The 72089-nt window shown below is 42.1% G+C and overlaps 1 protein-coding gene across 1 annotated transcript; it reads left to right on the top strand.

Annotated features, from left to right (window-relative positions):
• The first annotated feature begins 42115 nt into the window (after nt 1-42115).
• On the top strand, nt 42116-71440 carry EIF4EBP1 (eukaryotic translation initiation factor 4E binding protein 1). The gene is made up of 3 exons (XM_036753025.1): nt 42116-42376; nt 67870-68049; nt 70967-71440. The coding sequence occupies exons 1-3, from the start codon at nt 42232-42234 to the stop codon at nt 70996-70998; spliced, it is 357 nt and encodes a 118-aa protein (XP_036608920.1). The 5' UTR covers nt 42116-42231; the 3' UTR covers nt 70999-71440.
• Nucleotides 71441-72089: the final 649 nt, after the last annotated feature.

The raw sequence follows: 72089 nt of genomic DNA, 5'->3' as shown, positions 1-72089 counted from the left end.
TATCACAGGTTAGCATAAGAAATTTTTTAAACCAAAAAATATATAGTATACAGTATATAGTATACAGTGTATGGTACATAATATCATTATGCAATTATGTATGGTATATAGTATATACAATATATAATATATAATATTGTATATATACAATGTATAATATAATATGCAGTATGTATAATATATAAAACATAAGACATTCAGACGCACACAAGTATTCAGGCATGCGTGTTCATGGTACAGTCCAGCCAAACTGGCTTTCTTACTCTTCCTCACAAGAAGCACCTCATTTTCATCTCCATGACCTTGAACCGGGTGTTCAGTACTCCAGAATGTTCCACTTCCTCTCTACCACTTCTTAAAATCTCTAGCTTCCTTCAAGGCAGCTGAAGCTTCTTCTTCTACTTCAGACTCGTCTCATCCCTCCAGGTGCTAGTGCCTTCCCCCTCAAAATTCTCTTGTGTGACAAGGCTACTGACCAATGAGGGCCCGATCCACAAAGACATGATTCTGCCTCTGTTTCTGTGCCTGTTGCAAACTCTTTCTTGATCCTAGTTTATATAATAAGTATCTGGCTTTCTTACTGTTGCTCATAAAAAGCATCCTGTTTCTATCTTCATGCCATGAAACTGGCACCTGAGATGGAACGAGCAAGGCTGTGAGGCTCAAAAGGAAAGAAGAACCACTAGCGAGCGACTCAGTGGCTGGAGTCCAGAATAGCATGTGTGGGCATCTATCAGCACAGAGGGTAGTTTGAGTCTGTAACAGCAGCTGAGCGCAGAGAGACTCCAACCCTGAGGAGCAGCCTGCTTGAATCGACCCAACAGCTGAGACATCACGTCCTGTAAATGATGCATGTCCAACAGCTATGCCACACTCAGAAGTGATCTTGGGGAGGTGAACCTTGGGTAATCAGCACACTAAGTTACAGTTCACTCTTCCTAGTATGTAGTGGGGAGAAAGTGTCCTGGGCTCCAAACTCTATTTTCCATCAGCAGCTCAGCTTGGCTTTGACTCCAGGGAACAACCTGCCCCCTCCCCTTCTGTGCCGTACCTCCTTGGGGGCCATCCCTTCCTCCCCCACCCGACTTTTCAGCTTCCTTTTGTGTATTTTCTTTCCCCACTAAATTGTAAGCACTTTAGAGGCAAAGCCTATCTCTTTTTCTTATTTATATTCTCGGCACTTAGCACAGTTATCTGGCACATAGTAGGTGCTTAGTAAGTGTTAGTTGAGCTGAATTTATTTAGGAGTATGTTTCTGTAGTTCTATCTTTTCTATTCCTTCTCAATATCCCTTTGTATAAGTTAATTGATGTCAGTTCAGTAATTGATATTGTCAACTAGTTAAATGATATTGGGGCAATTGAAGTTGGGAAAAACACACTAGAAGGAGATTCAAGAGGAATAAGATTAGAAGCCCTCAGGTTTACCCTGGAAGTAGGAGGGAAGAAATAACTAGCCTTGCTCTGGGAACCCAGCACTTTGAGAATGGGTTGGGAGGGTGAGCCCAGAGCTACAAATGCACTTTGTATGTATTTGTATATGCTTATATGTGTATATGTTCTCTCTTCTCACCTGAGCATAAGCTCTTCAAGGACAAGAATTTGTTCACTTTTTGTCTTTATGTCCCAGTGCCTAGAGTGGTTCCTAGCATATGGTAGGTGCTTTATCATTACTCATTGCTTGTTTAATATAGTGAAAAGAATCCTGGAGACAGATTTTTTTTTGGTCATTTTTCAGTCATGTCTGACTCTTTATGACACCATTTGGGGTTTTCTTGGCAAAGATACTGGAGCAGTTTGCCATTTGCTTCTTCAGCTCATTTGACAGATGAGGAAACTGAGGCAAACAGGGTGAACTGACTTGACCAGAGTCACATAGCTAGTAAACATCTGAGGCCAGATTTGAACTTGCACCTGACTCCGGGTCTGGCGCTCTGTCCATTGTACCACCAGGTTCTCCCTTACAAACTGTGTGACTTTGGGAACGTTCACCTCCCTTCCCTAGACCTGTTTCCTCATCTGCCAAATGAGAGGGTTGCATTGGATGATCTCTCAACTTCCCTCTAATAATTCACAGATTCCTGTGAATCTAAGTGGTGTTCACGCACTCCCAGATGCATACACTCACACATATGGATAAATCCAATGGCTTTACCCCCACTCAGTGCACGTTCCACTGATTCAGCTGAGAATGAAAAGTCAAGCCTCATTGTAACAGCAGGCTACAACCCCAGCGGAGAAGCGGAATGAGGGTCATGGGGCCCACACCCGTGGCTGCATCTCCATCCCCTCACGTCTCAGTACTGGTGCTAGTAGCACTGAACTTCAGATCCTGGGTCTGTCGTGGGAAAGTCCTTTTAAAGCATGAAAGACGGAGCAGCCTAAATTAAGCCTAGCACATCCCCCTCCTTGTTCAGAGGGAACAGACCGCTGGCTAACCAGCTCTCCACATGTCATTGTTGTTGGTCTCAGAGGGGAAATCCTCAGGCTAGGCCTTGATCTTCCAAGAGGGAAACTGAGAAATAAACAACCCATTTTTTTTTAGCCTTAATTACTCAATCAATAAGTATTTATGGACTGCCTACTTTGTGCTAGAGGCTATATACTAGGCACCTGGGTGACACCATATCTAAGAGAAATGTGCACTTTGAGATGTATACATGTGACCAATGGATTCAAGAGACATTAGATTTATTCTGCATGGCCCCAGCAGGCAGCACTAAGACCAGTGGGTGGGAGGTGCAAAGCTGCAGATTTGGGTTCTAGAATATAAGGGAAAACTTCCTAACGGTTGTTGTTCTTCAGGCCTTTCAGTATGTCTGACTCTTCAAACCCATTGAGGTTTTCTTGGCAAAGATACTGGAGTGATCTACCATTTCCTTCTCCAGCTCATTTTACAGATAAGAAACTGAGGCAAATAGGAGTTAAGTGTCTTGCCCAGGGTCACACAGCTAGTAAGTATCTGAGGCCAGATTTGAATTCAGGTCTTCCTGACTCCAGGGTCAGCACTCTATCCAGTGCCCACCCCCAACAATTAGAGATATCCAAAAGCAGATTGGGGCCAGCTAGGTGGTGCAGTGGATAGAGCACCAGGCCTGGAGTCAGGAAAACCTGAATTCAAATGTGGTCTCAAACACTTACTAACTATGTGACCCTGGACAAGTTGCTTAACTCCTATTTGCCTCAGTTCCTCATCTGTAAAATGGAGACACACTGGAGAAGGAAGTGGCAAGCTGCTATAGTATCTTTGCTAAGAAGACCCCATGGACAAGTCCATGGGGTCATCCAGAGAGAGATATGACTAAACAACAAGTAACTGTCCAACCCTAGAGGCTATATGATTGTTTATCTAGGATATTAGAGGTATGGGTTTGGGTGTGGCACTCAGGTATGGGTTTGGACTAAAAGAGTTCCAGGGTTGCTTTTAATTCTAAGGTCCTACGAGTCTTTGAAAAGATAACTCACAGGATAAGGCATGTGCTGAGTGTAATTTAGGCATCTTGGCGTAGGAGGAGGAGCACCAAATTGACATATGTGGATCTGCACTGGACTTTGAAGGACAAATAGAGGCTGAATGGCTATGCAGGGCAGAGGGGTCTTCCAGAAGAGTTAATAAGGCACAGTAGCAAGAATCCACAAGGTATATTTGCACAGAGGACATGGAGTTGACCAATTTGACTAGAGTCAAGGGTATATGCTGAGGGGAGGAGTTAGTCATCTAGGAATGGTAACTTGAGGATCTAATTGCCCATGCTTCACTCTGATCATTGGGACTGAGAGGATTGGAGGGCCATAAAGAAGCACCTTCAGGCAAAAAAAAAAAAAAAATTCCTATCCCACAAGTCTGTCACTACAATTCCAAAGGACTCATGATGAAAAAAATACTATCAACCTCCAGAGAGAGAACTGATGAATTCTGAGTGGAAATTGAAGCCTAATTTCTCATTTTCTTTGTTTTTCTTGCTTTTAAAAACATGGCTAATATGGAAATATATTTTGTGTGATTTTGCAATTGATATCACATTGCTTGCCTTCTCAGTGGGTGGGGGGAGAGAATTTGGAACACAAAATTTAAAAGGAAAACTGTTTAAAATAAATAAGAAATTGAAATGCCTTTTTAAAAAATTTTGTCACTAGAAATTCCTTTGGCTTAAGTTTTTTCTCCCTATTAAGCTAAAAACTCTCCTGTGAAGCATAACACATTGTATTAGTCATTTGTACCTTAGTGAGAATGAGATACTTAGGTCATTTTCTGAAAGCAGATTTTGATATGAATGATGGAGAGAGCTGGGAGTTCCTCATACCTGGGGAAGAAGCCCAGAGGGAAGAGGAATGCTAAAATGAAAATAAGAAAATAAATTAGACAAGGGGGCAGCTAGGCAGCAAAGTGGATAGAGCACCAGACTTGGAATCAGAAAGACTCATCTTCTTGAGTTCAAACCAGCCTCAGCCACTTACTAACTGTGTGACCTTGGACAAGTCACTTAACCTTGTTTGCCTCAATTTCCTCATCTGCAATATGAGCTAGAGAAGAAAATTACAAACCACTCCAGGATTTCTGCCAAGAAAACCTCAAATGGGGTCACAAAGAGTTGGACATGACTGAAAAATGACAGGACAACAACAACAATAAATAAGACAAATCATATATACTTCTCAATTTGATCCAGGGATATAGTTTATCAGATCCACTTTCCAAGATCAGAGGGGTATTAACGTAATGGAAATTTTGATGGAGGATGGAAGAGAGAAATGTATAATTCTGGAGCACCAAGTATTGCCCTGGAGGGCAGATTGGGGGAGGGGGGTGGAGCGGGGAAAGACATGAAATAACTAGGTATCTGGAAGGTCAAAGGGAGGAGGGGAAGTGAAGAAACCAAAGATGAGAAGAGTCAAAAGAGATGAGAACAATCAACCAACAACTTTGGTTGTGGTGGTGTTGTTGGTATCAGTAGTGATCATTGTTGTGGAAATGATAGTGATTATGGTAGTTGTAGTAGAAGATTGAAGAAAACACATTTTGCAATTTTTCCTGGGCTTATCCCAAGTTCATAATCTTCTTCAGCTGCCAAACCTGAATACAGTCCCCAATGTACCACATGAGCAAATATGGCCCAAGTGAAAACGATAATGGGAAGAAATGCCCGACTAATTCCAGTATACATAAAGGAGGTCCATGCTGGGGGTGGCACAGACTGGAGGTCAGGGAGGGATTGATTCTCAAGATATTTGAAAGAGGGGAAGATACCAAATGCTTGGATAAAATCTTGGAACTTGTAATTTTTAAAAAATATTTTTTAAATTGTATTATTTATTTTTTTTAGCATTACTTTCTTTTTCAATTCTGAGTTCCAAATTCTTCCCCTTCCTCCCACCCCTCTCCCCCACCCACCTAAAAGGCAAGCAATATGATATTAATCACATATGTGAAATCATGCCAAACATATTTCCGTGTTAGCCATATTTTTTTAAAAGCAAGAAAAATAAAGAAAGTGAGAAAATTATACTCCAATTTGCATCCCTAGTTCATCAGTTCTCTCTCTGGAGACAGATAGCATTTTTTCATCATGAATCCTTTGGAATTATTTTGGATCACTGTATTGATCGCAGTAGTCAAATCTTTCACAGTTGATCATCATTACAACAATACCCTTACTGTGCACAATGATCTCCCAGTTCTTCTCACTTCACTTTACATCGGCTCGTATAGGTCTTACCATGTTTTTCTGAAACCACCTCCTCATAATTTCCTACAGCACAATAGTACTCCATCACAATCATATGCGACAATTTATTCAGCCATTCCCCAGTTGATGAGCAACCCCTTGATTTCCAGTTCTTTGCCACCACAAAAAGAGTTGCTGTAAATATTTTTGTACCTATAGGTCCTTTTCCCTTTCCTCTGATATCTTTGGGATACAGACCAAGTAGTGGTATTGCTGGATCGAAAGGTATGCACAGTTTTATAGCCCTTTGAGTCTAGTTCCAAATTATTCTCCAGAATGGTCCTATCAATTCACTACTGCACCAGCAGTTCACTAGTATACCTATTCTTCCCTCATCCTCTCCAGCATCTGTCATTTCTCACAGGTGTAAAGTGGTACTACAGAGTTGATTTAATTTGTATTTCTCTAATCAGTAGTGATTTGGAGCATTTTATATGACTGTAGATAACTCTGAGTTCTTCTGAAAACTGTCTGTGTATATCCTTTGACCATTTATCAGTTGGGGAATGGCTCTTATTCTTATAGATGTGACTCGGTTCCATACTCAATTTATATGTGAGAAATGAGTCTTTTATTAGAGAAACTTGCTATAGAATTTTTTATATTACTTCATTGTCTATGGGGGTTTCTTTCTTTTTTTATTAGTCATGTCTGATTCTTCATCACCCATTGGGGTTTTTTAAGAAAAGATAAAGAAGTGGTTTGCCATTTACTTCTCCAGCTCATTTTACAGAAGACAAAACTGAGGCAAACAGGGTTAAGTGACTTGTCCAGGGTCACAAAACTAGGAAGTGTGTGAGGCTGAATTTGAACACAGGTCTTCCTGACTCCAGGCCCAGTACTCTATCCACTGCACCATCTAGCTGCCTTCTTGTCTATGGTACCTCTTAGCAAAACATAGTTTCCCTGATTATCCCTTTTAATTAGGTCTATTTTTGCTTTTGCTTTGTCTGAGATCATGATTGCTGCCCCTGTATTTTTTCTTAAGTTCAGCTGAAACATATTAGATTCTGTTCCAGCCCTTTATTCTAACTCTATGTGTGTCTTTCTGTTTCAAGTATGTCTCTTGTAAACAAAATATTGTTTGATTCTGGTTTTTAATCCATTCTGCTATCTGCTTCTTTTACGGGTGAGTGCATCCCATTCACATTCATACTTATGATTACTAACTGTGTATTTCCCCCCATCTCATTTTCTTCTCTCTCTTTTTATACTGTGCCTCTTCAAAAGTCTATTTCACCTCTTACCACTGTCTCCCTTAATCTACCCTCTCTTTGATCAACTTCCCCTCCCCTTTCTCTTATCTTCTTCTCTCCTATTTCCATATTCCATAAGTTATATTTCTATACACAGCTGAATGTGTGCGTGTGTATGTATGTATATATATTTATGTATACATATTATATATACATACATATATACATATACATATACATATACATATACATATACATATACATATACATATACATATACATATACATATATATATACATATATATATATATATATATATATATATATATATATATATATACCTCTCCCTTTTCCCTTTCTCCTAGTATATCCCTCTTTCTCACCCCATCATTTTTCTGGAGATGATTCCAACATAATTGACTCATATCCATGCTCTCTGTCTATTTAAACTCCTTTTAAATGTTCTAATAATGATGAAGTTCTTAGGAGTTAGATGTATAATCTCCCCATATAGAACTATAAACAGTTTAACTTTATTGAGACTCTTTTGATTACTCTTTCATGTTCACTGTTTTTATGCTTCTCTTGAATCTTGTATTCAAATGTCAAATTTCCTATTTACCTCTGGTCTTTTCCTCAAGAGTGCTTGAAAGTCCTCTATTTCATTAACTACCCATTTCTCCATGAAGGATTATATTCAATTTTGCTGGGTAGGTTATTCTTGGTTATAATCCTAGTTTCTTTGCCCTCTGGAATATCATATTCCAAGCTCTCTGCTCCATTAATGTGGAAGCTGCTAAATTTTATGTGATCCTGATTATTGCTCCACAATATTTGAATTTTTTTCCTGGTTAGTTGAAGCATTTTTCTCTTTGACCTGGGAGATCTGGAATTTGGCTATAATATTCCTGGGAGTTTTCATTTGGAATCTCTTTCAGGAGGTAATTGACAGATTCTATCCATTTCTATTGTACTCCCCAGATTTAAGATCATGGGGTAATTTTCCTTGATAATTTCTTGAAATATGGTATCTAGGCTCTTTCCTTGGTCATGGCTTTCAAGTAGCCCAAAAACTTTTAAATAATTTCTCCTCGATCTATTTTCCAGGTCAGTAATTTTTTTTCCTGTAAGATATTTCACATTTTCTTCTCGTTTTCGACTTTCTTTTATTGTTTCTTGATGTCTCCTGGAGTCACTAGCTTCTACTTGCCCAAATCTAATTTTTAAGGAATTATTTTGTTCAGTGACCTTTTGTATCTCCTTTTCCACTTGGCTATTCTGCTTTTTAAGGAGTTCTTATCTTCAGTGAATTTTTGTGCCTCTTTTACCATTAGGCCAATTATGGCTTTTTAGGTGATATTTTCTTCCGTATTTTTTTGTTCCTCTTTAACCAATCTTTTAATTCTCTTTTCATGATTTTCCTGCAACACTCTCATTTCTTTTCTCGATTTTTTCTTTGCCACTCTTATCTCTTTCTTCAATTCTTCCAGGAATTTTTGTTGGGTCGGATCCAATTAGCATTTTTCTTTGAGGCTTTTTTTGTGGCTGTTTTCACATTGTTGTCATCTTCTAAATTTATGCCTTGGTCTTCCCTTCCACCACAGCAGCTTTTTATGGTCAAATTCTTTTTTTGTTGTTTGCTCATTTTCCAGCCTATTTCTTGGCTTTGAACTTTATGTTAAAGTTGGGCTCTGCTTACCTAGGGGTGGGGAGACACCATTCCAAGCTTCAGGCTTTTTTGCACTATTGTTTTCAGAGCCAGTTCTGGAAGTCTGCAAGTTTTGGGTGCTTCCAAGATGGTGTGTTCCAGGGAGAGGTATGGTCATTGTTTTCACCCCCTGCAGCCACAAGTGCTAGTGCTCTCTTTGCCTTGGAACTGTGACCAGGGCCCCTGCTCCCTTGTGACCAACTCCCAGCATTCCTCTCTGCCCTGGAAACACCACTCAGAATTGAATATGGGCAATAGAGTTACCCATCAGTGCCAGCCATACCCAGTGCCAGCAAAGAATTGTCTGTAATCTCTATCTGACCAGTTGTCCATCTCCCTTACTGTCTCTCGACTGAGAGCTCCCAAACCTACAGTCACTGCTGCCACTACATGTGTGGGCTCTGGACAGGCCTCCACCCTGGAATCACAAACTTCTCCTGCAGACCTCCTAAGTTTTGTTAGGCAGGAAAAATGCTTCACCTTAACCTTTTGTTGGCTGTGCCACTCCAAAATTTGATTTGAGGCATTATTTTAAAGTTGTTTGGAGGGGAATGTTGAGAGAGTTCATCTGGGTTGTTTGCTGTCTTGGCTCTGTCCCCTCTCCTCAGGAACTTATAATTTTTAAAAAAGGAAAAGACAATATTAATAACTACCAGCCTACATGCTTACTTTCCTATCTTCACAAAATCCTTACGAGGATAATCTATAAAGTCTCGTCTCAGATAAAATCAGGCCCTTCCCACTTATGAAGGCCCCTGGAAATATCTTCCATCTGAGACATTTTTTGTTGGTTAGCTTAGTTTTCTACATCCACTAGAGAAAAATTTGCAAAAAAAAAAAGTTTTTCTCTTTTTTTTAAACTGTAATTGTACAGCCATTTTTTTCCAATGTGTTTCCCCTACACATCAGTTCTTTCTGAGATGATTTTTGCATACTTTTGCATTTGTTGGTACATTGAATATATAAATACTGATACTTACTGTATTACTGAGTTCCAAAATACAAGTGCCTAATAATTTGCCTAGAGCATATTATGATGGCTGATAAATATTCTTTTTTTTTCTTTTAAGCAATTATAAACAGCTTGCCTTCTTTGTGACATAAATCCAGACAGCTTGTCTAAGTTCATTTTGGATTTCATGTCCATGGTATAAGGTTTGCATATTGGCCTGGAAAACCCCAAATAATCAATTCTAAGAGATCAATCCCTTTTCTAGGGAGTCTCACACTTGTTCAGGACTTAACTGATACTGTTTTCTTTGTCTCTAACTGAACCTACTTGTCCTATCATTGGCTAAGTTTGGAATTCCAGTAGGAGTGTCCTTCCCATGACAGGTATCCAGTGATGGAAATTTCAGGAACCCTTTGGTACAGGGACCCAGAAGAAATTACCTGTATTTGAAAGGAGATCATTAGCTATGGTAAAGTAACCTCTGGAGAAATCTTGGTGTGCCTTGTGTAGATAGGGACACTTAGACATTTTGGTCCAGACCCCAGGTGGATGGTATTGGATGCTAAGAGAATTGTGGAATATACATTCACATAGGACTATTTAATTTCTCACCTAGGGGCAAGGAGGGTGCCAATGAGGCAACTCCAGGACCTAAATTTCCTTGACAAGAGCCTTCACATGATCCAGGAAGCTTTGTAGGAATCAGGTTTCCTTCTGAGATAGGGAGCTGATTTTCTTTGCTTTTTCTTTTCTTTATTGCCTGTGCAATGAGGACGGCCATATTTGAGTACCCAGACTCAAACAGTCATACTTTATAAGCTTTGTAAATATTCTTTATTTATTGAATATATGCCTAATTATATTTGGAGATAATTGGAATTCTCACCTGTGTACATGGGCCTGGATTAGGATCATGCTGCAGTAACTGTTTTGAAACTCATTCCTGTATAGCACCAGGGAAATAAATAAAAAAAACCCTGTGCCTCCCCAGGACCCCAGAGAACTATTCCATATTGAAGAAATGAAGCAGATGTTCAAAATACACCCCTGTCGAATTACTGGAGATGGTAGTTTTGTTTTGTTTTGTTTTTTAATAGGGAAGAGAGTCCAACAGGGACTGGTGAGCAGGGGTAGAGTATTTGGTTGATGAAATCCCCAAATGAAAGGAGTTAAGAGTCTGCTTCCAGAAAGGCACAATGATATCTAATGAAGGCACCCTGATTCCCAATTTGAAGTGTGGTAACTGCTCTGGTCTGCTAACCACATCATAAAGAAGAGCCTATCTGCCTGGCTATAGTGTCAGAACTGGAGTGCATAAAAAAGGGACAAATCAGCCAAAGCAAATTTCATACTATCATTCATTTTTCTTCCTGGCAACATTTGAGGAAAGAAACATTCTCTAAGCCCCTGATGGCCAGAGGTTTCCCCATCTGAGACTAACATGTGACCCATGAATACAGGCTTTCTTTCTCTTTTGGCATTTATTCTTTCCTGTTTAGGTGAAGAAATATTGGAGACAGCTACAACCTTGTGAGCTTCAAAAGGTCAGAATGGCTAGCTTCCAAAAGTCTGGGAGCCAGTGTCTATGCCAGGTTTTGTGGCAAGCTAGCCCAGCATTCAGTCCCTGACATGCAACCTGAGGGATCAAACCTTGTGGTAGGTGAGATGACAATTCATCCAGTTGTTACACCACATCTGGAAGTGAACTGGGTAAGACCAATATTAAGTTTGAGCCCACTAACCCCAGGGACTGAGGTGGTATAGGGGATTCTGTGCTCCCAGGTGTTAGGAGGGGGCAGGGTGGGGAGAAGCTTGTAATATCTGTATTTGCTATATCTTCACAGTAAATATCCCTTTGTAAAAGTGAATTGATGTTTATTGGTTAATGAAACAGGAGTGCTAATAACTGTCAGGTAACATTGGGGAAAACACACCTGAATAAGGGCTTGAGCCAAATACTATTAGAGAAAGATATGCCCAATTCACAGAGGTGCCCCTAGAGCCCTAAGATAACAATGTAGTCAGCCTAGCTCTGAGAGAGTGAGTCCAGTTGGGGCAGCTAGGTGGCACAGTGAATAGAGCACTAGCCCTGGAATCAGAAGGACTTGAGTTTGAATCTGGCCTCAGACACTTGACACCAGCTGTGTGACTTTGGGCAAGTCACTTAATCTCGATTGCCTCACCTTCTCCCCTCAAAAAAAGAAAGGTATAAGAAGAAAACAGGCAGGCTTCTTAAAATGATACTCTACAAAACAGTCATATTCCTACAGTTGTACAACTTACTGAAAGGTATAAAGAATATAAGACCCTACTGTGCCTTAAAAAAGCTGTTGATTTGGTAGAGTAAAACACCACCCTCCTTAGAGGGTCTCCTCCAACAAGGTGCTACCATATATATCTCAAAATCATACAGAATTCTTTGAAAAATATAAAACCATCTTTTGTTCAGCCATCCTTTCATTATTAATACCAAGTAAAATATAATATAAAGTGAGATATGCTCACCAGAAATGCTTGCCATTAGGTAGAGAGTAAGTGATTCTGCTAACTGATACTAAAAAAGAATATATATATATATATATATATATGTCTCTGTGTGTATATGTATATACATACATGCATATGTATATCTACTCACATACATGTGTATCGTATGTATGTCTATAGACATCTATATATACACATATGCACACATATCTAAGTGCACACACTTATACACATACATATGTTTACACATAGACGATCATCATCACCAATCACCATGGCCATCATCATCGCCACAACCACTTTGTTCTTTCCACTTACATTGTCATAGTCTTTGGTTATGTTACTTCCTAGACCTGCTTACTTCATATTATCAGTTCATATAAGTCTTCTCATACCTCTTTGTATTCTTAATATGCATCCTTTCCTATGGCACAATAATATTCCTTTACATTTTAGGTACCACTGTTTGTTTAACCATTCTTCAAATCAAAGGACACCTATTTTGTTTCTAGTTTTACGCCACTATAAAAAGTGCTGCTATAAATAGTTTGGAGCATTTTATTTTTAGTGGAATCTCTAATTTTAAAAGTATAGATATTTTAATCACCTTCTTAGTATAATTCTGAATTATTTTCCAGAAAATTCAAACCAGTTTCACAAGTCCACAAACAGCGAACTAATGTGCCTGTTTTTCTATAGTCCCTCCAACATTAAGTACTCCCATCTTTTGTCACCGTTACCAATATGCTGGGTGTTGACGATTGACTGATTGAAATGGCCAGAGAGAGGCTTCTAAGGATAGCTCTTTTGTAGAGTAATTTTGGGTTTACAAAGCACTTTCTTCCCTGCAACTCTATGAGTTATTATTATGTCTATTTGGTGAATGAATCTTAGACTACCAGAGGTGACAGGGACCTACCCAAAGTGGAACAGCTACTGTCAGAGCTGGGATTTAAACCCAAGCTTTCTGAGTCAGAGCCTAGGGGCCTTTCCACTCTATTGTTCTAGGGTTCCAAGAAACTGAGGGAGAGCCAGGAGAGAGAGATTCTCTGGGAAGGAGAGAAAAACATGTCTGATGTTACCAAGGAAACAAGATGGGAGACAAAGAATGTATTCTGGGGATTGGCCACTCAAACCAGGGGATAGTTGTTCATCTGGCCCCTTTAGGGTCTGGGACCCTTAGTTGTGGGAGTCCTCTCTACCCCTGAAATCATTTCTGCCAAGGCTCTTCCCTACTTCCTCTCTAGCCCATTTATGTTCATGCCTTCCAAATAGGCCTCAACTGTCCCAGCTAGAGCCTAAAGGCAATATGCCTCTCTAGCAGCCACTTGTGGTCCTCATGGCTTCTCTCTGGGCCTGATTGACCCCTCCCTGTGCAAACCACGGACGCCTGAATGATCTATTGAGCAAAAAAGCAGGAAATGCTGGCCAGGGCCTAGGGCCCGATGGCCTCATCAGCCTCAATGGCTAAGTATGACTCAGGGAAGGGGATGGGAGTGGGGATGTTTCTATCATGATATGATTGCTATTCAAAGAGTCTCTTACTCTCCCTTCCTGGGTCTGAGTGATGAGTTCAGCAGCTGAGGCTGGGAGGAGACACAGTTTCTTGGGGGTATCACACTACATACTTCGGGAGCTGACACCCTACTCTTGGGCAACAGCCTCCCCCAGACAGGATGCTCGACTGAAGGCCAAGCCCCAGAGAAGGCAGGACAGGAACATCCAGTCAGCAAAATTAATTGATAACTCTTACAGCATAATCCTCCATTGGGCATACCTCTTCTAGACTTAAAGCCAAACTCCAGTGCCACCTTCCTTATCCACAGATCTGGTCATTCATTCATTTCTTCATTTATCAAGCATTTATTAAGTACCTCTTCAGTACCAGGAATTGTTCTAGAGACTGAGGACATAAAAACAACAAAAAAAACATAACAGTCTCTTCCTCAGAAGTGTTTGCATTCTCTTGGCCATATCACCCTTCTGCTCAAAATCTCTCAATGGCTCTCCATTGAATACCAAGTGAAGTTCAAGCTTCTTAAGCTGTCATTCAAGACCCTCCACAGTTTTTTTCAACCTTGTGCTATCCTAATTCCATCCAACTAAAGTGGACTACTATAAGGTTAATAGGGAATAAGATCTTCCCCACCCATTAATAGGCCTCATGTAGAGCCCATTAAGGGAAGCTTGCTTGCTTGTAGGAAGGCTTACACACTTTTTGTTAATTTCTAATTAGTCACTGAATCAGGAGGGTTCTGGCTCCAAGCCTATCAGCTGAAAGAATATATATTCTGAGAGGTGAGCTTTTGCTTTGGGGACCCGCTTACAAGAAGGATCTTGTGATTCAGGTCGAGACTCTGAGTAGCTGTATGTTCCAAGCTCCCTGACTCCTCAGAGGTAAAGGCTCTCTGGATTCAGTGCTGGATGTAAAGCATAAAGCAGTATTGATTTGATTCAGGTAGTAGAGCCCCATCTGTTGGTCTTTATTTCTCTTCTCTGTATTTGTTTCTGTTTAATTAAAGAAAATTGTTGACCCTTGAAATAGCTGTCTTTCCTAGTAAAGCAGATAAAAGAACCTGCACTAGCAGCCATCCTGGGTATGCCAATGTAGTTGCTGTTACAACTACTCACCATCCCTATACATGTCGTATATTTTCCTGTCTTCAGATCAAGTATAGGACACTGAATATAGTAGGAACTTAAGAAATAGTTATTAAATTAAACTGAATAAGCACTGGGAATATGTGAAGACTAAGCGCTGACACTGATGTAGCACCATATCCAGGAATGACTGTGTTGTTAAAAACAAAAGGAATCAATAAAACTTCTTTTTTTAATGTTTGGGAACAAAGAACAAAGAAGGGAGTAGGCCTACTGGACCAGATGGTATGATAGACGACAAAGAGAAGGGAGAATTATTCAGTTCATAGTTTGTTCCTGTGAGGCAGTGTTGATATATGTTGGGAAAAAAACCTGCCTCTGGAGTCACAGGATCAAATCCACTTTAATGCTTAATGAGATTTCTCATTTAACTCCCCTGGATCTAATTTCCTTACCTCTAAAAAAAGATGATTGGATTACATGACTTCGGGGGTTTGTTCCAGATCTAGGACACTGGGATCTTCTCTTTCAAAGAGAATAATCTTTAGAATGGAAAAGCTACCTGCATCTCCAGCTGACCACAGGACAACTCTCTGGAGGTCTGACTGGCACTGCAAACTCAGCTTGTCCAAAACTGAGCTTGTTATCTTTCCCCTGACTCATTTCTCCATCTGACATCACTGTTTTGGTCTATGGCATGGTCATTCACCCATATCACTATGTTTAAAAGTTTTATGCTATTGTTAACTTTTGACTATCATTTCTCATGGGTAGTTACCAAGTCCTATTAAATCTCACTCTGAATTGCCTCCTGCATCTGTCTTCTCCTCCCTGTTCTTGTTGCCACCACCTAGCAGAGGCTTTCGTTTACACCAGTCTGGACTATTACATAAATATCTTGCACAATATAAAAATTAATTATTAAATGAATAGTTTGTAACCACTTAAAAATAAGAAAAATCACCACCTAGTGGTGGTTCAGTCATGTCCAACTCTTCATGACCCCATTTTGGGGGTTTTCTTGTCAAAGTTAGTAGTTTGCCATTTCTTTCTACAGCTCATTTTATAGATAAGGAAACAGAGGCAAACACAGCGACATGACTTGCCCAGGATCACACAACTAGTAAGTATCTGAGGCTGGATTATGAACTCATGAAGATGAGTATTCCTGATTACAAGCTCAGTGCTCACCTAGGTTCTCTGCAAAACCTAGCAGGTCCTCATTAACTGGACCAGCCTGGACTATTATGTAAATCCGTAGCACAATATGAAAATGAATTAAGTAAGTAGTTTGTGATCACTTGAAAAGGAGAAAAGTCATCCTAAAGCTTGAGCTCACTAAAAGCACATCCTACCAAAACAAAATTATTTTCATTTTTGATCGGTTCCCTAGATTGATAAAATTCGGGGAATGCTGTGCAATCTGCATTTTGGCAAGGCTTTGGACAATATCTCTTTTCACAAGATAGAGAAATATGTGGTGAATGAAAGTGGTTAGATGGTTTCATAATGGGTTGAACAGCTGTACTCAGAGTGTTTACATAATGGGTCAATGACAAGTGAGGAATAGGTCTGTAATGCCATGCTCCATAGGAATCTGTTCTTGAGCCTGTTCAACATTTTTGATGAAAGAAACAGATGGTCATATTTATCAAATTTGAATATGACAGAAAGTCTCCATATGCACCAAAATATTTATAGCAGTATTTTTTTGTGACAGCAAAGAATTGGGAACAAAGTTGTTGCCTATGGACAAAATATGGTACGTGAAGGTACTGGAGTATTACTGTGCTGTAAGAAATGATGATTATGTTGAATACAGAGAAGCACAGAAAGACCTAATCAAACTGATACAGAATGAAGTAAGCAGAGCCGAGGAAACAATAGACCCAAGGACTACAGCGATGTAAATGGAAAGAACCACCACAAAGCAATTAAAAGTGAATGTTGCTAAGTTATTAAGAACAAGGATGACTTTAAAGAAGAACTATGAGAAGAAACCCCACCCCACCCATTTGCAGAGATGGGAGGTCGACGGGTAGTGAGATATTGTACATATTTTTGGGCTCTTTTGATGCATTGATCAGCTTTGCTGATTTTCACTCTTTTTCTCGTTTTCTTTAAAAATATTATTTGATATGTGGGATGACTCTCTGGGAGGGAGAGAAATGCTGGAGGAAAATAAGTTGTGTTTATATACATATATATATATATATGTATGCATGTGTATGTGTATGTTTGTATATGCTATAAAACTATGCAAACCTATTGATCCAGCAATACTGCTACTAGATCTGTTCTCCAAAGAAAGCAAAGAAAAAGGGAAAGGATTTGTATGTACAAAAATATTTATAGCAGCTTTTAATGGTGGCAAAGAATTGGAAACTGAGGGGACACCCACCAATTGGGAATCCCAACTTTCTCCCATTCACCCAGACTTACAGTGCCACCCTGTGGCTTAGACTTCCCTCAAAAGAGCAAAACTTGAAACTCAGAAGTTCTCAATGGGAAAAAGTATGCACATCTAAGACATACTTCTGTCCCAAAGCTGAAGTTGGGGAGGTGAAGGAGTTTATTCCTGAGCAGAGACTTTCCTGATCCCCAGCACCCAGGTCCATTGTTAGCTCTGCTGCTTTCTCAGGAAATCTCCAGAAAGGGGGCCCAAAGGGCCAGACTCTGCCAAAGACCTCCTTCTTTATGGACCAAACTGTAGGGGTGGCTCTGATCTCCAACAAGCCAAGTCACTCAATGCATCCCCAGCATCCCAAACAAAGGCCTGACAGCCACAAATTTATCCATTTGATTAGGAATCTCCACGATCAACTCCTTTGTAGATTCCTTTCTTCTCTTGCTCTTCTTAGCTCTGTAATCCAGTTTCTGACTTCATTGTTCAACTGAAACAGCTGGCTCCAAATTAATTGCCAAATCTAAGGGCCTTTTCTTAGACCTCATTCTTATTGATCTCTGTTCATTCTTTGACCCTTTCAATCATCCTCTCTTCTCTCTAGATTTTTAGAACATCATTCTCTCTACCTGTCTGACCTCTCTTCCGTCTCTTTGGCTGGATCTTCATCTATGTCATGAGCAGTGCCAGTAGATGTCCCCCAAGGTTCTGTACTGGGCCTTCTTCTCTTCTCCCTCTATACTGTTTTGCTTAGTGAGCTCATCAGTTCCCACGTATTCAATTACTATCTCTATGCAGATGATTCTCACATCTATTTATCCAGCCCTCATCTCTCTCTAGGCAGCTAGATGGCACAGGGGATAGAGCGCTCTGCCTGGAGTCAGGAAGACTTCACTTCCTGAGCTCAAATCTGACCTCAAACACTAGCTGTGTGACTCTGGGCAAGTCACTTCACCCTGTTTGCCTCTGTTTCCTCATCTGTAAAATGAGCTGGAGAAGGAAATGGCAAACCACTCTAGTATCGTTGCCAAGAAAACACCAAGTAGGATCACAAAAGAGCTGGACACGACTGAAACAACCGAATAATGAAATCTCTCTCCTGTACCCCAGTCTAGAATCTCTGGTTACCTTTTGGACATTTTAAACTAAATGTTCAATAGATTCAACAAATTCAAAACTCATTATCTTTCCCACCAAACCCTCCTCCTTACTACCTATCCAGGTTTGCAACCTAAGTGCATCCTCGATTCCTCACTCTCTCACCTCCTATTTCCAATAAGTTACCAATTCTACCTTTACATCTCTCATCTATGCTCCCTTCTCTCCTCTGACATTGCTGCAACCCTATAACCTACATATCATCCTCCACTCCTCACCCTCTCTCACCACCCCCATTCAGTCTCTATGACCCCCAATCAAGTGTCAAGGCCTATCTATTTTATCTTCATAACATATATTCCCCCTTCCCTCCTCTGACACTGCCACCATATCAGTCTAAGCCCTCATCATCTCATACCTGGATACCGAAATATCCATTGGGTTGGTTTTCCTGCCTCAAATCTTTTACCTCTCAAGTCCTTCCTCCAGTCAATCAAAGAGATCTTTCTAAAGAGTAAGTCTGACTATATAATCCTCTTTCCACTCCCACCCCCGGACGCATTCAATAAACCCCAGTGTGTCCCTGTTATCTTAAGGATCAAATATAAAATCCTCCATTCAGCTTTTAAAGCCCTTCATAATCTGACCCTTTCATACCTTTCTAGTCTTCCTATAACTCACTTTCCTCTATGTATTCTGAACCTTTTCTGGCCTTTATGTTCTTCTTCAAATAAAATACACTATCTCCCAGTTCTATGCATGTTTATTGCCTGTTCCCCATGGCTGGAATTCTCTTCCTTTATATCTCTATCTCCATCTTTCCTGGCTTCTTTCAATTCTCAGTTATATTCCTACCTTCTACAAGAAGCCTTTCCTGATCCCCCTAAATGCTATCGCTTTCCTTCTAAGATTATCTGCAGTTTATCTTTTATATATTTTGTTTGTACAAAATTGTGTTCACATTGTCTCCCCATGTAACAACAATGCTGCTTGCAGCTACTGTGGCCATGTAAGGCCAATAACACCAGCACACAGGAGGGCTACTAGCACAGATTCTTTGATCAGCTTTTCTAAGGAAAACAAGTTTAAGGGGTTAACAATCTTACTTTAATTAAACATACATATATCATTCACTTAGTTCAGAGGGAAAAGCCAGCACCCTGAACTTCAGAGAAAACACAAACAGAAATTACAAGCAGAAATTATATAAACAGAACAAATAAACACAAATCAACAAACAGGCTTCTGTCTGACCATAGCAATATATACACTGTTACCAGAGAGAGAAGCACCAACATCTGGGTTTTCAAAGCCAGGGGGCTCCTTAATGGCTATCCAGAGTCTCATCTGGCCAAATCACATGAACACTTTTCCAATGAGTGAGCCTCTAAAGCAAAATACTAACATCAGAGTATGTATCTTCTTCTTCAGGGGCAGAGGGTATCACAACCATGTGACTCAAACTCATGCGACTTAGGCTATCTTATGACTTAAGCAGGTCATCAAAGCTTCTTGATTGAAACAAAGGCAAGACTCAAAGGCACTTGATTGCTTTAGGGCTGAGAAGCACTCCAAAAGAAAAAAACAGCAGAAAGTCCCACCCTGCTTGCCTTTATACCCCAATTCAACTGTAAGTATATTAAGAGCAAAAATTGGGTTATTTTGGTTTTATTATTGTGGGGGGTTTTGCTTTTCTTTGTATCCCCAGTACTTACCACAGTGCCTGGAACCTAGTAGGTATTTAATAAACTCTCCTTGACTTGACTTGGGGTCTTAGCTCAGTCAAGGGTGTGGGACTTGGCACTCTTTGTCTTGTTAATAGTAGGGGACCTCTGACCTCTTCTTGCCACAGCTAACTCATCACACAGCAGGGTGATTCAGTAGTCAGTCCTGGAAAGGAGAAACCTGCCTCAATCCATGCCACTCCTGGTGTCCTCCCACCCTTGAGCTTGGCATCAATTCTATTACTTCACTCTGTCTCTTAACACTCCCCCCTACCAAGTCCAAAGCCTTTGTTGCTCTGAGCCCCAGGAGGGGTAGGAATGGGGATGTAGAATGAGAGGGGCATAAAGTCAGAACCATGGCATGTTAGTGCTACAAGGAACCTTAAGGGGGTCCTTCCAGTTCATCCCATTCCTTGTAGAAATGAAATGGAGACCCAATAGATTAAAAAAAAGATTTGTCTCCTTCCAAAAAATTAAGCACAGAGTAAAAATCCCAGTCAGTTGATGATTCTAGTTACAGAGTCCCAGAATCTTAGAGCTGGAAGGGACCAGAGACCAGCTAAGCCAACCTCTACATCACCCAGAATCCCCTCTACAAACACACAGGAGAAGTGATTCATCCAGACTATACTGGAGGAGAACCCACTCCCTTCCTCATGCCACTTTGGGATTGCTCTAATTCTGAAGATTTTCCCTGACTCAGCCAAAACTGGCCCCTGTCAGGCACTGTTCTAGGTGCTAAGCATAAGTGCCTTGGTATTAGCTGACCCCCATGCCTGGAATGCATTCCACCTCTCTTCCTGTTCAATGCCACCTTCAACACGAAGCCTTTCCTGATCTCCCCCACCTCAACCAGCTATTCTTGCCCTCTCTCCCTCTCCCTAATTGCCTGGTACTTAATTACTTTGTGTTTATTCTATATATGCTTGTCTAAGTCTTTCGTGTCTCCCTGTTAGGATGTAAGCTTCTTTTGAGTAGCTTTTTCATTCTTTCTGTTGTTATCCTCAAAGCCTACCATAATGCCTGGCACATAGTAGGCCTTTAACAATACTTGATTGGGGTTTACATTCTACTTATATTCTAACTCCCATTCTCAGCTCATAGATGTGCCTTCCTGTATAGGGGAATGATTTGCACAAAAAGTGCTGCTATAAATATTTAAGGATATATTACATTTACTCTTAAGCTGTGCCCTGCTCCCCTCCTCTCTCTTCTTCTCCAGTGCCTGGCACATAGTAGGTATGCTTATTGACTTGACTTCTTTTACTGTGTGAGTGCCTAGAAGGCAAGCTCAACTAAGTGCCTTGCACACACATTAACCAATGATAATGTTCCAAGGGTTCTGGGGGAGAGTTGGGGATCCAGGGAGAGAGAAAAAGCCAAAGAGAAACCAGGGAAAATTTAGGAATTTATGATTTTTGCCTACTAGAGCATCTTTTCTCCCTCACTATAGCCTACTTTCTGTGACAGAGCTTGTGGAGGAGAGGGTAAGGGGCCTGGACCAAAGAAGTTGGTGAAAGGTCTCTGGGAAATGTGTCTCCCCTGGGTTTCTAATATCTTCCCAGGCCCCAAATGACCTTCTGTGCCCCAGCTGATAAGAGAAGCAAAGTGAGGAAACCCTTGTCCTCTGGTGCTCTTTCCCTCAGAACTTGGGATAACCAAAGAAGGGCTGGATCTGGCCTGAGTGCGTCTCCCTTGCTCCCCATGGCATCCTTCACCTATCTTGATCTGAACCTCTCTTTTTCCTCTAAAGTCAAGGAAGTTCTAGATGAATCATAGGGCATAAGGGCTAGAAGAGACCTTGGATATTATCCAGGGAAAGGGGGTCAGTATTATTGCAGCGAATCTTTAAATCCACATGCTCAGCAAGCATTGTTATTTTCATCTTTATTTCAAGCAAAATATCCAGTGTGACTCACTATGATGAATTAGAATAAATATGTCACACTTACATGTATCACTATTTTTCAAATTGTATATAGCTGCTGCTATGATTGATATAATGCAAATTCACTTAAGAGCATCTCTAAGTTAATTTAATTCAACACACATTTATTAAGCCCCTGCAATGTTCCAGATGTTCTCAGTGGATAGAATTCCAGGCCTGAAGTCAGGAAGACTCACTTTTCTGAGTTCAAATCTGGCCTCAGATACTTACTAGCTGTGTGACCCTGGACAAGTCACTTAACTTTGTTTGCCTCCGTTTCCTCATTTGTAAAATAAGCTGGAGAAGTAAATGACAAATTACTCCAGTATCTTTGCCAAGAAAACATCAAATGGGGTAAGGAAGTGTCAGATACAACTGAAAATGACTGAACAGCAACACAATGTTCCATCCAGGTACTGTGGATTGATTGATATTAGTCTAGACCTGTGATCTCATGGGCCTAGGAAACTCCTAGTGTAGGAACTCCCTTCACCAATGCAAATTTTTTTTTAATTTTCTTTTCCTTTTTTAATTCCTTTTTTCCTTTTCCTTTTGTTTCTTTCTTCCTTCTTTTTTCTTCCTTTCTTTCTTCCTTCCCTTCCTTCCTTCCCTTTTTGTTTTTGGACTAAGTCTCCCTATCTCACCCAGGCTGGAAATGCAGCAGCCATTCATGGGCATGATCCTACTACTGATCCACCCAGAAACTTTGGGCTAGTTCTGCCCCTCTTTAGGCAGCCTGATGGCCTCTCCAAACCTCTCATTGGGGTGTACTACATTAGTATCCAACTTGTTTTGGAAACCCAATTGGCTTTAGCCTACTGAAGCTCAGAACTCCTGAGTTAAGAGATATACCAACTTCAACCTCCCTAGCAGTAAGGATTTTGAGCATGCCCAACCACATCTGATTTCACCAATGCGAATCTACAACTCATCTTTAACTTAGAACTTTAAAAAGTTGCCTGGGACACTGAGAAGTCATGTGACTTGCCAAAAGGTAGAATTGGAACCTATTCTTTCCTTGCTCCAAAGCTAGTCCTTTATCCACCACACAAGTCTACAAAAACAAAAAAAAAAATAAAACAGCCCCTGATCTCAAGTAATTTACATCCTATTGGAGGAGATGAAGCATGTACACAAACAAGTAAATACAAATGTAACCCAGGTTTCCAACCAAGTCTGGGGAATTTTTTTAATGAACCTCTCCTAATTGGTGTAGATAATTCCACAATGTATGACTGTGTGAGGGGTGAAGTTGGTTCAAGAATAATGGAGAAGAGAAACATTCTTAATTCCTTTTACGAGAAAAAATACATGCAGTTCCAGAGTCTCTTCAAGATTGACTACAGGGAGAAAAAAAAAGGATATGGAAGTGGCAAATATGTATGGGAATCGGGCACCTCAACAAGCCCCTGATTTCCAGCTTCCCTCCCTAGAGACTTTAGAGAATTTCCCCTCGGGTGGGACACAGCATCTCTCTTGGTTGAGATGAGATATTTCACTCCCATCTGAAGAGTTCATTTACTTTTATATTTTCTGATATATTTTGATCTGTATATATTTCTCTATTCCTATTTATTACCTGCTTGAAGAAACAGATTACTATTCACTATTTGTTATGGTCTTTTGTGTAACTAGCATTTGGTGGGAAGGAATAAACCCTAAGGGTGAATGCTTGGAGTATCCTGTGAGGAACAGAGACCAGAGAAGCTGGCAGCTTTGTTGCTTTTGAATCTAAAAATTATGCCTTTAAACCAGTTACATTTAAAGAAGCAGATAGATATAATTCTAGGTTGGTATTCCTTCTCTCAAAGGAGAACAGAGCAGCCAGCCTAGTGGCCCATTCAAGGCAGGAATCACAGTCTCCCTTATAGGGAATCGTCAAGGTTTCAGAGATCTATTCACATCTTCCTATGAGATGCATTTAAACATCTCTTATGGAAATACATAATCAACAGCACACACCTTACACAAAGGATGTATAAAATATAAATGGTAACGCCAAGAAGCAGAGGACATTAATAATTGGGAAGGTGAGAAAAGGTAGCATGTGGCATCTGAACTATGCCTTGAAGGAAGTTTTGGATTCTATAAGGCAGAGATGATCAGGGCATCTATTGCAGGCATGGGGAGGTGGGAGATGGAATGTCATATATGGGGGATAGCCAGTAAAGCAATTGAACTGGAAGAGGTGGTACATTATGAAATAAGGTAGATTGGCCATACTATGGAAGGCTTTAAATGAAAAGCTGAGAACTTCATATTTTATCCTATAGGTCAGGGCTGTCCAAAATGCAGCCTACAGGCCACTTGCATAAATGCTTTAGTAAACAAAGCTGAGCTACCACAGAGCTCTCACTAAAATGGCAAATCAAAATATCTACTGTTTCAATAAAAACCTAAGGTTGGACAGTTATAGGTAAAGGTCTAAACGCCAAGATATCTAAGGAACTGATTAAAATTTATTTTTTAAAAAAGACTCATTTTTCAATTGATAAACGGTCTAAGGATATGAAAAGATGGTTCTCAAGGGAAGAAACCCAGGCTATTTATAGCCACGTGGAAAAAATATTCTAAATCATTTCTAAATAGAGAAGTGCAATCTAAAGCAATTCTAAGATTCTACCTCACACCCACTAGAGTGCCAAGGATAACAAAAAAAAGGAAAATGATAAATGTTGGAGGGGATGTGGGAAAACAGGCACACTAATACGCTGTTGCTCAATCTGTGAATGGGTACAACATTCTGGAAAGCAATTTGGAATTATAAACAAAAAGTTACTAAAATACATGCCCTTTGACCCAGCTATACCTCTGCTAGGCCTCTACCCAAAAGAGGTCAAAGAAAGATGAAAACAGCCCATATGTAAAAAATATTTATAGCAGCTCTTTTCATAATAGTTGCTTTTCACTTCATGATCCCATTTGGGGTTTTCTTAGCAAAGATGCTGGAGTGGTTTGCCATTTCCTCCTCCAGCTCATTTTACAGATGAGGAAACTGAGGCAGACAGAAGTAAGTGACTTGCCCAGGGTCACACAGTAGTAAGCGTCTGAACCCAGATTTGAACACAGGAAGATGAATCTTCCTGACTCCAGGCCCAGAACTCTGTCAACTTCACCACCTAATTGCCCTTTCATGATAGTAAAAATCTAAAAACTAAAGGGATGCCTGTCAGTTGAGGAATGGTTTATAAGTTGGAGTATATTCACATGATGGAATACTATTGTACTATACAAAATGGGGGAAAAGGCAATGTGACTAGAGCACCTGGCCTGGAGTTGGGAAGACCTGAGTTCAAATCTGGCCTCAGACACTCACTAGCTGTGTGACCCTGGGCAAGTCACTTATAACTTCTGTTTGCCTCAGTTTCCCCATCTGTAAAATGGGGATAATAACAGCACCTATCTCCCAGGGTGGTTGCAAGAACCAGTTGAGACACTTAGCAAAGTGCCCGGAATATAGTAAGTGCTAGATAAATGTTAGCTAATATTATTATTATTCCAAAAACATATGGAAAGACCTATACAATGTGATACAATGAAGGAAGCAGAATCAGAAGAACCATTTGTACCATAACATCAATGTTCACTTTTTTAAATTTGAAGACTTTTATAAAGTTGTATAAACTTATGAAAAATTAAATGAGCAGAGCCAGAACAGTTTATCATACAATAGCAACACAAGAATTCAACAGCAACATTGTAAAACAAACACCTTTGAAAGCTGTAAGGCCCGTGATCAATACAATGATTATTCATAATTCCAGAGCATAGATGATGAAACGTATTCTCCATCACAGGGAGGTGATGGATATAGAGTACAGAGTGTGTGTGTGTGTGTGTGTGTGTGTACACACACACACACACATATATATACATACTTATGTGGGGAGGTATATGTGTATAAATGTGCATGCACATATGTATATATATACATGTATGTATACACACATATATATACATATATAATGAGAGATTTAGATAGATATAAAGAGATATAAGGGAGGGCAGCTAAGTAGTACAGTGGATAGAGTGCTGGCTCTGGAGTCAGGGGGACATGAGTTTAAATCTGGCCTCAGAAATTTGTTAGCTGTATGACCCTGAGCAAGTCACTTAACCCTGTTTGCCTCAGTTTCCTCATCTATAAAATGAGCTGGAGAAAGAAATGGCAAACCACTCCAGTATCTTTGCCAAGAAAATTCCAAATGGAGTCACGAGGAGTCAGATATGACTGAAATGACTAAACAATAACAACAGATAGAGATAGATTTAGAGATATATAGAGATAAATGTAGATATCTATATCTATAGATTTCTAGATAGCTATATAGTACATATATGGATATGTAGTATGTGTATATCTACAGATATGGAGATATATAGTATGTATAATCTACATTTATATAGATAGCTATCTAAAGATAGATATATGTGTATGTATATATACACACATATGTATATATATGTATACATACATATAGATGTATATGACCATTGAGGGAGTCTGTTTTACTTGGCTTTATTACAAATTTTTTTTCAACGAGATGAGAGGTGGGAGGTAGAATAAATGGATTTCTATTAATTTTTTAAAATAGAGAAGTGGAGTGTACCACAAATGAAGAATGTTGTGTATACTTTCTGATGAGGTCGCTAAATTATTAGTTTTATGTAATTGTTTCACTATAACAAGAGACCTTGGGTGTGTGGGGGGGCGGGGGGGTTAATCTGTAAATGTCTGTAATACAGAAACAAAACATTAGCAAAAAATTTAAAACTTTTTTTCTTCTGAAGGTAACAGGGAGCAACTGAGAAAAAGAAAAAAGGAGCCAGGACATAGCATGCAGAAACAAGATGATGTTCCAGCAAAGGAGACTGAGAAGGAGTGGTCAGACAGGTAAGAGGGAGAACCAAGATGGAGCAATGTTACAAGAAGCCAAAGGAGGAGAACATATCCAGGAGAAAGATGTTGGCGACAGTGTCTAGAAGTTCAAGAAATGGATTTCACAGTTCAGAGATGATAGATAATCCTGAAGGTAATTTCAATCAAGTGATTGGATCAGATACAGCTTGTAAAGGAGTGAGAAAAGAGTGGGAAGAGAGGAGATAAAACAATAAGCGTAGAAAGTCCCTTTTAGAAGTTTGGCTATAAAATGGAGAAAAGATCTAAGATGATAGTTTGAGAGGGCAGCAGTGGCAAATAATTTTTTCAGCATTTTTGTTGTGATTTTTTTTTAAGTATAGAGAAGACCTTGGTAGGTTTGTAGGCATCAGGGAAGGAGCTAGTGGAGATTAAAGATGAGGAAAGGAGCTAAGAGAGAAGCTTCTAGAGAATATAGGAATGGAGAGGATCAAGGGAACAAGTGAAGGGTTTGGCCTTGGCAAGAAGGGCCATCAGAGACTGGAGGAAAAGAGGAGAGACTCCAGCAGGCTGAAAGCATTTAGAGTATGGAGTAGGGGAGAAAAGGGAACAATTACAAATGACTTCTTTTCTCAGTAAGGTAATCAATAAGTCAACAAGCATTTACTAAGTGGTTACTATGTTCCAGGCACCTTACTGAGTTCTAAGCATACAAATAGAAGCAGAAAGGAAGACAGTCCCTGCCTTAGAGGAGATTAGAGTCTAGCAGAGGAAGAAAACACATAAAAAGAATCTGAGAACTGAGGGGTGGAGGAGGAGTGGAGATGAAGGTACCACCTCAGGGACACGGTATAAAGAAAGTTTGGAGAGTCAGCAAGGCAGACTAGAGAGGAATGAAGACACAGTTGGCCTGAGCACCCTTCTTCAAATGGAGGTTCCAAAAGGAACCAATAAGAGAGGTAGGGACAAAGGGCACTTCCAATATAATAAACAACCTAGGTGTAGAATGAGCTTCCAAAGTAAAGAGGCATGGTAGAGAAAGCTCTGTTGGAGAGTCAAGAGTGCAGCCCAGAGGTAGGAAACAAGGTCTTTTGCTGGAGAGATTAGGGCATAGTATGGGAGATCTGTGGATAAAAAAGATTTGGGTTAGCAGTAGGGAATGTGATATAGAGAATCAGAGGTATAACAGTCATTCTGGCAAGGTATTGCACTGGGATCTGTCACCAAAGACCCTAGGGGTTGCATTTCTTCCCAGTTTTAGGAGAAATAGTTATTGTGGGATCAGAACTAGAGGGAGGAATTCTCTGCTACACCAGCACTTTTTAAATCTTTCCATAGAAAGGCTCAAAGGAAGAGCTGAAGAGGGTGATAGGTGGCCACAGCAGAATCAGAGTGAAGATGCTTTCCAGGAGAATGACTAAGCCTTGAAGTGGCTTTCACCTTTTCCTGCTTTGCTGCTCAGTTTATAAATGTGACTGTTAGCTCAAAGAGCCTATTGAATAAGACTCTTTCCTTGTTGGTAGAGATTTATTACTCAATTCTCTGAGTTTGCACGAGGGCGGGCAGAGCTGGTGAGAGCAAGAAAGAAGAGAGATCTGAGTTTTTCTGGCTTCTAGTGTCAAGAGAGAAGATGCATGATTCTAATCTCTCTTCAAGTTCATGAAGGGAAAAAGACTCTGGGAAGAAGGTGGAATGCAGAGCTTTGTTGTTGTTCATTCTTATCCAAGTCTTCAAGGATACTAGAGCGGTTTGTCATCACCTTGTCCAGTTTATCTTACAGATGAGAGAACTGAAGCAAACAGGGTTAAATGATTTGCCCAGGGTCACACAAGTAGTAAGTGTCTGTGGCTAGATTTAAACTCAGATCCTCTTGACTCCAGGACCAGCACTTTATCCATTGTGACACCTAGAACTTTGATGATACTCCCAGTTTGCTATAGTAGAGACTTCAGGTAAGATCTAGATCTCTCTCTTTCCCTCTCCCCCTCCCTCCCCCACCTCTCTCTTTCTCTCTGTTGAGCTAAGTTCTCATTCCCAAAGGGAGAGTTCATTCAATCTGTATCACCTGATATATATTCTCCTATGTGAGAGGAAAAAGAGGGAGAGTGACTCCAAGAAACTGTACCATGTGCAGCAGCCACCCCAGTAAAACCATCTCAACATATGGGCTAAATCAAGATGAGGTAACTGAATGGCTTCAAACCTGTCAGTTAAGTTAGGAGGCCATCTACTCCAAGCATATGAAGACTTTCCCCAGCAGAATGGGTAGATGAGAACAATTTATTCCAATATTCATGAAGGTGGCTAAAGTATCAGGTGTCGTGGAGTGCTTAGAGCTTAGTCAGACATCAAAGATGCCGAGGTCATCCGCTGCATCCCGGGCCATCACCAGCCTTCCTGACTTTTGAATGCCACTGGACTATGATTCTGAAAGAGAGAAAGAGGCTGACAACTTTGTTCAACTCTGCCTCACTTAAACCCAATTCACATTGGAGTCAAGACATTACCCTATGATGTCATTGGTCCTCTTTGAAAACAAAGAACAAACAACACCAAGAACATTCTCCTATGTATGTTTTTTTTCTGATTTCTGATTTGTCTGCTATCTGTTTGGATCATTGGATTTATTTGCTATTTGCTATGTGTATCCATTATGGTGGGAAGAATTTCAATCTTTGGATGTAGAATTTAAAGCCCTCCTTCCTCATTAAGGAACAGGGATCAGGATTTTATCTAGAACTAAAAAATAAGTTCCCTGGACTAATAATTTTTAAAAAAACAAAATAGATATAAATCTACATGGTACCCCCACCCAAGGAAACCAGAATTTCAGGCCTCTGGCCCCACTTCCCTTCCTGGCAGGAATCAAAATCTCCTTCAGAGAAGGGTGGCAAGGAAGAGACACCAGAGATGTCTATTCTTGGCTTCCTGAAAGCCACCTCTAGACAGATCCATGTGAACATGCATAACCAACATGGGTAAACACATACGCACACACACATTGCATTCAAAGAATCTAGCAGGGAGTGACTGAATTATGCCTTCTTGGAGAAGCCACTAGAACAATGATGAATTTACTCCACTCTCTTTTACTGCCTTCTGATTTATTACCACATGCAATGAGCATGATTCATTCTTAAGTGTTTCTTTTCTATTTTAAATTTTGCTTATTGTTAATTTGTATTTTTAAAATGGTTTCCCAGATAAATAAAAGATAATTTAATTTTATCCTATTTAATTTATATATATACATACATATGTGTGTATATATATGGAGAGAGAGAGAGTGCAAATTCAACTTTCTGAGAAATCCCATTTCTGGCCTAGCAATAATAAGTATCATATGGAAGCCCAGAGTCTTATGAATTTTTATCAATAATCTGTGTCTTTAAGCTAACTTTTCAGAAAATTAAATCTGTAAAGAAACCTACATTAAACCCTCCTGACCTCATCTCATTATCTCCTAGCAGACAGTTACTCTTCATTGAGGGCCTTTGGATTTCTACACCACCACTCCCAACCAGGTAGAAGAGAGAAGAGAAAATAGAGACAGAGACCTCAAGAGATCGCACCTTGAGTTAGTCTCCGTGGATAGTCACAGGTATAGTTAAGGAAAGTCAATTCTACCCACTCCTCTGTCCCTAGTACTTAACACAGTGCTTGGTCTATAGAAGGTGCTGAATAAATGCTGATTGAACGATCGATGGATGAAAAAATACTTCACCTGCAAACTGCCCTTCAGAGTTACTATCTACTGGGCGTCACAAGGAAGAAAAAAAGATTGCCATGCAGGACCCAGGTGACATTGGATAGCACAAATTTGCAGTCAACCCAATCTGATTTATTTCACAACTTCCTTCAGCAACATTCTGTAGCATGTGGGTGGATGAAGAAAAAGAAGATAGTATAGTTAAATCCAAGGTTAGAAGTTTGTCATAATATGACTGGCAGTAGCACAAGAATGCAAAGGATTCAAGGGTAACTGGTAGGGCATGGCTGAATTGGTCAACACTATTTGACCAATGACAATAATAGCATTTTTGTCATTTTCTTAAGCGATGCTAATAGTACAATTATTATCTTATGAGTTCCTTGAAACATTTTTACTTGAACAGGGGTCCTCATAGTCAAGAAGTTTGGAAGCCACTGATTTAGTCCAACTACTTCATTGTACAGAGGAGAAAACTGATAGTCAAAGGAAGGGAAGGATTTGGCTACAGGCACACGATTGGTTATCAGCAGAACTAGGACTGGAGACCAGGTATCTTGTATCATATCCCATGATCTTTCTATTGTACCTTTGCTGAATTGAAAGGTAGTAACTCAAAAAAATAGAACATTTCATCCTTTCAGCCTCTCTCAGGATGACACACATTCAGTTGCTGCTGGTTGGCAGCCCCAGGACAGGAATGAGATAAATAAGACTCATGTGCAAGCCCCAAGTAAGATTCCCCTAAGATCCTACAATCTTCCCTTTCCAACCTTCAGACAGGCCTTAATAACCTCCCAGTGGGGAATGAGGGTAATTCAGGCTGTGAAGCTCCTAGGGACAGAGTAGAATAAGGTAGACGTGGCATCGGAAAGGGGAGGAGCTCAGAGCCAGTGAAGCAAAGGGGAAAAATGTTTGCAGCCAACATACAGAAGAGCTGGCCAATTTCTTAAGGAAAGAAGAGCCCCATGATTGATCACACTGAAAAATCGCTCACTGTTAGTTCAATAAGGTCCTAAGAGGAGGACAAGGAAGAGAGAAGGAAAAAGGGCAGAGGAAGGGCCTGGGCACTGCTCTAATTCAAACCCAGTAAAGAAAAAAGATTCCTAGAATCTGGCTGTATGTATAGCACCTAGGGCCTTTCTTTTGCCATACAGACCTCTATCTGCATCTCACAGCTCAAAGACCACCTTCTCCATGACAGCTTTCCACCCAACAATTAAGGCCTCTCCACCAAAAAATAAAATTACCTTGTGTTCTATGGTTTACAGTGTGCTTTCCTCACAAGTAGGGCACACACACTAATAGTATTTCCACTTTGCAGATGAGGAAACTAGTGCTCAGGAAGATGAAGAGGTTTGGCCAAGGTTATATATCCAGAAGGTGGAAGCAGCAGGGCACAAACCCAGAGCTTTTGGCTCTAGGTACAGGATTCTGTTCCCTATACAAACCAGGCTTCCATAACTTAGGGAATAAGAATAGCTGACATTTATAAACAATGATACATTTTGCAAAGCTCTTTACACACATTATCTAATTTGAGCTGTTCAACTCTGTGAGAGGTAGATGTCATTTTTTTGTTATTGTTGTTTTAGCCCCTCTCGGCAGAGAGTCCTCCACCTTGGTCATTCGCTGAGACCCCCCCTTTCCCTCCCTATTCTATATCTGTATCAGTAAGGCAAGATTCATGACCTCAAAGATGACCATAAACATGTCTGTATAGTTCAGAATCGCAAAGTATAAGAGATTCTCTAGGTAGAAGGGAGGGGAAGTATAATGTTTCTTTAGATACCAGAGGATCAAATCCCAGAACCAATAACCCCAATTCGATAGAGCAGTAATTGTATTCCAAAACCAGTAAATCTACCTCAATGTAACAACAAGGAGATTATAACACAGTATCACAGCAAGGAACCAAGTCATCCTGTAACTTTCCCCGCTGCTGGGGCCTTCCTGTAAACACTCAGAATCCCAATTGTCTGCTTGCCTGAGTCCTCTTCCCCCCTCGCTTATCTGGATCTCCACAGCTCCCTGGTTTCTACTCTTTGCTCTGCACTCTCTCTGCAGCTCTATCTTCTGAGAATTCTTACTCCTCCTCCTTGGGCTGGATTCTGAATTCTGACCTTACTATATTGGCTATATGTACTCTTTTTAAAGGGCCCGAGGGCTTCATGCCCAGTCAGCAAAAGGGTGTAGGCCTGGGGCTTAGTAGTAAGGAAAGAGTATAGGCCTGGGGCTTAGCACCTAGTAAGTAAGCCTCCCTTAACTAGCTCCACCTGAGGCCTATTGAATGGGGGGGAGGGGAAGATCTTTAATCACTGATTGGCATCACAACATCTCAAACCCCCTCCCATCATTCCCCTTTCTCCCTGATGAAGAAATGGCTCTTTTTCCAAGGCCTGCCCCTCTACAAGGGCACTTGATCTCCGCTTCACCATCAGATTTTGCCCCATAATCATCACCTTCCCTCTTTAATCTTCAACCTCTCCCTCTCTACTGGTTCATTCCCCGATGCCTACAGTCATAAGTCTCTATCATTCTCTCTCTCCCCACAAAATACCCCCATTTGGTCTTGCCATCCTCTCAAGTATTTGTGCTATATTTCTCCTCCTTTTTACAAGTAAACTCCTAGAAAAAGCTATCTACAACTTGTAGCCTACACCTACTCTCACTCAATCCTCAACCCATTGTAATATGGTTTCTGGCCATATTATTCAACTGAAACTATTCTGCAAAGTTACCAGTGGTATTACAGTTGCCAAATCCAATGGTCTTTTCTCAGTCCTCATCCTTCTTGATCTCCCAGAAAGATTTAACACTGTTGACCATCCTCTTTCTTCCTGTATAATCTCTCCTCTCATGTGTTTTCATAACACTGCTCTCTGTTGTTTCTTCTTCTACATATCTAATCACTTCCCATTGTCATCATCTATATCATGCCCATTAACTGTGGGTGTACCCCAAGACTCTGTCCTGGGTCCTCTTCTCTTCTTTCACTATACTTAAATGTTCTCAGTGACTGCATCTATGACTCCCAGATCTATATGTCTAGCCTTAGTCTCTCTCCTGAGTTCCTGTCCCACATCAACTGCTTATTGGAAATTTCGAATTGCATGTCCCATAGACTTCTCAAACTCATCATGTTCAAGACAACTAATTATCTTTCCCTTCTGAACTTTCCTATTTCTGTCAAGGGTATTATCCTTCTAGTCATCCAACTTTGGAGGCATCTTTAACTGTTCACCCTCCATCATCCCACCCAGTCAAAAAGTCACTAAATCTTGCCTCCATGTTCTACATCCACATCTCTTGAATCTGCCCCTTTCCTCCACTCACATGGCCACGAGCGCAAACTCTCATCACCCTCTGCTGAACTCAACAACTTTTGCCTCCTAGAATCCCTGGTTTTCTTCAAAACCCAGGTCAAATGCCACCTCCTACCTGAGGGCTTTCCTAAAAGTCCTAACTATTAGTGCCCCTCCCAATAAAAAATTACCTGCATTTTTTCTTTTTTTTCTGTTTTAAATAAATTTTAATTGGTCCCTTTTGGTTTTACATTTCCCAAAGAATCCTTCCTTTCTCCATCTCGCAGAGAGCTATCCCTTACAATAAAAAAAAGTTAAAAGAGGGAGGGAAAATCAAGTTTTTTTTTTCAAAAAAATGTATATACTTTCATGTGTACATGTTGTCTCTTCTGATAGAATGCAACATTTTCAATTTTGTCCTTGAATCCCCACACCTAGCACAGTGTCTGACATATAGTAGTAGTTTAATAAATGTTTATTGATTGGTTAAGCGATTTCATTGGCATAGGGAATTCCTGGTGAATGAATAATCACAACTCTCCTGAAATTTATCATCTCAGAAGGTTGCCTGGGGACACTGTGATCATGTGGTTGGTAGGTGTGGTGACCTCATCAGCTCCTATGGAGAAGAGAAGGAAAGAAGCAATTATTAATTTGCCTTTATCAAAAGTTTTTTTCTGCTTTATTGATATAATCATATTTTTTAAACTTTTATTATTATTATAATCAATTATGTTAATAGTTTTCCTTATGTTAAACCATCCCTGCATTCCGGGTATAAATCCCACTTGACCATAATGTATAATCTTTGTAATACATTGCTGCAATCTTTTAACTAGCATTTTCTTTAGGATTTTTGCATCAATATTCATTCATGAAATTTGCTTTATAATTTTCTTTCTCTATTTTTATTCTTCCTGGTTTAGGTATCAGTATCATATTTGTTTCATAAAAGAAGTTTGGTAGGACCCCTTCTTTGCCTATTATTCCAAATAATTTATTTAATATCGGAATTAGCTGGTCTTTAAATGTTTATAAAATTCACTTGCAAATGTCTGGTTCTGGTGCTTTTTTCTTAGGAAGTTCATTTATGGCTTGTTCAATTTCTTTTTTTCTAAAATATATCTACGTACATCTTCTATTTCCTCCTCTGCTAATATAGGCAATTTATATTTTTGTAAATATTCTTCCATTTCATTTAAACTGTTAAATTTATTGGCATATAATTGGACAAAGTAACTCCTTATAATTGCTTTAATTTCATTTTTGTTAGTAGTATAGTCATTCTTTTTATTTTTAATATTAGTGATTTGGTTTTCTTCCTTGTTTTTTTTTCCCAAATCAAATTAACCATTAGCTTGTCTGTTTTATCGTGAGGTTTTTTTTTTCATAAAACCAACTCCTAGTTTTATTTATTATTTCAATGGGTTTTTAATATTCAATTTTATTAATCTCACTTTAAATTTTTAGGATTTCCAATTTAGTGTTTAATTGGGGATTTTTAGTTTGTTTTTTTTTTCCTGGTTTTTATAATTGCATGCCCAATTCATCAGTCTGCTATTTCTCTATTTTACTGATGTAAGCCTTTAGAGATATAAATTTTCCTCTGATTACTGCTTTTGCTGTAATCCATAGGTTTTGCTATGTTGTCTCATTATTGTCATTCTTTAATGAAATTATTGATTGTTTCTATGATTTGTTCTTTAACCCACTCATTCTTTAAGATGAGGGTGTTTAATTTCCAATTAGTTTTTTAATCTATGCTTCTGTGGTTCCTTATTAAATATAATTTTTATTACATTGTGATCTGAAAAATATACTTTTAGTATTTCTGCTTTTCTCCTTTTAACTATAAAATTTTTATGTCCTAATATATGGTCAATCTTTGTAAAGGTACCATAAACTGCTGAGAAAAAGATATATTCCTTTCTATTCCCATTCAGTTCTCTCCAGATATCTATCATATCTAAAGTTCTTTTCACTTCCTTGACTTCTTCCTTGTTTATTTTTAGTTAGATTTATCTAGTTCTGAGAGGGGAAGAAAATGATTGAAGCAGGGAATGACAAATGTTGGTGGGGAAGCAGAATAATTGGGACAATAATTCACTGTTGGTGGAACTGTGAACTGATCCAACCATTTTGGAGAGCAATGTGGAATTATACCCAAAGAGTTATTAAACTGCCTATACCCTTTGACCCAGCAATACCACTAGTAGGTCTGTTTCCCAAGACGATCAGAGAAAAGTGAAAGTATGATGTTCTAAAATATTTATAGCAGCTCTCTTTGTGGTGGCAAAGAACTAGAAATTGCAGGGATGCCCATCAATTGGAGAATGGATGAACAAGTGGTGGTATATGATTGTGATGGAATACTACTGTGCTATAAGAAATGATGTGCTCAAGGATCTTAGAAAAAATGAATAGAATTGCACAAAATAATGAAGAGCAAAATGAGCAAGACCAAGAGAATGTTGTATACAGTAACAACAATATTGTTTTAAGAACAACTTTGGGGGAATAAACTATATTGTCTATTATAAATACTCAAATTAACTACAAAAAACATATGAAGATGCTTCCTTCAGAGAAAGAACTGATAAAGAGAAGTGTGTATGGAATGATTTTATATATATAAATAATTTATCATATATGTATCACATATGTATCTAACATATAACATATATGTATATATAATATATATGTATTTAATGCTAGCCATTTCTAGGGCAAGGTGGGGAGGGAAGAAAAAGAGGGTAAAAAAGAAAGTTATATGATAACTTATATTTTGAAGGGAATAACAAGTTGTACATAATAGATTTGCAGTTTCATGTACAATCATCTCTTTTTCCTATTCTATGTTACAGAAATGCTTGTTTTATTTCTTAAGTTCAGAATAAAATAAATAAATTTTTAAAAATTATTAGTTTGCCTACTATTTGCCAGGGACCTTACTAAGCTCTTTACAAATACCATCTCATTTGAACCTTACAACAATCCTAGGTGCTATGATTATCTTCATTTTACAGAGGAAGAAACTGAGACTTAGGAGAGGTTGTTACCCCTCCTGAGTCACACAGGGTTTGGGAGTTTGCAGTGGAATTTAAACCCAGGTCTTCCTCCGTCCAATCCAGCACTCCATTCATAGCACCAAGCTGCAGGCACAAAGAGCAGGAAGATAGCAGACCACACCCATTCCTCCATCCCTTCTCCCCCCCCCCACCCCCACTCCACACACACTCTGACTAGTCATTCCCACAGCCTGATCCCAAGGCTAGGAATCAGAAAGGGAGCACTATGAGAGCTAGACAAGTGCCGAGTAGGGAGGGGACTGAGACACTGGGAGTAACAAAGAAAACTCCTTAACTAAAGAAACTAAAAAGAAAAAGAAAAAACCACCAACATCTATCATCTGCCATCAGCCTTGTAAACAATTTTTCAAAGTCTCTGGCAAAGAAGATAAATGCCCAAGCACAAGACTGCACATAACCTTAAAAACAAATTAGAACTAGTTCAACCAAGACAATGTGCATAAGTTTTAAGAAGCACCCCTAGTTTTATCTGGGCATTACACTTGCTAATGAACAATTCATTTCAGTTATATAAGTAAGAGTCAAACAAATGAAGTCAGAGGGACTAGAAAGGGAGGACCAACTTTGTCAAGAAAATAACAGGATGAACCTTTTAAGAAAATAAAAAGGGGTGGGGGGTTGGGCTGCAGGGACTGCCTGTAGGGGGAACCCCTGCTCCACAATCAAGCTCATAGAACTACATTGGGAAAATTTGCTCCCAAAGGGAGGAGAGGGAATTGGATTCCCCTGGCACCTCCCACACGCTGGCACCTTCCTAGAAATGAATTCCAACCAGTCAACAGTTCTCATCACCACCTTCCATCTCCTTCCTTCTTTTTTGACTTGCCTAAATTCTTTCTCTTGTATGAACTTGATGGGAAGCAATTAGAAATGACACCTCCCTGTAGACAGGGTCCAGGACAGTGCCAGGCTTAGGAAATGTCAAATTTATCTTCTGAAATAGAAGTGGAGTTTCAGGTTCTGAATCACTCGCCCGGAGATCGAAGGCTGGATTCTAACATTAAAAGTTCATGTTTCTGTAGAGAAGTAAGGTTTATATCCTTACAACCCTATGTGGCCAGTAGTGCAAGTCTTAGACTACCATTTTAGAGATGAAAACACTGAGGTTCAAAGGTTTATTTTGCTTTTTGTTTTTTGGGCTTTTGCCTTTCTTTGTATCCTCAGATTTTGGCACAGGACCTGGCACATGGAGAACACTTAATAAATGTTTGTCAGTTGACTGACTGACAAAGCCTTTTAAGAGCCGGGCCAGGTCTCTCGACTCTGATTTCAACAGTCCTTCTGTTATATCACATAGCCCACTAGTCAGGTCTTGGCTACTGCCACACCACATATCCTTAAACAAGTCATTTAGGATTTTTCATATTGAGAGATAAGATCATTTAATGAAAAGAGTATTGAACTTCAAACCTGGGTTCTAGAAATACTGGGCAAATAATTTCCATTCTCTGAGGCTCAGCTACTTTATCCCAAGGAATGGGAGACATTGTCTTTTTAAGTCCAAGGAACATAGCAAATATTGCTAGCATTCAACATAATTCCTCACCCACATTCTTATTTTGGACCAGGATTTGGACTGAATACCAGCACCTTATTCCACCCCCATGAAAGCTGCCCACGTCCAATGTGCTCTCATCTTCTTCCCTCACCCCCACCCCATTGTTCCTCTCCCCACTTATCCTGTAGACTAGAGTCAATCCCTCCAACATAACCTACATCTCTCCCTTTTTGTCTATTCATAGGAACATCACTCTAATTCAGGACCTTATCACCTCAAACCTGGGCTGTAGCATAACCTTCTAATTGTTCTCCCCACTCCCAGTCTCCCCATTTCTGAAATCTTACATTCTTTCTTCTAACTGGTAGCACCATGCGGTGGAAAGAGGGCTGCAATGAAGGACCAGAGAAACCAGGGCTAGAATCCTGCCCCTCCCTCTGACTAACTGTGTGATCATGAGACCATTCAAACTTTCTGGATCTTGATGTGCTGATCTGTACAATAGAGATATTTCTGCCTGTAGTACTTTGCTTTCAAGGTTGTTGCAAGACTCAAAGGAGATGAGGTATATAAATTTCTTTGCAACCTTTGCAAAAATATTCAAGGAACTATGATTTCATTATCCTATGGAACTCCTTCCACCAAATGATAAAATATATTTGTGAAAGGGATTTTGTTTTTCTTACTTTCTCAACTGGAGTGAGAGTAGGAAGAAGAGAAAGTGGCTCTTCATCTGAAAAAAAATTTTTGAGTGATTTTTTTGTTCATGTTGATATCTCTTCTCTCCAATTCCTCCCTGCCCCTCATGCAGATATGGAGCAATGATTTCCCCCAATGAGGCAAGAATCCCACATCAATGTGCTTTCGAACTCAGGTTACATTCACCTAATATTTTTCCTACTTTATTTCTGCTTTCTATGATGTCTAAACTGCTTTCCCACTGCTATTGTCTCCTAGCCATTCAGAGCTAGACTATAGCTCTTGAAAGTGGTGATTCAGTGTACCTTGAAAGTGCTTCTTTCTGCAGCAGCTTCCAGTCGTCCACGTCTTCACAGAGGCAATGCTTGGAAATCCTGTTGTCATCTAGCCTCACACTTGTCCAGCCCATCAAAGCTGTTGAGACAAGCACTACTCCCAAGCCAAAAAGACTGGCTGCTCTCCAGGGCCTTGGTGGTGGTGATCCTTAATTCCCATTAATACTGTTAATCTCTCAAAAGCACTGGCTACCATCCATTAGTCAGCCTGGGCTGGTGAGCCAGTTTGGCTACTCTAAAATAATCACAGCCTCCTGGGCTTAAATTGGGCAGGACCAGATAAAATCTTATCTGGACTCCTTTTTTCTTTTCAGTTGAAACTAGAAGAAAGTCCTAGAAAACATGTCCTTCCATGACACAGATGCTGCTGTCTCTTTTTTGGAGTAGCATCTTATCATGGAAAGCTGGACTTTAGAGTTGGAGAACCTGTGACTAAGGCCTGGATCTGCCACTTCCTGGCTTTGTGAACTTCAGCAAACCAACTTAACTTCTCTGAGGCTCCATTTCTTCATCTGTAATATGAGGGACCAGATGACCTCTAGGGTCCCTCCAACATATAAATCCTGCAGTCTTATGACCTTTTAAAGGGCCATTCTAAGGCTAAAGGAGTACATTATGTAGCTTTAAGACCTATAGGAAGAAAAAAGAAGGAACATTATTTTTTACCCCAAAACATTAATTGAATATCTTTTTCTGCAGATGCTGTGAAGGTGTTCATAGAATCATGGATGATCAGAACCAAATGGACCTTTAGTGGCCATCTAGCCTATGGCTTTCATTTTTTAGGCAAGGGGCATGAGACCCAGAAAGGTAAAGTCATTTGCCCAATAGCATGCAAGGATGGATGGTATGGTTCTGGCTGGTGGAGAACCTGTTTTCTTGTTGTTAATTGTTAGGCCAAAATTGGCATAAGCAGCAAAGAACTGAGCCATACTTTGTTGCATCTCAGCCTCAGAGGCTGCATTGAGTGCATAATTATCTGTGAACAAAAGTTATGCACCAATTCCCCCTCACCCTCACCCCCATCCCCACTTTAGACTTGGCTTGTAGCCTTTTCAAGTGGGGTAGCTGATTTTGATGCCATTTTCATCTTCTTGAAGGAATCTGACAACACTGAAGAAAACATTTTGCTAAAAAGCATGGGACACACAGCCCTGCTTCTCTCCATTGGTGACTGGGAAAGTATAAGAGTATTGTCCACTATCCAGAACCCAAGTAAGCATGTCATCATGAAACTGACATACATTACTGATGAACTTGTCTGGGCAACCAAATTTTGCCATACACAAGCCCTCACAACTGACAGTATCAAGGGCCTTGGTCAGGTGGACGAATGTTGTGTACAGACCTTTGTTTTGTTCTTGGCATTTCTCCCGGAGTTGTCAAGCAGCAAACACCTTATCAACTATTCCCTGGCCCTTTCTGAAGCCACACTGGCTCTCAGGTAGATGACCATCTTTCAAGCGAAGGATCAGCCCACCAAGGAGGACTCTGGCAGGAATCTTGCCAACAGTGATGAGAGAGAGACCCTTCTGTGATGGTCACAGGAAAATCTATTTCCTTTACCTTTATATAGATGGACAACAGAGGCATCCTTGAACTCCTGGAGGATAACCTCCTCTTGTCATATCACCCAGAAAATTTCAATCAGCTTTTGTCTGAAAAGTGGACCCCCTGCCTTGTAAATCTCAGCCAGAATAGAATCAGCACCAGGTACTTTGCCACATTAGAGGAGCTGAATAGCATTCAAAAACTCTTCTTCAATTGGAAATTTGACTAGAGGACTGACTTTAACCTGAAGTATACTGGTCAATGGCTTCAGCATTGATTGAGGATGGTCTTTGAGAACAACATGGAAGTGTTCAGTCCATCTCTCCAGAATCATGTCCTTATCACTAATCAATGTGGTCCCATCAATACTGAATAGTTGAGATGCACCATAGGTCTTTGGCCCATAAATAGCCTTCAGGGCATCATAAAAGCGCTTTGGATTGTTACTGTCAGCATAAAACTGAATTTCATCTGCCATTTTACTGAGCGTACTGCTGAGTGTGTCCTTTGGGATTAACTAGTCTATAGATTCAGAATCACAGCATCTAGAGCTGGAAGGGATCTCAGAGACCATCTCTTCAACCCATACCCAGACAAGCTTCCACCTGTCTACATGCCCTGTTGAAACCCTCAAGAATGACACTCACCACACGTACCAAGAAGCTTCCCCCCTTGTGCGGGCTGTAAGCAAGCCCAACCAATGAGAGAGCAGGAGGGCGGTGTTACGCGCCCACAGCCTTCTGGGAGACGTAGTCCGCGGAGATTTCCAACACCTCCCCGATGAGCGAGGGTCTCTTGGCCCAAAGCATTGTGGGAAATGCAGTTCTTCGGGTGCTGCTCTAAAGCGTTTGCTCTCGGAGCCCCGTCTGCGCTGGGGAGGTTAGCCCTGGAGGTTATCAACACGCGCTTTCAAAAGGAGGAAATTGAAGTGGGGAGAAGAGATTTCTTCCCCCACGTGCGGCCCACTGCAGAGTCGGGGGGAGCTGTGCCAGTAGCCGTGGCGCTGCGGGATCCCAGCCAGATCTCGATTCCCCTGGGAGCCTCGCCGGGGTTGCTCAGAGCTCCAGAGGCGCGCGGAGCACACGTCGGGGACGGCTTCAAGCTAGCAGTTCCCCTCCCTGCCGGCGCGGTCCCCGTGGACGAGGCTGCAGCCCCGAAGGCGCGGCGCGAGCGTCTCTAGTGCCGCCACCTCCCTGGGCAGCCTGGGCATCTAGCGGTTCGGGATGGGAGGCGGGGGTGAGAACTACAAGTCCCGAGGGGCTGCCGAGCCGCGGCGGCGGAAGGGGCGGTCTGGGGGCGGAACGGGGCGTGGGCGCGAAGCTGGGACCGCTGCACCCGGGGTCCGTGGCTGCAGCGAGGCCGAGACCATGTCTGCGGGCGGGAGCTGCGGCCAGACGCCGAGCCGGGCCATCCCGGCCACCCGTCGGGTGGTGCTCAGCGACGGTGCGCAGCTGCCGCCTGGGGATTACAGCACCACTCCGGGAGGCACGCTCTTCAGCACCACCCCCGGAGGTATCGTGGGGGGCGCCCGAGGGCTGGGGGTCTGCGGAGTGCAGACACGGGGAAGGGGCGGGGGGACCACGCAAGAGGAAGGGCACCCGCCCGAGCGGAGCTGGGCACGCTAGGACTGGAGGGGGGGGTGGGTTGACTCAGAGGAAAGGACAAGTGGAAGCCCAGACTGACGGCACGTGGAGAGCTCGGGATCCTCGAGGAGGCAGCTGGAGCGCGTGCCTTAGGGGGCACTTAGGGGAGGGGGTCAGCACCTGGTGCATACCGCGAAACCTTTGCCTCTGGTTTACAAACAACAAGTCCAGCCTCTTTCCACTGCCACCACCATCACCACTTCCCAGCTCCCCACGGACTAGAGAGACAAAGAGCTCTTCCCCTAACTCGAATCCTAGCGCCATTCTCGCCCCTCACCCATCACTGGGCATTGCCATGCTGGCGAACGGTGCAGTTGATGTGATCCTATAGACACTGTGCCCGGCGACCCTTTGCACAGACATCCCTAGGGAAGACTGAGGCCAGAGCAGGGCACTAAATTCTTCCTTCTTTCACTACCCCCGCCATCCCGAAATCGCTCTCCCGAGGGATTTTAGGGGGTGGGTGAAAGGTACCCCTGTTTCCCTGCCCTCTCTGTATGGGAGGGGCCGCACACCGAACCGCGGCCGGAGGACCTGGTGGTATTTGGTATTAACCCAGAACCCTCCATGCGGCCAAGCCAGGTTTTAAAAGCTAGTAGGTTCGGTTGGCTGGGAGGTGGCCGAAGGGGAGAGTTTGTTTGACTTGCCAGTAAAAATCCTGAGTGGCCTAGAAGGAAGTTGAGCTTGGCACATGGCAGGGAAGGCGGGAGGGGGGCCAGTGCAGGGTTTTCCTCTGGTACACAGCATTCCCATGAAGCCCCAGGGAGCTCTGTGTGGAGAAGCTGATGAAACCTGCATTCGAGTTTGCATGATGAAACTTCTCCCCGTGGCTCACCACCTCCCCTCCCCTCCGCTCTAATCTCTTTTCTCCCATCTCCTTTTGCCCCTTGCCATGCTTTTTACCTCTCCTCTCTTTCCAGTCAGTACCTGGGATAAAACAAAACAAAACAAAAACACCCAGCAATTCCTCTGCTTAAAGGTGGGGCAAAAGGTCTTAATTCAGAAAACCGACCCCAGACTGGAGGAAAGTAGGACAGAGATGGGGCAGGGATTGGGGCTAGGGTGGGAGAAGGGCTTGTGAATGCGGGGGTATTATCTACTGGCCTGCCCCTCTGGGGCCACATGTTTATTTTCTCAGGCAGAGACTTGCAGCTGCCAGTCCTTCCACATTAGCATTTGGCCCAAGTTGGGCACCCAGTAGACCCGATCCTGAACACAGGAATCCTGAAATATTAGAAGAGGGAAGAAATCTTAAAGAGGTGATGTAATCTAACCTCTTTATTTTCACAAGTGAGGGAACTGAGGCCCAGGGTTAAAAGTGAGTTCCTATGGTCAGATGAAAAATCCCTTTGTTCTATCCAGATTTCCTGGAGAGAATGCCATATTATATGGCCTTTTAGACTCAGAGAGTACTTCTCTTACTACCACATTGTAAGATTGGTAGACTATTACCTCCAGTTTACAGATAAGAAACCTGAAGCTCAGAGCCTCAGACTATATTGGTCTTTAGGTCACTTCCAATGGTGAAATTCAGTGAAAAGTCATTTACTCCAGTCACACGGCTAGACTCTGAACCCACACCTTCCAGCTCCAAGACCAGGGCCCATTCCTGTCTGCCAGGTGACTGTGAAGACGCACTAGGCAAATCTCTTCCTTACACTTAGTTTTGAAAAAGCTGTTCCCTTTGCCACGCATCTCAGTGACTTGTATTTACCCTCTTTTTTGAAGAACTTTTGTTTCCTCATTTTTAAAATGACAGTGTTGGATTAGCTGTTCTTTCCAGCCCTCCCTTTCTGTGTGTCATCTTCCCTTATTAGACTAAGCACCTTGAGGCAGGGATCTGTCTTTGGTTTTGTTTGTATTTGTTTCCCAGAACTGAACACAGTGCCTGGCATATAGTAAGCACTTAATAAATGCTTGTTTCCTGCCTTCCCTAAATCTATGTCCACTTAGGGACATGCCTGAGACTGTTGAATTGAGCCCTGTGGCCCCTTTGGACACAATTATAAGTTAACTAGCCACCTGTGGGTGACCAGCCTGTAGCCTTTGTTTGCTTGGATGAAACCAGCTGCCCTGAGACTTAATAAGAAACATCAACCTGGTAAGTGGGACTTCAGGCCAGATGGTACGGCACATACTTGTAATCCCTACTCTTGGTGGCTTGTTTGAGGTCAGGAATTCAGAGCTCCAGTGGGCTATCTTGTCATCCCATCTCTCCTTCCCTCTGCCCACCCCACCAAGGCTTCACAAAACACATCCCCAGTTCTTTCAGTTGGTCCTTATAGGACATGGACTTAAGGTCCTTTACTGTTTTAGTTAGGTTAGCTAGGTGGCACAGTGCATAGAGACAGAAAGACCTGGGTTCAAATGTGGCATCAGACAGTTCTTAGCTGTGTGACCCTGCGACCTTGAAGTCACCTCACCCTGTTTGCCTCTGTTTCCTCATCTGTAAAATGAGCTGGAAGAGGAAATGGCAAACTGCCCCAGTATCTTTGCCAAGGAAACCCCAAATGGGGTTACAAAAAGTCAGACGTGACTGATTAACTAAAACAGCAACAAAGCCAACCATATGTCCAAACTGTGGCAGACACCAGTATGGTGAGCCCCTGTGAATGGGGGGGCTGAGTGCCCCCCCCCCCCAAGCTTCATGAGAAGAAGCACAACAGTCCAGGTGGGAAATGCTGATCAAAGTCCAGCAGCAGTGGAATCAGCCTTTACTTCTATCCTAGGAGAGAACGGGAGATCCAGCCTCTGAAAAAAACGGGTTACTTCCTCTTCCTGTGTTCCTTTGGGCAGTGAAGAAGTTCATGCTTGGGGCCCCCATGTTAACTTCTTCCTTCCTTAAGTTGACCAACATTTATTAAGGGCTTACTCTGAACCAGACACTGGGGAGAAGGAGAAAGGCAGAAACTACCCTGCCCTCAAGGAACTTAAATTCAGGGGGCATACACTACATCTAAATGATGTAAGATATATACAGAGGAATTGGAAAGCCATGGGGTGGGGGGGCGGTGAGGAATCAATCCAACAGCTGGAGAGAAGTAAGACCTGAGCTGAGTCTTCAAGGAGGCCTTGGAGACTGAGGTGGGGAACACTTCAGGCATGGGGATGGAGGGTCTTGGTGAGAGAGCAGCAAATCAGCTCCCGATGCTGGATCATAGTCTAGGAAAACTGGAAAGGTAAAAAGGGGCCACATTATGAAGAGCTTTAAATGCAAATGCCACTTCTAGTTAGGAAGCCCTGAATTCAAATCCTGCCTCAGCACTTCCTAACTTTGTGACCCAGGCCCAGTCATTTGACCTCTCTCAGCCTCAGTTTTCTGGTCTGTTAAATGAAGATTTTTTTTTTTTTAAATAAAATGGGTAGGGCAATTAGGTGACAAAGTGGTTAGCTGGGGCCTAAAGTTAGGAAGACTCATCTTTCTGAGTTCAAATCTGGCCTTAGACCCTTACTAGCTGTATGACCCTGGGCTGGACAAGTCACTTAACCCTGTCTGCCTCAGTTTCCTCATCTGTCAAAGAAGCTGGAGAAGGAAATGGCAAACCCCTCCAGTGCTTTGCCAAGAAAACCCCAAATGTTGTCATGAGGAGTTGGACACAACTAAACAACCAAAATGGGGGCCTTTACAGGGGTTTTTGTGAGGATCACAAATGAGTTAGCCTATGTAAAATGTGTAGCAAACCTTAAAGCACTTTGTAAATGCTAGTTACCAGAAGACTTTATATTTTATCCTGAAAATCTGCATTTGGAGTAGAGAAGGGGCTGCTTTACTGGATCGTGAGTTCTCCCTCCAGAGCAACTGAGGAAGGAAAAGAAGACAAGGACCCTCAGAAGGCGAGCTTCTCCTAGGTGTCCATTTGCTCAGTGCCCTCCCATAGGCAGAGTCCCCTTCCCCCCCAACCCCAGGCAAGTCAGACCAGGCTTTCACCTGCCAGAACCAATAGATGTGATAGGAATCTATCCACTAGCTTCCTGACTTCCCTCATCCTCACCCACTTTCCTTTCCCCCAAAATGTTCACCCCTTGTCCCCAGGGCCCTTTTTTAGCTTTAGGGAATTTGATGGAATTAAGAGCAAGTTGCATCTGGACAGTGTTTCTGCCCTGGGTGACTTTTATTTCTTTCAGCTTTTTTTGTGGGGGGGAGAGACTATAAAAGAATTTGGAGCTGGACTGAACATCTAGTCCACCCTCCCACTGGGGTCTCCACTTAATCCTGGCCACGGATTTGATTCACCACAGGTAATCTTGGAGCTGTGTTAGGGGCAGGTAATGAATCTATCCAGATAAGCTGGCTCTGCACACGGTACCTTGCATCCGAGTACCTTCTCTCAAGGACCAGATTTTCTGCTGGGGCCATTATTGGGAGCCCCACGGGGTGGAGAAGGCTGAGGTTCCTGAAGGAGAGCCGTTGGAGTGAAGTGTCCTTGGAGAAGAGGCAGTGTGGTACTGAGCAAAGAGAGCGAGCTTTGGATTCAGGACCTAGGTTCAAACCATGACTTTGCCCCCTGAACATCTGTGTGAACTGTTGAACCTTGAATTTCCTTTATTAGAAGAGGTGGTTAGATGATGATGATTGTAACAATAACATCTGAACATTTATATAACACTTTAAGGTTTGCAAAGCACTTTACAGATTGTCTCATTTGATCTCCACAGTGACCCTTAGAAGTTATTATCCCCACTTCATAAATGAGGAAACTGAGGCCAGCAGAATTTAAGTACCTTGCCCGGGGTCACAGAGCTAGAAAGTGTCTGAGGCTGGATTTGAACTCAGGTCTTCCTGACTCTAGGCTTAGCACTCCCTAACTGCCTCTCGAAGGAACCAGATGACTTAAGGTCCTTCCTTTCCATCTCTCCCTCCCCCCCTCCCTCCCTCTCTGTCTCTCTCCATCTCTCTCTGTCTCTCTCCATCTCTCTCTCTCTCTCTCCATCTCTCTCTCTCTCTCTCTCTCCCCCCCCCCCCTCTCCCTCTCCCCCCTCCTCCTCTTCCTCACCCCCCATCAGAAAATCAGGCAGGAAAGATGATTCTCAGGGGGTGTAGCTCAAAGTTAGGGATCCTCCAGTCAAATATTTCAAGAGGAAATGACTTTAATTTTTTCATTTCCAAAAGGATTGTAAAGTAAAGATAGCTAGCTCCTCCCTTACCACGTGGGAACACGTAGGTATTTTATCTTCCTAGAGAAAAGAGGCAGCTGTTAGGAGCTATCTTCCTAGTAGTGGCCATAGTCTGGCTTCCCCGGCAGACTGGAGCCACTTTGATCATTAGCCTGAAACAGACTGAGTCACCTGATATCTTTCAGTGACATTCCAAGGGAAGTTTAGAAGTTTTAGCTATGGTGGATTTTGTATTAAATATTCATTTATTTTTAAAGCCTTGATTGATAAATTTAACAGCAGCTAAAGATTACATTGGGTAGAGAGCGCTAGACCCGGAGTCAGAAAGACATGTCCAAATTTGGCCTCCAACATCAGTTGTGAGACCCTAGATGAGTCGTTAAATGTATATGTGTCTCAGTTTCCTTATTTGTAAAGTGGCAATGGTCATAGCACCCACCTCCCAGGGTCGTTTTGAGGATCAAATGAGATCATATTTGTTTAGTGCTCTAAAAATGCTAGCTTCCAGTGCCCCTTGTTCAGCTGACAGCCTTTGAATAAGACAGGAACTATGCTTTTCCACAGCTCCCCTTTCCAGGTTAGTCTCCTAGACCTTACAGATGCAGTGTCAGCTTGGAATCTGGAGAGTGACTTAATGTCCCCAAGGCTCAGTTTCTAGGTCACAGGATTATAAACTCCTTGAGGGAAGGGACTGTCTTTTGCCTCTTTTATCCCCAACACTTAGCCGAGTTCTTGGCACACAGTAGGTGCTTGACACGTTTTTTGGTTACATCTGTTAAACAGGAACGATAACACTTTTTCAGGCTGGCAAAGTGGAGAGGGAGCTGGATTGGAGTCAGGAAAACCAGGAGTTCACGTCCTGCTTTTGACACGCTGGCTCTGTGACCCCTGACCAGGCACTTTATACTTTGCAGAACAGCTTTTCATCTGCATTGGTTGAGATTTTTCTTCACCAGTGAAATCAAAAGTCCACACACACAACACACACCACCCCCCAGGTCCTAGAGTTCTAGTGGAAAAGAATCTCCATAAATGTGAAGTTTTTAGGTGAGAATTGTGGGTGGTAAGTATTCCTAGGCTCTATACCCAACAATATTCATCATCAACGATTCGCTAAAGTCCTCCTCTTTCGTATCCCATATAAGAAATGCTGGATTCTAAAGAGCAGGCCAGGGGTACATAAGCTCTGGCGGATTGTACCAGACTAGGGAGATGTGGAGTACAATCTGTCTCCTCAGTGGGGATCATGAGCAAAAGGCTGAACAGCAGGTAATTTTTTTTTAACCACAAAAAGTCATATAACCATGCAGTAAGGCATGTAGGAATTTGAATTTTTGGTGTACTCAGCTCAAACTTAGATGAACTCATAGCACTTTGGGGGCTATTCAAGGATAATCGTTCGTGTGGAACTGGCCAGCATTGGCATTGGTAAAATCTCTTGAATTAAACAAACTTAAAGTCTGCCTGAGAGGCTTGCCTTGGAGAGGTCTCTTAATAAGTAGCTGTGGAACAAGATGTTGCTTTGAAGACAATTGGAGGATTGTCCTTACGCAGAACACAAGACAGTGTTCCAAGCTGTCCCTCACAGTATAGAGACTGTGCCCCGTTGCAGAATGCAAGTTAGGAAAGAAAAATCTTGTGAAATATTCTTCCAGTAAACCAGAGCAAAGGCAAAGGAAGGGCTTCTCTTACCCACAGGGTGGACGTCTGCCTCCCTAGCCATAGTAACACTGACCAGCTATGTAGTCCTTTGCAGACAGAAGGGACTAAAGAGCCTGCTTCATAACTGTATTTCCATATAATTTTTTTTGTAATTCCACATATTTGATGCATTAAAGAACATGATTCTGAGAAAGGGCCCATAGGCCAGACTACCAGAGCGGCCCATGACACCATGAAGGTTAAGAACCCCTGCCTTACATTACCTTAGATGTTTAGCCTCTACCCTGGGAACCTTCCATGAATACAAGTTTGTTTAGAAGGACTGCTTAATTCACTAGGGGCCTTGTTAGCCATTTAAGGTGGGGATGGTATTTATTGAGAACTCCCTATGTGCCTTACAGAGAAACTTTTCAAGCAAGAGAATTAATTCTCTCAGCTCAGTATCTAGTGAGGAAGAGGCAATATGTCAATTGGGGGAGGGGGTAGCAATCAGGGTTAAGTGACTTGCCCAGGGTCACACAGCTAGTAAGTGTCAAGTGTCTGAAACCTGATTTGAACTCAGGTCCTGACTCCAGGGCTGGTACTCTATCCACTGCACCACCTAGCTGCCCCAGCTTTTTTTTTTTTCTTTTTAAAAGTACCTAATAATAGGCAGCTAGGTGGCACAGAGGATAGAGTGGCAGGCCTGGAGACAGGAAGACTCATCTTTCTGAGTTCAAATCTGTCCTCAGGCACTTACTAGCTGTGTGACCCTGGGCAAGTCACTTAACCCAGTTTGCCTCTGTTTCCTCATCTGTCAGATAACCTAGAGAAGAAAATAGCAAAGTAGCTGCAGTATCTTTGCCAAGAAAACGCCAAATGGGATGACAGAGTCAGATGGGACTGAACAACAACGGCCAGCATTTATATAGCACTTTAAGATTTGCAGAGCACTTAAGTATTATTTTATCCTCACAACAGCCGTGAGAGACAGGTGCCATTCCCACTTTACAAGCTGATAAAACAGTACATATACATACTGTTACATAGTGCATAATGCCTTAAGCATTCAGGCTATGCTAATATTTTTGAGATCCCTTCCAACTCTCAATCTGTGATACTTTTTGCAGATAAGGAAATTGAGGGATATATAGAAATTAAGCAGTTTGCCCAAATTCACACATGTGGGGAGTGGCCAAGCCAGGTTTCAAACCCAGGTCTTGTAATTCCTAATCCAGTGTTCATTATACTTCAGCACGGATATTTAAATTAGTATGTTCCCCTTCAACACTTGGAATGACCAAACACTGAGAAGTGATTCTTTCTTATATTGATAACCAATTATTGAATTAAGACTAAGGTTTTTCCCCTTTTCTATTCCCTCATTTGGAAGTCAGCCCCTTTTGGTCTTTCAGACAGCCTTTGAAGTGCAGGTCTGTTAATGAGAGGGTCAGATCTGATGAAAAGGCAAAGAAATTCTAGTTTAGGTCTATTGGTGAATTCTAGCCCATTGTGTTTTAGTCAGACCTGTCTGGGTAGAAGTGGATTCCCCCTTTTGTCTAGATTACCCCAGACTGGGGTGATCTGGGTATAGATAAGTCTCTTTGTCCAAGACTGAGTGATCAGAGTCACGTCCCTCAGACCCTCGTTAGAATAAGCCCACCTCTCATTATAATATTCATTCTCTCATTTACTTGTTAAGCAATCAGAGTTGATTTCCACCCTTGGGAAAACCCACTCTTCCAAGGACATGTAAGTGTTGAGTTGGTTCCATGAGGGGTCTTTGGTTTATGAGAGGTGGCCAAATGACCATCCTTTTATTAATTACTTGCTAGCATAGTTAATAAAATGATTAATTACCCAGAAACTATGTCTCTTGAGCTTTTTATATACCACACAAGAAAATTCTCCTTGTGCAACTTCTCCCAGGGGCTGGGGCATGTTCTTTGGAAATCACAGTGGTGGCCAATCTTTGTCCTTTTGGTAAGTGGAATTTAATTTTCAAAAGACATTCCAAACCCAATGAATAAATGAGGTGATTAAGAGATGGCTTAGCAAAGCAACTTGGAGTCCAGAAGACTTGGCTTCTGAAACTCTAACTGGCAAATAGCCTCACCTCTCTGAGGGTCTGAGCCAAACAATCGTTGTCGTGTGTTTAAGTTGTGAGATTCTCTGTGAGGAGGGCTTTTATAAGTATCAATTATTATCATCGTTGAAGTAGGTAATAGTACATAGTCCGTTTGGTTTTCGTTTATGGCATGGCTTTCGGTTCAGCAAACATTTCTTAATCCTGAACTCTCTTTGAAAGTTAATTCCCAAAGAAGGGTTCCAAGAACATTTTGAACAAGAGTGGTTTCGGGCAACCACAAGAAGACATATTTATGAAGCTGCTACTGTGTGCCAGGCACTGTGCTAAAGACAAAAGCAGGCCAGTCCCTGCCCTAAGGGAATTTACATTCTACTGGGAATACAAGCTTACATTTCTCCAGTTGTAGGGCCTCCCATTTTGCTGACTCCGAAGAATACTTACTTAGATGGGGGAGTTCTGGTGCTTTTGTTGAGAAGTCTGGGGAAGGCAGTGTGTGGCACACTGACAAGAGGGCTGCACCTGGAATCTCGGACCTCAGTTCAAATCCTCGCTCCCACCAGTTTCTCCCTGGGTGACCTTGAAGAAGAGACTATTTCAATTCTCTGGGTCTGTTTCCTAGCCTATAAAATGAAGGGCCTAACAGTTGTAGATGACCCCTAAGCTCTCAATCGGTGGTCTTATATTGGGGAAAATGCTACATAATGAGAGGAAGGGGAATCAGGGAGGGAAAGAAGGTACCAGCAGGAGCAAGACAGCTGGTATGGGAATAGACTAGACTGGAGAAACCTAAAGTGGAGAAAGTGGTGTGGATGGTGTTTCCATGGCAGTTACAGGGAGGTTTTTCCCTAGTTAGGGAGCGGGCCTCTGGGTAGGAAGGCTACAGGTATGGAGGCAAGTTAGGCCAGTGGGGAGGAGCCAGATCAGTCATACTTTTGATTTATTTCTTGTCATACTGAGTGAATAAATGAAATAACATTTAAGAGGCCCTGCATTTTAGTGTGCTAAGCACTATGCTAAGTGCTGGTTATGCAGATATAAAAGAAAGTTAGGGCCTTCCAAGAGCTTATATTCTAATAAGAGGGAACAAAACACAGTAAAGTAATAGATGTGGTCCTGGGCAACTTGCTTCACCTTTTATTTTCCCAAGAAATTCTTCAGGTTTTATATCTCAAAACAGTTGCTAATCTGCATTGATAGAGGGAGTTTCCTCCCTGGGAGTTATGGGGCAGGTAAGTGGGGGGAAGTTGAGACACCCTTCTAAGAATAGTGGCCTCGTTGCTTCATTTTGTCCTGTCTATAGAAGGTGACAGGTTTGATGCTGACAAGAGAGCTGATTGAATAGGAGATATGTGTAATGAAACTTTTTGGTCTCAGGGCATCATTTTTCTTCTCTGAAAGCCATTATTTCCACAATGAAAGAATAGAAATTTTCTCCCTTTATCCCATCTCCCCTTCCCACCACGTTTTTACAGGTAAGGGAAAAATTATTTCATTAGTAACTCAGCAAGACAGTGGCAGTGCCCAGGACAGAACTTGGTCTTCTTCATGTCCTTCCAGGACAGTGTCTCAGGATGAAACACTCCTGACTTAGCAGGCAGAGATCAGAAACACCCTGGCATTCCTGTAGCTAAAGCTGTCTGGGTACAGAATTCCTTTTGTTGGAGCCGTTACATCTGACATTTGCAGACCAATAATAGTAAAGAAAAATAATGGCATTCATAAGCCCTTGAAGGCTTGCACAGCACTTTCTATAGTATGTAATGTTTTAAGCTATTCAAACTGTGCTCATACTTTTGGGACACTATATATACTCTCTTGAGCTTTTTAACAGATGTTACAGATCTTTTCTCCATTTTCACTGATGGGGAAGCTGAGGCTTGGAGACACTTGCCTATGGTCACATAGGTACTTCATTATTGGAAACAGGATTTGAATCCAAGTCTTCCAGGCTCCAGGTCCAGCACTCTTATCCACTTCCCTCTGGGGACAAAGGGCCTTTTCTACTCTGGATAAAACTGTCTATTGAAAGCCCAAGTGGCTCATTGTTCAATCTGGAGGACTTAGCCCAAGGTATCCCACTTGACCAGCCTTTCAATCCTTACTCTTCTCTTAGCCTGGACCAACAGTTCTTAACCTTTTTTTGTGTTATGGATCCTATCTCAGAATAATTTTTTAATTAATAATTGGAGGAAATGATAAATGTCAGTTAGAGGTTAGGGGAAAATTAAGATATTTTTTTTCCCATCCAAATTAATGGAACAGATGAAAACCAAGGGGTCTGTAACTCAGGTAAATAATCCCTCATCTGGATGAAGAGGTAGAAAAAGAGCCTTATTTGGGGGTAATATATTGTCAATCGCATCCCATTCTGATGGCCTGACAATATGGCTTAATAATAACTAACATTTACACAACGTTTACTGTATGTCAGGCACCATGCTAAGCGCTTTACAATTATTATCCCATTTGATCCTCACCAAAAACCCTGGGGGATAGGTGCTGTTATTACCCCATCTTCAGTAGAGAAAACTGAGGCAGAGAGATTAAGTGACTTGCCCAAGGTCACACAGCTGGGAAGTTTCTGAAGTAGGATTTGAACAAGAGAGCTTCATTTTTTATGTGGCCTCCATTTGAATTCGTTCCCATGGGCAGTGGGAATTTATCTGTGGGGCGGGAAGCTGTACTCTGATGTCTTTGAGGGCATGAAAGTAACTATGGAATCTCAAAGGCTATACCTTTCATTTTTTATTTTCAACAAGCCTATGTGTTGTTATCATTTGTGTGTGTGTGTGTGTAAATTATCATTTCAACAACCACGGTGCCTGTGGAATACAAACTCTGGCAGGTCATACCAAGCCTGGTAGGCCTTGAGTACCTTCTCAGTGATGACGTGTCATTCAACATCCAGCCTCTATAGCCGAATTTTGGGAGGCTTGTTGCCAGAAGGTTGGCCACAAGGAGTTAATATTTTTTTGTACACAGCAACTGTATATGGAGGGAGTGGGCCCTGTCTCCATGGAAGGGCCAGCTATGCTGATAAAATTGGGGATCTTTGAAGTTCTAGAAGTAGTGAAGGGCAGGTACCAACAGGAAGGTCAAGGCCATGGTCAGGGTGGGCAGCCTCCAGGTTTCCTCTTATTTTCCATCGCACTACGTAGTTTGAAATATCAAAATTGGGTCATGAAGTTCTGTTGTGTGTGTTGAATTTAATTAGCTAATGCTTAAAAGACAAGTGCTCTTTTCTGAATAATATAGAAAAACAAAAAACCTGAGTCCTTTCTTGCTTTCCAGTTGCAGCAGAGCCTAATGGAGCCTCTTTTCATGCGGCCTCTTCATTTCCTTATTAGTGAACATAGATGCAAATGGCGGCGGGGGGGCGGGGGAGACCCACTTCTGGGTCTCAGTTGTGGGACAGGTGGAAGAGGTTCATTCTGAGGTTCTCTTTAGAAAAATCCTTGTTTTTTGTGGGATCATGAAGCTGTCTCTGGGACGTGCTAAATGTGTGAGCACTGTGCTCAAAATTTCCATGGCTCCTAAGTGAAGTTCAGACTGATGCCAACCTTGACTAGCTCACTACCTTTACTTCTGCTGGTCCATCCTGTGCCTGTAATGCTTCCCACCACCACCACCACTCTCAGTGCCTGTTCAGATCCATCCTTTAAAGCCCAAATCAAATCCCATCTTTTCCACAAAATCTTCTCCATGTTTCCTCCACTCCACTTAGCTTTGCTTTTCAGACCTTGAAAAAGTTTGCTCTTGTCATGCACCGATCACATATCATTCTATGTGACTCAGTTTAACAAATAGCTATTACAGATCTATACTGCTTTAGCCCTCACAGTGCTGGACTATAGTAAATCAGACGATAAGCATTTATTAAGTGCATACTAAGTGACATGCTCTAGTAAAGGGGATTAAAAACTAGGACCATATTGTTCGTGAGAGATGTAAGCAAAGTGCTAAGTAAGGTCATGAGTGAAAAGGTGGTTATTCATTAGAGAAGGGAGTTGAGTCAACAAGTTTACATTTGCCTTTTTTGTAACATCTACCCATTATTCCTAGTTCTTCCACTTGGGAGCTAAGCGACAAATGTACCGTTCTGCATGATAGCTCTTAGCCCCTTTCTCTCACTCTTCCCTTCTCCAGGTTGAATATCGCTACTTCCGTAAATTGATCCTAATGTTGCTTATCATATGGTGAAAGATTCCTCACCATCCCAGCTGTCTTGCGGTTGCTTCCCAACTTCTCAATAGCTTTCCTAAAACGTAACACCCAGAACGCAGTGTTCAAATGTGGTCCACGTAAGGTAGAGTTTGTTGTTCATTTGTTCAGTCACGTCTGACTCTTCATGACCCCATGGACTATAGCCTACCAGGCTCTTCTCCACTGTCTCCCAAAGTCTGTCCAAGCTTATGTTCATTGCTTCCGTGGCACTATCTATCCACCTCATCCTCTGCCAAGTCAAAGAAACAGTTCATCAAAACACACTTTCACAGCCACGACATCTCAGAGTGTATTCAACATTCCATACCTCCTTTAGCGCCACCACCACTCCACGGGAGGAGGAAAATATATTTCATCATGATCCTGGAGCCTACGTTGGTCATCACATGTAATCCGAATCCTAACATATTTTAGTGTGTTTCATTCACATTATAGTAATTGTGTATATTCTTTTGGTTCTGCTTTTATTCTGTATCAGTTCATACAAGTCTTCTTGTGTTTCTCTGAATTCTTCATTCGTCATTTCTTTCAGTGCAGTAATAGCCTGTTACATTCACGTACCACAGTTTGTTGATCATTCCTCGATTTCCTTGTTTTCTTTTTTGCTGGGGTTTTCCACAGTACTTTGGAGATTACTGCATTCACATCTTCGAGTACTTTCATCACCCTAACATGTTATTTCCCTGGACCTGATTTGAATTCTTCAGGAACAGGTAAGTTTTCTTTGATCATGTCTGTGTGTACCGTGGATATCAGCTCCCTACTGGTCATTTTTGTTCTGTCTTTTCCAGTTTAAGGATCATTATCCTGGTCATTAAAACATGAGAATAAGAGTTGAGCTCTTCTGTTTTCCATCTGTTGTTTGTTATCATTGTCCCTTCCTAGCTGCAGACATATGCCTTCTTTGGCCTTCTGCTTTTCCCTAACATGGCTTTTTAAAAAAGCCCACTTTTTGTTATTCTTAGCTTTCCTTACTTTAGCTTTAATCAGTAAACATTTATTAAGTGCCTGCTATGTGCCAGGCACTGTGCTGAGCTTCTTACAGAACCATGTCATGATGTCATAATCATCTTCCATTACTTTCCTTTTTTTTATCTTTTGTGTCTGTGTTGAAAAAAAAAAATCAAAAGTTGGCCAGTGAATTCCTGTATATCCACATCAGTCTCTTTAGATGGTCCCCCTTTTCCTCCTTAGAGGAATTATTTCTCTTTATGTCAATAGAATTTCGCGCTTGACTTTCCCATTCCTCCTGTGCTGATTTTAGTCCGTGGGAACCAAGCTGTCCCTTTCTCTGAACCCTTTGAAATGTAGACTCCCTAAATCTAAGGTATGGATTATACTCTGCCTGGCTTTTCTTTCCTCTGCCACAGATTCTAAGATGACTAGTCAGCTCACAAGTGCACAATGTTCCCATCGTTTATACCCCAGCAAACATTTACTCTTTGGTAAGAATCAGATGTAAAAGAGAAGTTTTCCTGATTGTTTCTCCACCCTTTGAAGGGTGAAACTATCACTAAGGTTAAAAAAGAAAGTTATTAGATGCTTTCTTTTGGCAGATGGAGCTCCAGCAGCTGTTTAAATAATTGAAGTTTCCCATCATGACTGTGTCATGCCTTTCCAAGGCAATCAGCAGCATAATCCATTTGCAGTGTTGACTGTGTTTCTGCCTCCATTGTTTTCATCCGTATGTTCTCTGCCATGCTTTCCTCCCGTGCTTCCTGGATCTTCTCATATAAATGTGTATCTAAAATAGTGTATTCGCCATTCTCCACAGTCTCTTCCCCCTTTTTTATTTATCCTTCCCCTTTGGAGTAAATCTTATCCCACTAAGTCAGTTTTGCCTCCTTCCACTGGAATCTCATGACACATCTTGCTTGTTACTTGTTCATTTGTTTATAGCCATTTGAGCCCATGGTTGTCTACTGTTAGTGCTTTCCTGTAGTTATTATCAGTGGTTTCTAGCTTAATGGATGTACTTAGGTTTCTCCCTTCTCCCATTTCAGTTTTTTTTTACAAGGCTCCAGGCAAATATATTTTTACCAGCTCTTCTTAGGTGGCCAGGAACAAGTCATTTCTATATTTTAAGCCACGGACCAGAAATCCAAACCCCATTCTCAGACACCATCTTCTTCAGCTGCTCACCTGCATTTCTCCTCTCTAAGTCCTTGCTTTTAGTCAAAAGCAGCCATGAAAACTACCCCTTGCTTCCTAAAGTCTTGATTTTCTTGCCCAAAACTCCAATCATTAGCAATGCTTCCGAGGTTCCTTGTAACAGAATCATTCCTGCCCACAAAGTACCACGATGGGTTGTTATCCTGAAAATACACCCTGGACTAATAACAGGCCATTTGCAGTTGAGGATTTCCCCTTCCTGTCTTCACATGCTTTTTCAAATTCTTTTCTTTCACCCCAAATTCCATCTTCTGCTTAGTTATGGAATATTTCATGTTCCCTGGTAACCTGAATGAGAGGGTTTTCTTCAAGGCTTTTTCCCCCTCCCTTTTAGGAAGGAGGCCAGGCTACACTTTATTTTTCTGTTTAAATTAATACCTTCTTTTTTACATCATACTTATTTCCAAATATATCCCCTGTTCCATCCCAACCAGCATGCCTTGTTGCAAAAAAGTTGTTTTTTGTTTTCTTAAGAAAAGAAAAAAGTTCCAACCAATGCATCAACTGCATAGTGCACTTTAAATATAGGTAATAATTATGTAGCCTTTGCAGGAAGAAAACCTTTTAAGCATTTCTATACTGGCAATTTGAGAGTTCATTCTACTCTCCATACTTGTTGAAGCAAGATTCAGTGGTTCTGTGACTGTCTTTATGCATAAGGAAAATGAGTTTGGCAAATTCAGTCCATCAGGAAGCATTTATTTACATGCCTGCCACATGCTAGGCTGTGGGTTCGTCATTTTTCAATCAGACCCATGATTCATTGTAAGGACCTCTTTAGGAGAAACTGTCTCTACCAGTGCTGATGAGCTACCTCTCTACAGCCTGCTTACATACCTCTTAGAGGCATAGTGACTCGGCCAGTAATACACCCAAGTCACCATGTGTCAGAGGCAGGACTTGAATCCTAACTCAGAGACCAGTTCCTTATTCACTGCTCCATACTTCCTCTTATTCAAAAGTAAAAATGAAACAGGGCCTGCCCTCAGAGAGTTTACAGTCTAACTGGAGAGTAAATACAAGGTAGTTTGGAGGAGATAGCCACTGGCCACTGGGAGAGAGGCATCAAGAGAGGCCTCACTTGAGAAGTGGTGCTTGAGCTAACCAGAAGGATTTAAGGAGGACATGGAGGTGGGATGACCTATTAAGGGAGTTCCCCTAGTCCTTGGTGTTCGGTTGTTTCAGTCATGTCCAACTCTTTGTGACCCTATCTGGGGTTTTCTTGGCAAAGATAACCATCTTGTTTTACAGATGAAGAAACAGGTAGGTAGGGTTAAGTGTCTTGCCTAGGGTCACACAGCTAGTAAGGATCGGAGGCTACATTTGAACTCAAGTCTTTCTGAATCCAGGCCTAGCATTCTCTTCACTCTAGCTGCCCCAGTAGTCCAGACTGCTGCTAATGACAGTCATCTGAGAGGTGGGAATAGAACAGAGGGGGTGGAAGCAAGGTATTGAGGTGTACAACTAACAGCACTTGGCCTTTGACTGGGTTTGAGATAAGAAGCAAAGCAGCAAAGTTTACCAAGGTTTTGAACATGGTTAGCACAGTGCCTGGCACATAGTAGATATTTAGAGATTGACAGACATGGGAGACGGGCAAATGGTAGTGCCACTGATAAATGATGAAGTAGGAGAGAAAAACAGGTTTTGGTGGAAGGAGGAAAAGATTGTTTTTTAATGTGATACGTTTGAAGTGTTGGTGGGACATCTAGGTGTGGGCAGTTGGCGATGTGGGCATGGGGCTCTGAAGAGGGAAAAGTCAGGGCTAAAGATAGACATTTGGGAGTCCTTTGAATAGAGGTAGTTATTAAAAAAGTAGGAATGAGAAATAGACCTAGCAGTGGTATTGCTGGGTCAAAGGATATAGGTAGTTTAATAACTCTCTGGGCGTAATTCCACATTGCTCTCCAAAATTGTGGAGCAAATTAATCATTGTCATATATTTGTGTCTAACGGTAGGTAGCCATGGGGCGTGGGGGGGGGTGGAGATTTTACATGATTTTGTTGTATATTTAAAAGGAATGGCAAGTTGTACATAGTAGATTTGCAGTTTCATAATCAACCATCTTTTTTATTGTACTATGTTATAGAAATGCTTGTTTTATTCCATAAATTAAAAACAACTTTTTTAAAAAAAGAGAGTAGAAATGAATATGATTGCCAAATCAAAGAGGATAAAGAGAGGAAAAGAGGGCCTAGACCTGGACCTTTTATATAGTGTTATCCAGGCTCGCAAAACCACACATATATATTAGGTATACCTGCATATTCATTTGATCCTTGGGTGACAGCCTGTGAAGGAAATGCTGTCCATCCCCAATTTACAGAGGATGACTAAGGTTTAAGTAATTTTCCCAAAGTCGAATGCCTCGTAACTGGCAGAACTGGTATTCTAACCTGCTGTTTCTGACTCCAAATCTAGTCTTTGTTTTTCTCTACTACATCAAAATAGTCAACTTATCTTTAGCTCCTCCCCAGGCTGCACAGGAGTAAACATGCCGTGAGTGCTCGATAAATACAGATTTGATGACTTTGGGAAGACGACAGCCAGCTCTATGTATCCTTTCCCCAGAACTGAGCCCCACTGGGTAGTTTCAGGTGTCCAGCCCTTCCGTGTTGGAGATGTTCAGACATAACGAAAGTTGAAACACCCAGATTTTGGTTGTCCCCAAAGGGAAACAGAATCATAGATGTAGAGCTGTGGAAAGGACGTTAGGAGATATCTTACCCCACCTCATTTTACAGAGGGAAGGATTGGAACATTTAACTTCTATCACCAAATTGCTTTCTCTTCTAGGTTCCCATGTCAACTCCACCACCACCTACCCTCTTTTTTTTTTTTTAAATTTCTTTCCTTGAAAGCTAAAAGATTTGGTCTGAGTCCTAGTTCCAGTCTCTTAGCATAGAAAATTAATCTATTTTTAAAAAGGCTTCCCAGCTCCACGAGTGGTGTTGCGACATTGCCAGTGAAATCAACAAACTGATCCCTTGTTCTCAGGCCGGCTGATGTACGTATGTGGAGGACACCCTCATCACACCTCTTGCTCAGGTTTATACGTATGTCCCTGGGCTGATAACTATCAACCAGAACATGTGCTTGAACTTTGTTGGGAGTGTCTGGTTTGAGGGAGGGCTGACTGCTTGTGACTTTGAGCCCACAAATGTGAGCCTCTGCTGACCTCGTTCTGAAATGTTCTCTCTCTCCCTGGAATGGGAGCTGCAGTTCTAGGAATTCCTCCCTTGTACTCCTTCCAAGGCTTCACTTGGCCTTGCTCCAGTGGAATTGTATTTTAGGAGGAAAGGATAGCGGAGTGGAACTCGAGGGAAGCAGGGAAGTTCTGCCCTTGTAGAGGCAAGCATTCACTGGCAATATTAATACTCCCGCTGCACCAGAGGCAAGAGCACCATACTAGGCACTGAGGGAGGATGTAACAGAATTAGAAGACAACGCCTTCTACCATGTTTGCTGAGATCAAAGTCATGCATGCCTCATCTTTGGAGCTAGAAACTGAGGCCAAAAGAGGGGAAGTAGAATTGCTAAGAGGTCCCCATTGTAGGGGTTGGGAGACGGGAGTGGAGTTAGACCCTCGAGAACTGCTCCATAGAATAAAACAGGTCTGTTTGAGGTGGACCAAGATGAGGCTTGGCATGTTGTGCCTGGCCTGAAGCTACAGAAGCAACCCAGTGTTTATTCTGAGCTGAATGTAAGTTCCACCCCAAAACAAACCACAGAACCAGAGGCTAAGAGACCAAGCTGGGAGCACCCAGTCACCAGGGAAGCCAAGCAGTTTTACTGTAACAAAGGATTTTCTTGGCTTCTTTCTTCCTGTCCATGAGCATTCACTGTCCTGAAAGGAGTCTGTAGTACCACATTGACTCCAGGTTTAGTGTGCAGCGTCCCTGAGGCTCCTCAGACCTCTCGTCTTATGCTGATCAGTCCAATGCAACATGACTAGCGTATCAGACAAGGGCAAATAAAAGTGCTAAGTGAGGTCTGAGGTGGGCAGCAGTGGGGAAACATCAGGAAATGTTCCATGGAAGATGTGACAGCTTAGTTGGCTTTTAAAGGATGCATAGGAATTTCAGAATGTGAAGAAGGGGAGAGAGGACTGTCAGACACAGGAAACAGCATGAGCCAAGGCAAGGGGCAGGAGTGTGGGCACATCTCTTTCACTTCTGCCTTTCCCAAAGATAGGAGGGTTGGGACACATGAGTCACTGGTGTTGCCAGTGCCCTGTATCAGGTATCAAACTCCTGGCCTGAAGTTGGGAAGTGTTTGACAAAATAAAGATATTGTGCAACATAGATAATGTTAATTTGTGGTTTTCTAAGTCAGTATGCAACCTGCAGGGCCCCCTTTTTTTGAGTTTTTCATAGTTGCCCTATGTGACCTAACAAGTTCTCTGAGATAATAATCAGCTCTTTTTTGAACCTTTTGATAAAATCGTTCAAGACCCTCAGTGACCCCTTCTTTATTCAATCTGAAATTGAAAAAAATGTCATAAAATCTCAAATTGGATATCAGAGGACATCTAGTCCCACTTGTACCCAAGCAGGAATCCCCTCTAAAGAACCCTCTAAGAAGCAGTCATGGTGCCTCTCCTTGCAAATGTCCCATGATGGGGAACTCATTACTACTTCAGGTTAGCCTGTTTCATTCTCAGATAATGTGAATTGTTTGAAAGCAGAATAACAGAAAAAAGATCAGGAGTTCAGTTTGGCTGAAGCATAAAGGGAATGAAAGAAAGTGACAAGCAACTTGAGAACCAGGATTGTTTGGTTTTTGTCCTCGTATCCCCAGACCATACCTAGTGCCTAACATTATGGTAGGTACTTGATATATGCTTGTTAAATCAAATTTAAAAGTAGATTGGGGCCAGATTGTGGAGGGGACGGCTTAGTGGATTAAGGATTTTGTCATTTTATCCTAGAAACGGTAGGGAAGATGCACAAGCAAGGGGTGTCGTGGAGGAACATGTGGCCTAGAAAGATTCCTTTAGCAGCTCTGTGGAGGATAATTAGAGACAGGGGAAACCAGATGCAGAGAGACCCATTAAAAGCCCAGTCTCCACAGCAAGCATACTTCGGATTTTAAAATTATTACTGGCATTTCCTCCAGCAAATTAAGAGTTTTGGGGTCAGGAAGACTATGGATCTTTTCCTCTTAGTGAGACTGTTGGGTCTCACCAATCAGAACTGGGCTCAAGCCAGGAAAGTTCTAAGCCAAAGAAGATAATTCATTTCATACGTGCACAGACGCACACACAAACACAAACACATACAAGCATGCATTTTAGAGGCAGTCAGGGTTAAGTGGCTTGCCCAAGGTCACACAGCTAGTAAGTTTCTGAAGCTGGACATGAACTCAGGTCCTCCTGACTCCAGGACCAGTGCTCTATCCACTGTACCACCTATTTATTTTTTAAAAAAAAACCCTATGTACAAAGTACTGCTAGACAGGGAAACAGAGGCTACCCTCCTGGCTGTACCTGACCACACCTACACCTGTCACCTTTGTGTGTTTGTTTTTCTTTCTTTGGAAGCAAAAAAAAAAAAAAAAAATTGAGCTGCCCGAAATTAGGCACTGATGCCTAGATCTGTACCATTTTGTCAAACCTTGACTTAGAGATCATTTAATTCCCTCGTTTTTTACAGGTGAGGAAAATAAATTGAAAGGAAACCTCTAAAATGCCTTGTTCTTTCAAAATACTTAGCAAATTCTGCTGTAGATCACAAAGCACATCTTTTAAAAGTTTCTTAGCCCCTGCTCAAAAATCTTAAGAGGCACGGCCCTCCACAATCTGGTACCATCTTGCCTTTCCAACATTATACCATTGTTGCATATCATTCTCCACTGTCCCCTGTATTACAGCAAACCTATTCTCTGAAAACATCCCCAGTCTTTGTATTTTTTTCTTTTTGGTGAAGCAATCAGGGTTAAGTGACTTGCCCAGTGTCCCACAGCTAGTGTCTGAGGCCAGATTTGTACTCAGGAACATGAGTCTTCCTGACTTCAGGCTCGACGCTCTATCCACTGCACTACCTGGCTGCCCTTAGAAAAATATAGAATCATCCATTAACAGGAGGGAGCCAGGTGACCTTGGACACATCCTTTAATCACCAGAGTTCAGAGTCATCATGTGGAAAAATGGAGGCTAGGTGGTCTCCAAAGCCTCTTCCAGCTCTGACATTCTTTGTTCTTGGACCCACAGATTTAAAGCCGGGAGGGACCCTAGGTGACACCTAATCCAGCCCCCTCGTTTTAAGGATGAAAGATGTGAGGCTCAGAGGTGAATTTTCTGCTCTGGGTCACACAGGTACTGGGGTGAACTTTAAACTCCCAGCCTCTGACTCCAGATTCTGCACTCATCTTGCTACATTCCATTTCTGTGTTCTAAGGTCCCTTTGAGCTTCAGTGAAATGTACTCCAGATCCCAGCTAGCCTTGGAAAGTAAAAAGCAACTCCTGTGTTAAACTCGACCTGTGTGGCCCTGCCTCCCCTTTCACCACCACCCCCTTCCTTCCCTCCTCCATCCTGCCTTCAAGTCACCTCATGAAGGGAATGCGCATTCAAAGGTAGCTTTGTGCCTTCTTCCTCCTTTTTCGGCCTCTGCCACGGTCAGTTGATTTCAGGATACTTAACAAATCTCACCCTCTCCCTTGCTGGCATATCTTGAAATTGGATTTCTGTGCCATCACCTCTCCTGACATTTTATCTTGTCAAATGAGGTTCTTTCACATTTTTAAAGTACAGGCTTTGCTTTAGGGCAGAGGGGGAAGACCTGGGCTCCTCCCCCTTCCACTTGGTGCCTCGTCGACTTCGGGCTCAAATTACTTGGATTCTCTGCTTCAGTTTCTTCGTCTGTAAAATGAGAGAGTTGAACTAGGGCAGGGGTGAGGAACCTGTGGCCTTCTAGGTCCTTGGGTGTGGCCTTTTGACGGAATCCAAGTTTTACAGAACAAATCCTTTTATTAAGGGGATTTGTTCTGGGAAGTTTGGATTCAGTCAAAGGGCCACATTTGAGGACCTAGAGGGCCACACGTTGCCTTGAGGCCACAGGTTCCCCACCCCTGAACTAGGGGATTTAGACCTTGACCCTTCTAGGGGTTTTAAATCTATGATCCTATGAAAAAAGTATTTGTTCTTTTCACAGCAAGTAAATAAATATTTATGATCCAGGGAAAATCTACGATCCTATAGGGGGAAAGTATTTGAATTTCTTTCTTTCTTTTTTTTTTTTTTTTTACAATCAGGTAAATAAATAAATATTTGTAAGGATTGGGGGCCAGGACCTAGAGGGTGCTCCCAAAGATTAGCTGAACCTGCATTCTTTTTTTCAAGAATGCATACTACAAGTTTTCTTGTTTTCTGTTGGTGGTGGGGCAGGCAACTCTCCACTTTGTAAAAAACAGGTGAACAAAATTTGTGCCTCTCATTTAAAGGATAATTGGCCGAAGAATTCATTCTGCCAAATCTTGGAAAAGGGAGTGCATGCTACTGTAAAATGTAAAGACCAGCTGAGAGGAAGTGTTGGAGTTATCCGAGAAAAGCTCCCTGGAATTAAAATATTTTAGAACCAACTAGACTATCAGATCTCAGAGATTCCCTAGGGTGTGAAATGTCAGAGCAGGAAGAGACTAGAATACAGCATGTTAGAGCTGAACCTTAGAAGTCATCTAGTTGAACCCTCCAGCCCCCACACACCCCCAGGCAAAGTGACTTTCCTAAGGTCACTAAGCTAGTTAGTGGCAGAGCCAAGGAGAGATCACAGGTCTCCAGCTTTCCAGTCCCATGTTCTTCCACTAGACCTTTTCACTTCTCCTAGCAACACCAGAATTCTCATAGAAACCCTTTGAATTCTAATCTGGATTCTTCCCTTGACTCCTGTGTGAAGATGAGAAAAGTCTCCTAACTCGCCTTTACTTAAGCATCTCTGTCTCTTCATGAAGAGAGCCGTTCAGACTTCTGAACAGAGGCAGACTCGACCAAAATGTTAAAAATAAGTAGCATTTGTCTTTGTTGAGGGACCCTACCTCGTTCATTTCCCTCCTTTCAGTATCCCTGCCCCCACCCCGAAGGTGCCTAGAGGCTTCATGCTGCCCTCAGTGAGCCTTTGGAAAAGCAGTTTGCCAAACTTACTCAAATGAAGGTCTTAGTAATTTTATGTGTCTCTTCTGGCTGGTATTTGTGGTATAAAAGAGGACTTCACGGAGAAGCCAGTGCTTAACCCAGATGGATGGTTCTCTGGTGGTGGAACTCTAAGCTGGAAGCTGGAGGTGGGGGGCACCTTCCCACTCTATTATATTTTTCAGTTAGTAAGCATTTATTTTCTATTCGCCTCACCTATCTACTTCTCAATTTCAAAGAAAAATAAAACTCTTATAATAAATAACAAACCAGATTTCCACAGAGAGGTACCTCCCCAGTGCCCCTGCAATAACATAATATAAGATACCCCCTACTAAGAGGACAGATCTGTCATTTAGAGTAGACGATCAGTTTTTTTTCCTGGTCACTCTTTCGGCAGGGCTTTGTTGAAGAGGTCTCTTTTGCCCCGCCCTTTGTGGGACACAAAGAATCATCAGACACTTCTTTGCCTTCAGTGAGCTGGCGTTCTAGGTGAGGATATGAGACCCACACGTGAAATTGGCTCAAACAACACAAAATATAACAATAATATGGGTGCTAAACTGCTTTATCTCTAGGCTGCTAAAGCTCAGCCACAGTAGAGATCTACATGGGCTGGAATGGTCAGAGGAGGTTTGATAGAGAAGGTAGGGATTGATCTGAGTCTTGGAGATCAAATCCCTTCATTTCAGAAAGGAGGAAACCAAGACCCAGATAGGAGGTGACTTAGCTAAGATCACGCATCAAGTGAGGGGCAGAGACAGGATTTGAATCCAGGTCTTCTGCTCTTTACCGTGTCATGTTTTCTCAATCTCAGTCTTTAAATACCCAAAGGGTCGGTCATGTGGAACAGGAATTAGGCTGAGCTTCTGCTTGGTCCTAGGGAGCAGAAGGAATCCTGACCAAGGCAAGGTACCAGGAAGCAGATTTCAGATAAGAATAAGGAAGAATGCCTTAACAAATTTAGGCTGAAATGGGATGATCTGCCCCCAAGACGCTGTGGGTTCTCCATCCCTTAGAGGTGTAGACTGAACTACAGCTTATTGGATGTGTTATGAAAGAGACAGATAGAGGGTAGGTTGTGAGCTCCCTTCTAACTCTGTGAGATTTCATGGTCTAAGTTAATTAACAACCACCAGCCACAAGTTAGGAGAGTATGAGGATAAGATATTGGGGCATATTCAGGAAGAAGGGGCCACAGACCAAAGCCAAATGAATTAGATGCCAGCTTGTTAGGCTAGTGCCCAGCAACACAGATTTGGGGCTGGAAGGGACTTTGGAGGATCCACCTCACACAAAGCCTAGGCCTATGCCCCCCTAGTTACTAGGACCCTCTCCATCTTGAAATTAATTGGTACTATTTTTGATTACTTGTATCCACGTAACTTAGGGAGACTGTTAGAATGGACGGTGGGGAGAAGGCTGAATTTGAGTCTGGTCTCAAACAGAAGCTTTGTCACTAAATAAATGTGAATTTGGGAAAGTCATTTAGCCTCTCAGCCAGGGTCTTCTAGAAAATGAGGGGGTCCATACTAGGTGAAAATTTCCTATGACCCCTTCCAGCTCTAAATTTATGTTCCTATGCTGTATCCTGTGCCAGTAGAATATAAGTTCTTTGAGGGCAGGATTTTGTTTTTAATCTTGCTATGTCTGGTACTTAGCATAGTCCCGTATACTTCATAAGCACTTAATTACAGGTATTTGTTGCATTGGATTGAATCTTATCTAACAAATTCATTTTACAAATGAAGAAATTAAGTGCCTAAGAGTCATTTGTCCAAGCTCAGTAATTAACAGAGTCAGGATTTGAACACAGACCCCCTAACTCTAAATCTGTTGTTCTTTCCTCAGCACCCAGTGGAAACTGGGTTTCAGCACAGGGTTCTCCCTGACCCTGTGATTTCTCACTGTCAGCCCTGCTATTGCCACCTGAACCTTTGGAATTAGAGCATCCATATAGACATTTAACCTAGCCATACTTGTGCTCTTACAGGCACCAGGATCATCTATGACCGAAAATTTTTGATGGAATGTCGTAACTCTCCTGTGGCCAAAACACCACCTCGGGATCTGCCCACCATTCCTGGGGTCACCAGCCCCCCTGGTGATGAACCTGCTACTGAAATGAACCCGAACCACCTACCCAACAGCCATGAGGACAAGCCAGGAAGCCGTAAGTAGAGAGGAAACTGCTTGGGAAACACAGGCTTTAAAGGGTTAGGCTGGAAGCAGCGGCAGCAGGGTAGAAATCACCGGATTTGGGATCAGAAAGAGATCGTCTCCAACAATGCAAGCTGTGTGACCCCAGATGGCTTCCCCCAGTGGGCCTCAGTTTCCTCCCATGTAGAAAAAAGGGATTGGACTCAGGGACTGGTACAGTCCCTTCCAGCTCTGATGATCCTATGAACACACGACCAGAGGAAACAGATTTGATGCTAGAAAAACATTTAGATGTCATTTTATAGATGTGATGACTGAGGCCCAGAGCAAGGTCACACACGTAAGGGACAGAAGCAGGATCTTTACCCACGTCCTCCATCTCTAAATGAGAACTTGCATCAGCTCACTGCTTCCCAGCCTCCCTGGCTTTCTTTGTAGGGGGCTGGGAGGGGCTGGGTAGCCTCTAGTCATTACTGAGTCTGTCTACTATTCGCTCTGTGTTTCAGTTATCATTCCTATTAGCCCGGTGGAAACAAGCTGGCAGTTTGTTCCTATAGGTTTTGTTTTCAGTGGGTTCCTCCTCTGGTTCTGCCTCTCTGGTCATTGGAAAAGCCTTGCCACCGAGCTGTTTTCTCTTGCTGTCTTTTCATTTTTACATGTTCTGCATTTCCCAAGGTATCCTTCCCTCCCCCCCACCCCACCCCCACTAGAGAGTGATCCCTTTGGTAACTGAGGGCAGCAGAAGGTGGGTTTTGGGTGGTCTTATTCTTATTGCACACAAGAAGCCAGCTTGTTGGAAAATCCTTAAGTTCTTTAGTTAGGAAGATTGCCATTTCCAGGAATGGGACTGGAAAGAAGATAAAACCCCACCCATTTCTCTTTCTCTTGCCTAGTCTTATCACTCTCAGATTCTTCTCCCTCCCCTAGCCCTGTGTACTATCAGTGGCCAGTTCTTCCGTCAGTGAATCCCAGGGCCTAGAAGGGAAGCAGCTTGGGCTTTTGTGGGGGTGGGGGGCTGCTGCATGCTGACAGTAGCTGAAAGATCGCCTCCACCCCAGGGGCTTGGACCTGAGACTCAGGAAGCACACAGAAGGCTGGGAGTCCTACAGCATGAACTGCAGGGCAGCAAGATACCCAGAGTGCCATGATGCTGGCAAGAGAAATGGGTGAACAGAACCAGTTTCTGGAGGGTGACAGAGACTGAAGTTGGTGTCTTGGGATTTGAGAACAGTGGGAAGACAAAGATTAATAGGAACAGTGATAATGGTATTTATATAGCTCCTTAAGGTTTTTGAAGGGTCATGGTATGTCATTGGATTTTCAAAACTACAAAAGTAGGTGCTATTATCCCCATTTTACAAATGAGGAAACTGAGGCAGAGGTTAAGACACTTGTCCGGGATCACACAGTTAGTATGTGTCTGAAGCAGAACTCTGTTCTTCCTCACTCCAAGTCTAGCACTCTCTCTACCGTGTTGCCTTAATGTTTGGGGCCCTGGACGGGGGGCAGGGTGGGATGGTAGGAGAGGAGGACCGGACTCTTCCTCTTCCTGAAAGGACACATACCTAAAAGAGGGTCAGTAATCTTGTCTCAATCACAACGTTTTTTAAAATTTTGATTTCATTTGTTTTTATATCGCTTTCATTTCTGAATATAGCCCTCTTTCCCCTCTCTGTCTAAATCATCCTTTGTTTAAAAGAAAACTGTTTTAAGTCAATCCGTAACATTTATTAGACACCTGTTACATCCTGGGCACTATGCTAAGTGTGGAGGATCCAAATAAAAGTAAAACTGTCCAGTCCCTAAGGAGCTCACAATCTAACGGGAGAGAACACAGTTACATACAAAGAAGATAAATACAGAATAAATTGGAGATAATCAACAGAGGGAAGGCACTAGCATTGAAGGGGCCCAGGGGAGGTGTCTTGAAGGGGAGATTTTTAGGCCAGCCCTGAAAGAAGCCGGATAGATAAGGAGGGAGAGCATTCCAGGCATGGAGACTGCTGGTGACAGTGCCAGGAGTCAGGACTTGGAGTGCCAGGAACAGCAAAGAGGCAGGTGTTGATGGACTGAAGAGTAAATGAGTGAATGAGGGTAAAGCATGAAAAGACTGGAAAGGTTCTGAAAAGGGAAGGTAAAAAACAGGCCAGCAAAACCAGTCTAAAAGTATATGCAGTATTTGATTCTGAGAGGCCCCTAAGCGCAGTGCAGTGTGAACAAGGTGCATCCTCTCATCTCCTTTTATGACTTCTTAGCTGAGGAAATTGTCCTGACCTAGATAAGATTACATAATCCCAACCCTCCTCCTTCCCAATCTGCTTTATCATGAACTTCCTAGAAAAATGAGAAGAAGAGGGTAGATGTTTGTTTAGGGTATAGTTGAGAGTGACTAAATTATCCAAATCTACCCCCAAAATCAGAGAAACAACCTAATGGGGTAGTAAAATTACCAGATATGGAATCAGAAGACCTGAGTTTGAATCCTGCTTCTGACGTTTAATAGCTCTCTGACCTTGGGCAAGTTGCTTAATCTTAGTTTCTGTTCCTTTTTCTGTAAACTGAAAAGCTAGACTGGGTGATTTCAAATGTCTCAGCTCTAAATGCTGAGGCCTTTTTGTAATCCAGAGCCCAAGTAGGATGTGACTTTGGAAGACTAGACTTCTGCATTTTGGGGGGGTTAAAGGAAGAACAACAGTAGCTAAGCAATCTCTGGAAACTCTGGCTCCTGGCTTGACATGAGGAAAGTTTTCCCTTCTTCCTCCACTCCCTAATGAACTTGGACTAGGAGGGGAGAGGGGTGTCAAGATGAGCTCAACAGAAAAAAGAAAAAAAAAGTGACCTTTACTTAAATACCCTTTAACCAGCTTCCAAGATAACAATTCTATCTACTGTCTTTTGGATTCATCCGTTTTTATCTTTTCTCTCCCCAGATGAGGAATCACAGTTTGAGATGGACATTTAAAGGGCCGGCCACCGGAATTGAGCAGTGGCCCCCAAGACCCACGGATCCCGTTCAGGGGAGGAGACACACCGGTCAAGCCTTATAGGAGTTTTTTTCCAGAGCCGATGCCAGGGATGGGGCTAGATGTCCCACTCTGTCCTCCCACAGTGGAGCAGCTCCCCCCTCCCCAGAGCCAACACCAGCAGATACTTCCAGTAATGGGAGGAGCTGCCCTTCCCAAGGGAATTGCTACAGAAATCGACCCCCTGCTGCAGAGGGACAAAATCAGGGGCAGGAGGAGCCTTTGTGAACTTGTCTAGTTCTTCAGGTCTCATCCTGAATGGATGTGTCTACCCCTTTCAAGTTTGTGCCCTGTGGCCCACACACAAGGTCACAGGAATGTGCCCTCTAGAGAGGAAATAAAATCTGGTCGGCCAATTCTAGACCTAGGGCCGAGAGCGGAGGCCTGTCTGAGCATCTCTTCTCCACTGCGGCTGCCTTCGACCCATGTGATGAATCCCACTTTCCTTTTGCTCAGCCTCATAAGTAGGACTTAGGCTGAGATGTGGGAGGGGCAAACTGGGCTTTGACATCAAGGGAACTGCCCATATTCTTGAGATGGCCTTGGTTTAATCAAGCCAGTTACATATTTTATTGAATACCTACTATGTACCAGGCCTTGTGAGAAATACAAGGTACCTGCTGGGAATCAGGGCAAGTACGCAACCAATTAAGGTAACATTGCATAAGATGTGGTAAGGTGGTACATGTTTACTCGCATGATAAGAGAGATCACTAGGCAGGAGATAGTATTTGAGCTGGGCCTTGAAGGGAAAGTCAGTATTTTAGCAAATAGTATAGAAGAGAGAGGTTGTCAACATGGGTTCAAGGCTAGTAAAGGCCAGGCTGTTTGAGGAACAGCGAAAAGACCAGTTGGGCAAATCAGAGTATTTCGTTTCAACATAACGCCTGCCCACAACTGGTTCTATTGTAATGGGAATAATGGCATGTACACAAATAAATGATATCGTGCGTAGACAAAGGAGAGATCTAATGAAAGTGTTCTAAGAAAACTTAAGAGTTCACTTTCTAATGAGGGAGGAATTAGAGAA

The sequence above is a fragment of the Trichosurus vulpecula genome, chromosome 3 (genome assembly GCF_011100635.1).
Source record: "Trichosurus vulpecula isolate mTriVul1 chromosome 3, mTriVul1.pri, whole genome shotgun sequence".
In the NCBI taxonomy this organism is placed as follows: Eukaryota; Metazoa; Chordata; class Mammalia; order Diprotodontia; family Phalangeridae; genus Trichosurus; species Trichosurus vulpecula.
This window is presented reverse-complemented; position numbering and strand designations above follow the sequence as displayed.

Coding starts and splice junctions, on each gene's coding strand:
- EIF4EBP1 (XM_036753025.1), top strand. CDS start 42,232: ATGTCTGCGGGCGGGAGCTGCGGCCAGACGCCGAGCCGGGCCATCCCG. Junction 42,377..67,869: donor CTTCAGCACCACCCCCGGAG/GTATCGTGGGGG, acceptor GTGCTCTTACAG/GCACCAGGATCATCTATGAC. Junction 68,050..70,966: donor TGAGGACAAGCCAGGAAGCC/GTAAGTAGAGAG, acceptor TTCTCTCCCCAG/ATGAGGAATCACAGTTTGAG.